At 34.9% G+C, this 72,089-nt stretch overlaps 1 protein-coding gene and 1 pseudogene across 10 annotated transcripts; both read left to right on the forward strand.

Annotated features, from left to right (window-relative positions):
- The first annotated feature begins 9,756 nt into the window (after positions 1–9,756).
- LOC144372016 (lysine-specific demethylase 5C-like) lies at positions 9,757–46,775 on the forward strand. 10 transcript variants are annotated; one of them, XR_013432059.1, is made up of 27 exons: positions 9,757–10,001; positions 10,138–10,294; positions 11,424–11,501; positions 12,425–12,547; positions 12,840–13,010; positions 13,509–13,643; positions 19,683–19,806; positions 19,926–20,092; positions 22,208–22,366; positions 22,756–22,875; positions 22,984–23,142; positions 32,385–32,566; positions 32,676–32,838; positions 38,457–38,576; positions 38,695–38,889; positions 39,163–39,344; positions 39,423–39,547; positions 39,665–39,812; positions 41,939–42,035; positions 42,447–42,805; positions 43,270–43,408; positions 43,911–44,090; positions 44,213–44,350; positions 44,553–45,149; positions 45,396–45,474; positions 45,634–45,801; positions 45,890–45,980. XR_013432059.1 is itself a non-coding variant. In XM_078035434.1 (27 exons), the coding sequence occupies exons 2-27, from the start codon at positions 10,145–10,147 to the stop codon at positions 46,226–46,228; spliced, it is 4,629 nt and encodes a 1,542-aa protein (XP_077891560.1). In that variant the 5' UTR covers positions 9,759–10,051; positions 10,131–10,144; the 3' UTR covers positions 46,229–46,775. The 10 variants fall into 10 exon arrangements, 9 of the variants coding, with proteins under 9 accessions (XP_077891566.1, XP_077891560.1, XP_077891558.1 ...); XM_078035434.1 differs by having other exon boundaries at positions 9,759–10,051; positions 10,131–10,294; positions 45,602–45,801; positions 45,890–46,775; XM_078035432.1 differs by having other exon boundaries at positions 9,759–10,047; positions 10,131–10,294; positions 45,602–45,801; positions 45,890–46,775.
- A 139-nt stretch (positions 46,776–46,914) lies between these two features.
- Positions 46,915–55,008, forward strand: LOC144372017 (glutathione S-transferase A4-like; annotated as a pseudogene).
- The last annotated feature ends 17,081 nt before the right edge of the window (positions 55,009–72,089 follow it).

The following is a 72,089-nucleotide window of genomic DNA, read 5'->3' on the forward strand; positions in this document are numbered from 1 at the left end:
ATTATGAGTTCTGACCAAGGATGCCACGGGAAGGCAATCCTAGCAGGGAAGGATTTAGGAGTCCCAATCCCTACAGCGTGAAGACAGTGGCTTTCAGATATCTAGTCGGGGGAGTGATTCCTGAGGAGAGAAGCTTCTAAGAAAAAGCCAGCGATAATCCCTGGCGCGGGGACTCCGACATTGCTCTGAGTCCTCTGGCCAACTTATCGTTGGCTCCCAAGGTGATGCCTTGTGGGGCGAAGGCCTTTTTTCGGTTGCCTCCCACCAGAAGACCCCTTGCAGAAGCAAGTAGTGCCTGCTCTGGCTAGATCCGCAGGCCGGATTAGCATCCAATGCCTGGAACGCTTCACCGCCTAGAGGCCAGGATCCTTGGCAGCAGCTGCGGGTGGCGCTACTGCTGCTCCAGCTTGCCTACGGGTGGCTGGACCAGGGCTGCTTCTATGACCACCGCCTTCAGGGCTCTGGGAATCGTGGCGGGGTAGACAAATTCCCCAAAGCTGGTAGCTCCTATCTCTATGCTATTCCTCGTCGTGGAGGCCGCGTTTGTCTCTTTTATCATTTGGGGTCCTTTGCTTGTGGCGGTCTTTGATGTAAGGGCGTTTTAGGCCTGAAGCAGGAGTCCCAGGAGAGCGGAGCCCCTAGAAGGACGTCATCCCCAGGATTCCTAGCAGCAGCGTGGTCCCATTAGTCCAGTAAACCTCTAGTGCTTGAGAGCTCCCAACAGCATCAAAGATCAACTTTGGCTTGCCAGGTCTGACTATTTCATTCCAAGTTTTCCGAGAAATCTCCATACTGCTTTCCAGAGTTGTTGCACCACTTTTCAGTCTCACTTCCTCCTCCTTCTTCTCTGCGTTTTAACCTCTTCCTCCTCATTGTCTTCCCCCTTTGTCTTCTTCCTTTCTTCCATTTATTTAGTCTTCTAATTGCTGCATGATAATTATACGTGAAAGTAGAATTCATTATGATGTAGTCATGTGCATAGCCTAATTTGGGCAATTCATTCCCTAATTTCTCCCCTTTTCCAGCCCCCTTTTCCCCTCACTCTCAACCTCCTTCCTCCAGTCCACTATTCTCTCTTTCATTTTCATGAGAGATCATCCTTTTAAAAAACTTTTTTACTCTCTCTAGCTTTACACGAGGGAAAGATTTTACCCTTGGTTTTCTAAGACTAGCTTATTTCACTGAGTATGATGTTCTCCGGTTTCGTTGATTTATCAACAAATGCCATGGTTATATTCTTCTTTATTTCTAAGTAAACTGTATATTGATAAAAATTTATTTCCACGACTTGGTTATTATGAATTACACTGTTATAAATGCATGTATGTCTAAAGCATGTTGATTTTAGTTTTTTGGAATAATGGGGTACTTACCTGGGTCATATGGTGGTTTATTGTTAGTCTTTTGCAGAATCCCAGACTGTTTTCCAAATTCATTATACTAATTTTTAGTACCACCAGAAATTATGTGTACCATTTCCTTTACATTTTGACCAGCATTTAGTGTGTGTGTGTGTGTGTGTGCGTGTGTGTGCGCGCTCGAGCATTGAAGGTGTGGGCGGTGGGTTGTTGCCTGATGATTGCCATTGGAGCGGAGTGAGATGAAATATCTATGTAGTATTGGTTTATATTTCCCAGGTTGCTAAGGATACAGAATTTTTCCCATTTATTGGTTGGACATATGAATTTTTTCTTTTAGCAACTGTCTTTTTTACAACTTTTGCCCATTTACTGATTGGGTTACTTGCTTTTTGGTACTAAGATTTTTCAAAATGAGAAGCCGAATAGCTAAAGAAAAGAATTGCTTAATTTTATTATGATTAAATTTACAAACTTTTGAAAAATAAAATATAGAGAGTGTTTTATAACCAAAGATGAAATGTAGATTATCATATAGTAATATTGCTAAACATGGGAAATCCTGGCAAAAATGATAATTATGTTTACTCCCTTCACTGTCTAGAACTTATCTTTATTTAACCATGCATTGATACTAGGATCCTTGTTTTCTTTAAAAGTGCTTCTGTTAGATATGGTGACCTACCCAGACAGCACAACTTTACAAAAACTCTTCTCAAAGTCATACAATTAAATGATACTTTCTATTTTTTTCTTCTCCATTGTAGGGAGAATGTCTTTAAAGAGAACATTTTGTTTATTGACATTTACACTTGATCCTTATGTATGCACTGATTTTAGAGAAAATAATGAGTTGTTATTGTGATTCATGAATAAAATTCATTTGAGTTTGTGGTACATGAACTAGTCCAGACTTTCAAAGATAAGTTTTGTTCATTTTTTTAAAATAAAATCATCTGCTTGATATCATGTTAAAATCCATAATTGTTAGCTGGGCCCAGCAGTGCATGCTTGTAATGCCAGCAGCTTGTGAGGCCGAGACAGGAGGCTCTCCAGTTTAAAGCCAGCCTCAACAATGGTGAATCCCTGGGCAACTCAGACAGAGACCCTGTCATTAAATAACATACAAAATAGGGCTGGGGATGTGGTTCTTTGGTGGAGCATCCTTAGGTTCAATGCCCAGTAACAACAACAAATGTATAATATTTTATAAGTGTCTATAAAAATGGATAAATTCATGTCTTCTGATTTTGTAGGGCAGCTGAATATCTATTCAAATTTCTAAGTCTACCAAGATGCCACCATCTCCATCAAAAAAAGTGTAGATTGATATAATTTTTTTCTTAACTGTTATTTTCAGAAGAAAGCTATACTCTTACACTGTCCTCCAGTTTTACTACAGTTAAAATGTTCTTGGAGTGCTTTCTTGATTTTTCAGGTAAAAAAAAAAAAGGTAATTCCTCTTATCAGGAACAATGATGTACTCAAGACTCCTCTCATTCCTCTAGAAGACACAGGAAGGAAAAGCTTTGCAGTTCCTTTTCAAGCAGAGTAAAATGAGATTATGGTACCATTATTATATTCATGTAACCTAAAAATATATTTTACAAGATTAAAATTGAGTGATTTTAAAAAATAGGAAGCAGCAAATCCAATGATGATATTAAAAAAAAAAAAACTTAGGACATAGTAATTTTAGAGCACTTACTGAGAAAACTCAATTTTTTATACCAAATTAAAACATTCTCTTTTGATTTAACTTTGTAATACAAAAACCAACCATATAAATATACACATTGAAGTACAAACCAATGAAATTAGTATGTTTGTTATTTTTTTCTTCTTGTGGTACTGGGGATTGAACTCAGTGTGCTGAGCATGTGAGTCAGGCACTATACCAAACTGAGCTATAACCCCAGCCTGAGATTAGTACATTCTTAATGCTGTGAATCCCTCTGTTTCCAAAATATTTGTGTTTCTCCAAAAGCAAACTAGAACTCAGTACTACTTCTCTATTCCCAAATAAGCATTTATCTGCTTTCTCTTTTAATTGAGTTACCTTTCCAAAATGTTGCATATTTATCTATTTTGGAGGATTATTCATGATGCAGCAAATATAAATACTTCATATCTTTCTGAGACTAAATATTGTTCCATTGTGTGAAAACATCACAGTTTTGACACCCACTCATTTGATTTCCTAACATATGTTAAGATATTATTTCTACAGATAAATATGATCTTTGTGCTACTTCAATATAAGCATACATCTTATAAGATCATGCCCATCCATTTTTATTTTATTTTCTGCTGTATTTCCCATTCTGGCCTTCTTCCTAAATAATCCCTCTTTCATTTTAAAGTTGGGTCATTTTCCACGTTGTTTTGATGTATGAGAGAAAGCATATGATACTCATATTTCTGTGGCTTATTGTGCTTAACATGATGTCCTCTGGTTTCACCTATTTTCCTGCAAATAAGAGGTATATTATTTGAAAAATGGGGAATAGTTAAAAACATTCCTCACCTCTGTTCCCAGAATTGTAGCTAAGTTAAGAGAATAATAAGAGCAACCTGGGACCAGAAATCCAGATATACATTATCTTAAAAGACTTGGCTATCTTTCCTGCAATTAACATTTTTCATAAAATGTTCTTGTGTGTACCCTTCTCATGCTGATTAAATAGGAAAACTACTGATGTCACTGCTTCTGCAGCCTAATATATAAAACCCCTCACTGAGAGGGCACAGGCAGAAAACTGAGGACACTGTGCAAGGCATATGTGTCACTCATCCAGCCATGAAGGTGCTCCTTATTAAAGCACCACAAGAAATGGAGGGGCTACCAGCCTCTCTTATTGGAATAGTCTGATTTCTTCCAAGTTTTCCCCAATAAATTGTACACCCAATGCTGTCTCCAGGCACTTTATTTGGCATGTCTGCATGAAAGCCTCTCCTACTGCTCTGGCACAACTGGGCTGCACATGAGAGAATAGGATGCAGATGCAATCAATGTAAAGCACCCAAATGGGTGAGATGTGATAGAAAGTTGCATTATTCCCCTTGCTCCTACAGTACAGGTGTCTTCACATTAGCAAGATCCAAGAATCCTCTTTCTTCTTGTTACAGGGCAAGGACCTGCCAAAAAGACAAAGCAGCCATGGTAATACTCTCAATGTTTCTTACAATTGCAATCATGTTTCAGTCATATCACTCAAGAGTAGAAATCATGGAAAGGATGGAAAAAGAGAAAAGAGGAATCTCTCGAGGGAGACAGTGAGTCCTCTTAGGAGAAAACAGCATGCCTCTCCTCCCCTTTTATTTTATTGGGGTTCCCAGGAAATTTTTCCACCCATATATACCTTGTGTAATTTGACAAACAGCAGGATAGTTCTGTCTGAACTCCAAGGCTCTGACCTGTGGGAAGGAAACAAAAATTTGCTCTTCAGGATCACTTGTGGTCTTCTTATTTGTGTTTTGGGCCTGCATTTCTCTAGATAACAAGTTGTTTTCAGAGGAGTGTGATAGATCTCATAAGACTTAAGCCAAGCAGGGCTCCAGATGAACTGCTTTTTAAAAGAAGGCATGTGGAGGTCCAAGCAGTGTGCCCAGTTTATATATTTATCTCCTTCAACTTTAGTTCCCACTGTTCTTGTCTCTTCTGTTTCCAATCAAGCTGTCCCTACGTGGGGAAGAATCAATAGTGGCGTATTTTTTTCCTGACCTATTCTTTAATTTGAAGTATCTTGCAAGGTTAGGATGGATTAGGGAATCACTAGGTATCTGTCAGCTGGGCTTGTAGGGTAGCCTAGTTGTAAAGCATCCATCCAACGTGTCCAGGCTTATTGCCCAAACAAAACAATATACAAAACAAAAACAAAATACATAATAATAATAATAATAACAATAATAATAACAACAACCTTTTTATTTCAAAAAAGAGAAAAAGAAAACAATTAAAAATTTAACAATGTGTTAAAAACACAGTGATCAATTGTAACTTATTCCAAGTATTCTTTAATCTAGGTCTACTTAGATTATGTGCCCAACAGGTAGAATGATAGCTACGAATTTTTCACCCTTCAATTCAGTGATAGCTAAGAATTTTTCAGCCTTTAATTTTTTTCAGTTGTAACTATGAAATATCTACTGGGAATGATTGGTTGCTGAAACTAGCTGAAACAGCTGAGTTGTTAGCCAGAATGACCTATGCTATGTAATATTTAAAGGTATACATTACACTTCAGAATTTTTAAGCTGTTTCTCTGGGGATGGGCAAAGGTAGCATGTGACAGATCTCTCAATGTCTCCATTGCCAAGATATATGCTGGGTGTGGTTGGGATGGGATCCATGTGACATGTTACTCATTATTTTGGCCTTCTCAGTCTTGGGAACATGACATTACTGATTATATTCTACTTTCAGATGGCATGTTCCCTGATCTGCTGATTCTGGAAGGCAGAACATTTTATTTCTCTCTGCATCCTAGTTCACTTTTCCCAGAGCATAGAATTTTCATCATATTTAAATAAAGTCATTATTCAAAACTGTCTCTAATGTGACTACCCACTGAAGTAGTGTACTGGAATCCCTAAGGGGTCCCAGAGATATTTGGGTTTCAATATTGCATGCAAGTTGGTTTGAAAATTATTATTTTTTTTGCTGAGTTGATCCATCTACCATCCTATGGCCTTTTCCCCCCTCCCTTTGCTGTGGTTGATCTAAAGTCTATGCTACTTTAAATGCTACTATTGCCTTTTTTGTATACCATCTGCATGGAATATCTTATGCCATCCAACTATTGTGGTCTATGTGTGTTCTCAGAGTTGAAGTGAGCTCTTAGAGTTGGAAGCATAATACAAGTGGGTGTTTACTCAAACTCCATCAGTTACTCTTTGCCTTTTAACTAGGTAAATTAATCCATTCACAATTAATCTTTCTTTATTTTCTACTTTTTGGAACAATAATGTAGTTATTACTTTCATTTTGGGGTGTTTTTTGTCTTCATAATAAAGATATTAACCGTGTTTCTACCACGTAAAATATGCTAGTATTCTTACTTAGTCTATATATTGTTAACTGTGATTTTTATACCTTCTAATATTTCCACTTTAGTCTTTAGCATTTATTTTGGTTTGAGGAACTTCTTTTAGGTTTTGTAGGGCAGTTCTGGTGTTGATAAATTATTTCAGCTTCAGTTTGAGAATTTCTTATTTTCTCCTTTTCAAAACAAACAAACAAACAAAAAAACAAACAACAACAACAACAAAAAACTTGGGACTGGGGTTTTGCCTCAGTGGTAGAGTGCTTGCCTAGCATGCATGAGGCACAATCCTCAGCATCACATAAATGTAAAATAAAGATATTGTGTCCACCTAAAAAAAAAAAAAAATCTTTTCTGGCTACAGTATTCTTGATTGGCAGTGTTTTTTGTTTGTTTAATTCCTCCAGAACTGTGAAAATATCATGACATTCTCTTTTTGACTTGTAGAATTTCTGCTAAGAAGTCTGCTTTTTTTGACTGCCAGGAAAATCTTCTCTTAATCTTTAAACTTGGAGAGATTGACCACTGGATGTCTTAGGGTGTACTGGGGGGCCTTTTGATCTTCCTGTTCCTAAGTGTTTTTTTTTTTCTTTCCCTACACTTTCTGTTTTTTTAGTCTCCTCCTGCTTTTAGCCATATATATATTTGTTCCTGGGGAGGGGGTGATGCTAGGGATTGAACCCAGGGCCCTGTGCATGTGAGACAAACACTTTATCAACTAAGGAATATCCCCAGTCCATTTAGCTTTATATTTTTATCTCTTCTCTCATTCTCAATTCCTTCTTGAACTCTGAGAATTTAAATATTTGCATTTTCAATGAGATATAAAATGTCTTGTGAGCTTTTTTCTTTTTTCTTTCTTTCCCCTTTAAAATCTTCTCTGACTATATTTTCAAGTAGCCTGCTTTTAAACTCAGTATCTCTTTTTCTGTTTGATGTAATCGGTTACTGATGCCTCCTATCATGTTGTAAATTTCACTTAGTGTACTTTTAAACTGAATAATCTGTTCTCTTTTTTTTTCAATTGATTACTCACTCACTGCTAAATTTCTCATAGTATTGAATCTTCTCCTATATTTTCTTGAAGCTCACTTAAATTCCTTAAAGAAACTGAATTCTGCATCCAAAAGTTTTTTGTTTATGGCATGTTTGAAATAAATCACCAGGTCAGTCTTGAAGTGGAACACGGAACTTTATTTGCTGGCAGGAGAAAAGGGCAGCAAGCAAGTTACCTCTGCAAACTTTGACCCTTTGTAGAAGGTAGGGTACCTTTTTATAGCTCCAAACCACAAGCTGCCAGTAATTCAATACCATGGCAACATAGGAAATGGGCCAAAGTGACCCAAGTCAGGCTACACTGCACGAGAATACATTGTACAAGAATAAAAGAAATATTTTTCAATCACTATGCCACTATGCCATTGACAATCAGGGTGTGCTAAGCGAGATGTGGGTTGCAGAGGTGGGAGTTTTCTCATGGGAGAAGCATTTCTTTATGAAATGGAGTCTTGGAGTAAAATGGAATTTGTCTGGTGAAGACACTTATATCCTGGCTCATAACAACTGACATCAATTGTTCATTTGTTGAGGTCACGATTTCTTGAAGATTTTTGACCTTTGTTCGCTTAAATGCATATGCCATCTGCACATTAAAGACTTGAGTACTCATTTTAGTCTTTATAATTTGAATTTGTTTTTTTCTTGTCCTTCAAGAAATTCTAGGCTAGTTGCTCCTTTTCTCTATGCTGTGGATCTTTAAACTATTGCAAGGTTACAGTCCTGGTTTGCCCCAAGACTAAGGTTAGTGCAATTGTCACTATTCCAGCACTAGAGGGCAACCTGAACTCAAGTTTGTCCCAAATCCACATTTAATGTGTTGTTTAGAATAAACTGAACAGAATAGATCGAACAAATAATTCTCCATAAAGCATGTGACTAGTGTTACACAATTTATTTCAAACGTCTTTAGGTATCAGGGAAATGCAAATCAAAACTTCATTGAGATTTCCTCCCATCCCAGTCAGATGGCAATCATCAATAAAAAAAAAAATAGGAATAAATGTAGGGGAATGTAAATTAGTTCATCCACTATGGAAATAGTATGGCAGTTTCTCACCAAACTAAAAGGAGAACTATCATATGATCCAGCTACATTACTCCTTAGTATGTATCTGAAGGAAGTGAATTCAGCATATCCACATTTATCAAGACAAGATTCCCATTGCCCAAGTAATGGAATCAAACTAAGTGCCCATCAATTAATAAATGGATAAAATGTGGTATATGAATGCAATGTGGTATATGAATGCAATTGTAATCATACAAAAGAAAAAATCATGCCATTTGCAGAAATACGAATAGGAGATTATCATGTTAATCAAAGTAAGCCAGACTCAGTCAAATATACATATTTCTCTAAAAAGAAATGTTTCCTCATTTATCAAGGTGTAGTTGAAATACTCTTCTACAAAGAAACATTTCCTCATTTATCAAGGTGTAGTTGAAATACTCTTCTAAAAAGGAATGTTTCCTCATTTATCAATCTGATCAACCATTTTCCGTTTTTTCTCTTAAATATATTGTCTCTGAGAGAAATGGAACTAGAAAATTGTTTAATTTTATTCCATCATTTGACACTTACTATGCTGTATTTACTATCTGGTCACTTTCTGTTGATAGTGTGTCCTTGACTGGGGCGGGGGAGTGGGAGATTTCGAGTTTTGTTTGTATTGACAGACTGGAATTCTGGCAGTTTTTTTTAGTTATTTGCGTTGTGCTTCAACATTAAACATGAAAGAACTGTTATTGCCAGTTCAAAAGTTTGCTTTGCTCCCTTGCCCATAGTGTCTTCTTTTCAAAACATGTTCTGTATATTTTATGTACATTGGATAACACATTTTATACAAGTTTTTTAGCACCTTTTTCCTGTCTGAAGTGCAATGATAATGTACAAAAGGAAAGTTAAGTGTCAGTGAAACACTGTATATGAACAAAATTGTAACATGATGATAAAATTGTAGTAACAGTTTTCTTCACAAAAGCCAACAAATAGTATGTATCTGGAAATACATTAAGGCTTAATATGCTGTTGGCATGGACTTTCGTAAACACATTAAGTTCCTTGTAGCTTGTACCCGCAGAAAAAATAGAAACATTGTTTTAGCTTCTCATCATTCATTAGAAATTATTAATCCAAATTATGCTTACACTGAAGAAATTAACCTACTAAGAAATACTGAGCGGAATCTTGTGATAGTAATTCTCTCTCGGCTCAACCGCACGTGCTGGTTTTACTCTCCTGTTTACTGCGCAGGCGTGACGTGCGCAATGCTTCCCTTGAAAAAAGATCCGGTGATACTATTTAAAATCTTCCCTTCCGTTCCGCTGGAGAACTCTTTAAGTTAGGTGGGCGAACCGTCAGGCTGAAAATATTTTCCCATGGTGAACTCGGTCCTCCATTTTCATTTTTTACTTAGCATGTAAAACGAGTGTCAGGTTTGGAGATAACGCCTGAAGTATAGATCCGCGGAGTGACACGGAATTAGTAGGCGGAACACCGAAGAGTCAAGATGGTGGCTGCAAAACTGAGAGCCATGAGGTTTGGTAAACAGCTTCAGGGATTAAACTAACTCTGGAATTTGGAAGCAAGTAAAGTTCCTGCGGCCGCGGTGTTTAGCTGGAAGTTCCATGCATCGCTGAAAAGATTGAATTTTATTTTGCGTCTTAGTACTCAGGTCGGACATGGAGCCAGCGTCCGAAGATTTCCTACCTCCGCCTGAGTGCCCGGTGTTCGAACCTAGCTGGGCAGAATTTCGAGACCCCCTTGGCTACATAGCCAAGATCAGGCCGATCGCAGAGAAGTCCGGCATTTGCAAGATACGCCCACCTGCGGTAAGTATGCTTAACGTGGAGTAGGGTAATGCTTTCATTTAACAAGGCCTCAGATTTATGAATCTAAAGTTTAGATTCTCAGAGTTGAGATTTGAATCTTTCTAACTCATTTCTTATCTTTCTTATCAAGTCCGGGCCTCAGGAAATTTGCCCAATTGCCAAATTCTTTGTTATGAAGATTTGACGTGGAATGTTTCTGCAGAGAGCCATATGTTGAAGAAATTAACGTAGTCAGAAGTACTTGATTTAATAACAGAAACAGCGAATAACACAAAAATTTGTGTTGTTATTAGCAATTTGGCCAGGGATTTTTTTTTCCTCTCTCCCTTAACTTGGGAATGTGTAAAAACAAACAAAAAGGCACGGAGCATGCGGAAAGGCCTCTTCTGTTGATGATTTGAAACTATTAATTGAAACTGGTAGGAATTTGGCTTAATTAAAAGTGTATCTTTAAAAAAAATATTTCTTTAAATTTTTGGAGTTGCTGGGGATTGAACCCAGCGCCGTGTGCAAACACTCCTCCAACTACATACCCTGCTTTAATTAAAAATAAAGAATGCTGACAAAATGAATCATTATTTAAACAAAACAATGTTTAAGGCCTTAAATTTCTAACTACAATGATGGCTAAATTTATGCACAGCCTACTGCTCTTTTGGCAGGTTTTTACTCTGTCTGCACATTTGCTTTTTTTTCTATTTATATGTTCATATTTCTCTTAGAATTGATATTTATAGTTAGATGCAACTTTTCCAGAGTACTGAGGCTAAGAATTATTTATTGGTTTGAAAATAAATTTTGTTCACATTAGGTTTATTTTCATTCTTCTTAAGATATACTTTTATTCACTTATGCCTTTTCTCTTTTTTCCTTCTGTAAAGTTAGCTCTTAGGATGTGGAGGTTTTTTATTCATTTTGATTTTTGAGTGTTAAAGATGAAGAAGAGCATTGATTAATAGGCTTTTTTCCTTATGGCTCTTCTTTTTTAACTTTATTTTCAAGAAGCAATCATTGGAAGCTTTTGAAAATGCAAATAAGTAGGAAGGTAGAAACAAATGATTATAAATCTCATCCTCTTTCTTCTCCATTGTGCTGTAATCACCTATTTTTTTTTTTTTTTAACTTCTAGGATTGGCAACCTCCTTTTGCAGTAGAAGTTGACAACTTTAGATTTACTCCTCGAATCCAGAGGCTGAATGAACTGGAAGTAAGTTTGTGAAGTTCACTTTTATAGAGGAACCTAAGTTTTAATCTTGTCTGTTAGTTTTATAATAATGTAGTTAAGGATCTAGGCTTTGAAATCATGCATATTTAATTTTAACTACAATTTCCTCTTAGAGTATTGATTTTTCAGGAAGTCTTTTGAAAATGTATTATTACTGTTGTAAAAGGTGGGATTATGAGGAAGGCCTTAAATTTCTGGAAATGATTCATGTATTCTGCAATAGAGTGAGCTTAGAGCTATCAAAAATAGATAAATAACTAGTTTCTCATTTCTTTTTCTATATCAACCTTTCTTATCATTTTGAATTTTCTCAAGGGTAAAAGGGCCTTTAAACATCTTGAGTAAAGTAGACTCTCAGAAGCAAAGATTGCATCTTAAAACAGTCAACCAAGTATTCATGTTCAAATTAGTATTCAATTTTGTTTTACTGACACTTTGTTTTACTGCTGTGATTTTTCAGTAGAATGGGTACTGGAAGCTTCATTTGACTGAAAAGTTAAAAAGGGATAATTTTCAGAAAATGAATTTTGATAATATTTGACATAGAATGGAAAAATATTTTAGTGGTTTTTTTTTTTGATTGCTTTATCTGTAGTTGGATATCTGAAGGAAAACATTAAATAGAGCCTAAAAAGTCTTAAGCAAGCCATCTTTAAGCCCTGCATAATTCTTTAAATGTAGCCTCTGAAGACTTTTTCATTTAAAGTATCACCTTATTTCCTCTTGAAGACCCAGCTTATTTGAGCTTTTTGTGGATATTCATGGGAAGCTACGCAGTAAAGCCTGAAATATAGTATATTAATAGAGAACTGGTACTATAAAGATACTGCTTCTTCACCCACTTTGCACTGGAACAAAGTCAAGTTAAGGAATAAGCCAGCTTCATAGGGCCTTCTCCTCCTCAGGCTCAGACAAGAGTGAAACTGAACTATTTGGATCAGATTGCAAAGTTCTGGGAAATCCAAGGCTCTTCATTAAAGATTCCCAATGTGGAGCGGAAGATCTTGGACCTCTACAGTCTTAGTAAGGTAAGAGTAGTTGATACGCTAAAAAAAAAAAAAAAGAAAAGGAAAGAAAGAAAGTGTTCTTTTATAGAGGATGCTTGTGCTTGGTAGTAGAACATTGTATCTTTGTGGTAGTAAAGGAATGAATGTAGAACCTGATAATATTTTTAATATATTTGGTCCTAAAATGGTTGGCATTGGGGATGATTACATCCCAGATTTCAAGTTTTAGTGCTATTTCTTCTTCTTTTTTCGGTGGGGGGGAGATCTCTCCAGTATTGTCACAGTTTATTCACATTCCTTTGTATCTTTTCAGATCGTAATGGAAGAGGGTGGCTATGAAGCCATATGCAAGGACCGTCGGTGGGCTCGGGTAGCCCAGCGCCTTAATTACCCACCAGGAAAAAATATCGGATCTCTGCTACGATCTCACTATGAACGCATCATTTACCCCTATGAAATGTTTCAATCTGGAGCCAACCTTGTGGTGAGGACCCTTATATGGTTTGGGGCCCTAATATGATTTAATTGTTTTTGTTGTTATCTTCCCTTTTTTAATTTGTGCTTTTGTCCTACATTGTGATGTTCTAAGTTTGTATAAAGAGTCTGGAGATACAGAAGTTAGCCCTGGGCAACCTGTTTGTATAAAGAAATCTTATATCTGCTTTGCTAATTATATAAGCAATAGAGGGTACTTACCCTGTTAACTCAGCAGTTCCCTGTCTGCTAAGACCTTTTAATGAATCAGATCTTAAGACTGGTGATAAAACTTAAGGTTCAGATCTCCATAGTCCAAAGACCATATTTGTTTCACTCTGCTTTTCAGTTTGCTCATAAACGTCCAGGGAAATTAGAGGATATTTACTTAAATATCCTCTATTGCTGAGTGAGTAGATTTATTTGAATTATATTTTTTTTTACTCCAGAGGTCTTTAGTTAATTGTAACAGTTACTCAATTCCTGACCCAATCCTTTTCTTGTTCAGCAGTGTAATACACATCCATTTGACAGTGAGGAAAAAGACAAGGAATACAAGCCCCATAGCATCCCCCTTAGACAGTCTGTCCAGCCTTCAAAGTTCAGCAGCTACAGTCGGCGGGCAAAAAGACTACAACCTGAAGTGAGTATATGTTTAACTTTTTATAAGTAGGTAAAGTTTATCTTAAACTTGCTTTTGCGTTTTTATATTGTATTCTTTTTTTCCCTTCCATTTTTAATGTAACCCTGGTTCAATATGAAGATGGTTGGAAATGAATTTCAGTTATTTTATTATTATTGTTTACAGTTATTTTGTTATTGCAATTTTACTATTTCACATTTTAAAAGCAAACATAAAGCTTTTAATACACTTGATTTTTTTGAAACAGGTTGAGTTTTGTAAAGTAGATCATACAATTTGTTTTTTTAACTATTGTTCTGTGATCTTTTAAGTTATGGTTAATAAAACCTTGCTGCAAGGAAGGACACAGGAAAGGCTCAACTAAGTAGTTTTTCATACTGATAAGTCTTCAAAAATAAGTCACTATATATCACTCAAGGTTACTGGGAAACTGCAGTCTTAGTCAGGAGTTAGTCTTAGTAAACAGGTTAGGAGGATTGAGTCCTTGGAATACGGTTAGGAGACTTAAGCTATATAAGCTATGCAGGTATTCCCTAGTTACATGATATCTAGTCTGGAATAATTAAGATAGAATATTATAGTCCCCTAACTAAGGCTGGACAGACTGGCTGACTGTAAGGTGTTTATGCCTTTCTCTTAGAGGAAGCTTGGCTCTGGATTAATTAGCATTTACCAGAGACACAAGCTTGTGCCTTATGGTGTCTTAAGAATTGGACAGCAAGCTTTACATTGCCAAATATAACAAAGAGTTGAAACTGAACAGTATAGTTTTATTACTTTTCTTCTTGCTAAGCCAATTTTGAATATTCTACATACAGTTTTTCATACTATTTTATATGTCTGTAACATAAATTACAGTGAAGTAAATCAGACTGAAGTTGTGTATTTTTAGGAGTTTTGTGGCTCTGTTTTGTGTGTGCATGGTACGGGAGCTTGAATCCTGGGCCTTGCATGCTAGGCAAGGACTGCACAGTTGAGCTACATCTCCAAACCTTTCTTTTTTTGATACCAGGATTTGAACTCAGGGGCACTTATCAGCCATATTTCCTACCCTTTTTCATATTTATTTTAGAGATAGGACTGAGTTGTTTTAGGGCCTTGCTAAATTGCTGGGAAGCCTTTAATCTTATAATCCTCTTTCCTCAGCCTCCTGAGCCTCTAAGATTACAAGCATGTACCACTGCACCAACTTCAAACCTTTTTAAAATTTAAGATGGGTCTTGCTGAGTTTCCCTTTATAGCTTTGCATTTGTGATCGTTCTGCTCTGCTCTTTTGTCTAGCTGGATTACAGACTTACGTCTGAATAATATTAAATTTTGAAAATTTTAAACTTGAGCATGTAGAACAAAAAATTGAGAATTTTCTATTAAAATCAGCTGGATTCTACATTAGTGCTTTAATACCTTATGGAAGGAATTGCATCTGGGAAAAAGAAAAAAGAAGATCAGTTTTAAGATCAGTCAGATATAGACATCTTTTGTTTCATAACGGAATATCTATTTTTCTGGAAATTGTAATGATTATTCTTGACTGAATGTGGTGAATATTAGTTACATTTTCTATCAGTCATATTTTCTTTTTTTAAAATTTTTTTATTTAATTTTTTTATTATTAGTTCAAAACACTACAAAGCTCTTGACATATTATATTTCATACATTTGATTCAAGTGGGTTATGAACTCCCAATTTTTCCCAAGTATAGATTGCAGAATTACATCATTTACACATCCACGTTTTTACAGACTGCTATACTAGTAACTCTTGTATTCTGTTGCCTTTCCTATCGCTACTATTCCCCCTCCCCTCCCATCCCCTCCCATCTTCTCTGTCTACTCCATCTACTGAACCTCATTTCTCCCTTGTATTTTTTTTCCACTTTCCCCTCACTTCCTCTTATATGTAATTTTGTATAACAATGAGGGTCTCCTTCCATTTCCATGCAATTTCTCTTCTCTCCCTTTCCCTCCCACCTCTTGTCCCTGTTTAATGTTAATCTTCTTCTCATGCTCTTCCTCCCTGCTCTGTTCTTAGTTGCTTTCCTTATATCAAAGATGACATTTGGCATTTGTTTTTTAGGGATTGGCTAGCTTCACTTAGCATAATCTGCTCTAATGCCATCCATTTCCCTGCAAATGCCATGATTTTGTCATTTTTTAGTGCTGACTAATACTCCATTGTGTATAAATTCCACTTTTTTTTTTTTTATCCATTTATCTATTGAATGGCATCTAGGTTGGTTCCACAGTCTAGCTATTGTGAATTGTGCTGGTATGAATATCGATGTAGCAGTATCCCTTATAGTACGCTCTTTTAAGGTCTTTAGGGAATAGTACGAGAAGGGGGATAGCTGGGTCAAATGGTGGTTCCATTCCCAGCTTTCCATCACATTTTCTTTATTCATTTATTTGTTAATTATATCTGATTGCATAGAAGCATCTGATTCCTTATCTTAGTTACCATGAATACTGCTGAAATAAATATGGACTTAGAAATATCTTTGGCATATTGATTTATTTCCTTTGATTTATTTCAGAGTGGTGCAGCTGGATCATGTAATAGTTTTATTTTTAGCTCTTGAGGAATCTCCAGACTGTTCTTTTATGACTATACTAATTTACATTCCCCCCAACCAGTATTTATTCTTATATTTTTTTTTTGTTTGGTAATAGACATTCTAACTGGATGCAACTGTGTCTCATAGTTTTGATTTGCATTTCTCTGATGAATAATAATATTGCACATTTTTCATTTGTTTGCAATTAAATTTGCATTATATTTTTTTATTTTGAGAACTTTCCCGAATCTTTGCCCATTTAAAAATTGGATTGCTTGTTTATTTTGTTGATTTTGAATTTCTTATACTAACTTGTCAAATGAATAGCTGACAAATATTTTGTCCCACCTTATAAATGGTCTCTTGTTGATTTATTATTGTTCACTATTCTGAGTTTTTAATCTGATAAAATGTCAATTTTTGCTTTAGTTTCCTGTGCTTTGGTGTCTATCCAGAATGTCATTTCCTGTACCAGTGTCTTGAAGTGTTTCCTCTAAGATTCTCTCTATTATTTTCAGTTTTAGATCTTATATTAAGGTGTTTGATCTATTTTAAGTTGATGTTTCTATAGAGTAAGAGATACTGGTGAATTTTCAATCTTTTGGATGAGGATTGCAATTTACCCAGTACCATTATGGAAATACTTACCTTCCGTGTGTGTTTGAGACAGTTGGCTGTAGACAAACTTTATTTTAATTTTTGTTGTTGTTGGACTCTATTCCATCTAGAGTACAAGTGTCTTATTTTTATGCCAATATCATACTAGTTTTTGGTGGTGGTGGTTCATGGTTTTTTTGTTTTTTTTTTTTTAAAGTCTCTGTAGTTAAGTTTTAAAATCTGGTATTGTGATATCTCTAGCATTACTCTTTCTGCTCAGGATTATTTGGCCTTTGGGAATCTTTTGTACTAACATGTGAATTTTATGATGATTTCTTTTCTAGTTTTATGAAAAATGCTATAAATATTTTGATTGGGATTGCATTCAGTCTTTAGAATGCTTTAGGTAATATAGACATTCAATTAGAATTAGTAGTGTGGGCTGTTAATACTTCCAACCCATGAACATGGGAGTTCTTCCCATTTTTTTGTGTCATCTTAATTGCTTTTCTTTTTTCCTTCAGTTTTAATTTAGAAGTTTTTCACTTTCTTGGTTAAATTTATACCTAGCAGTTTTGTCTTTGTGTGGCTATCATGAATGGGTTTGCTTTTATCATTCTCAGAAAATTTATTATTGGAACAAGAAAAGTTACTAATTTTTATATGTTGACTTAATATCCTACAATTTTCCTGAATTTGTTAATCATTTGTAATAATCTTATGATGGAATTTTTGTCTAAGTAGAAAATTATATCTTCAAACACGGATAATTTGACTTCATCCCTTCCTGATTGTATACCTTTTTATTTTATTCTAATAATTATTCAATTACCTAATTGATCTGGCTAAAATATCTAGTACTACATTGAATAAGAGCCATAAGAGAGGATTTTGTCTTGTTCCTAATTTTAGAGGAAGTACTTTCAGTTTTTCTCCATTTTCTCTGATCTTAGCTGTAAATTTGTTGTGCCTTTATCAAGAGATGATTCTCCTGTACCTAATTTGTTTAGGGCTTTTATTATGAAAGCCCAGTGAATTTCATGAAATGCTTTTCTGCATTGGTTGACATGATAATTGATAATGTGGTTTTTATTTCTCATTTTTATTTATGTGGTAGATTACATTTGTTGATTTGTACATGCTGAAGCATCCTCATATCCCTGGAATGAAAACAACATTATTATGGTGAATGATGTTTTTCATGTGTTATATTTAACTTGCTAGTGTTTTGTTGAGAATTTTTGCACTCATGAGGGAATTTGGTTTCTAGTTTTCTTTTTTTGTAATGTCCTTGTCTAGTTTTGGTAATGGGCTAATAATGCTAGCTTCATAGAATGAGTTTGGAAGGATTTCTTCTGATGATTCTTTGTTGTAGTTTGAGAAGAATTATTTGCCAGTCTTAATCTATAGAAGTGACTGATGACATGGAGAGATCAATGACTTTAAAAAAAAAGTTTGATTTTTTTTTTTTTTTCTCAAAATGAGTGACATAGCATAGTACACAGGATTACAGGGGTAAGTACCAACGTCAGTTAGTCAAGAGGCAGAAAGCACAAGGACAAACCATAGCCTGTGTTGTAGCAATTTTAAACATTTTAGAAAGAGCCAATTTGAATAATTGTAGGGGTTCTGGAGCATGGGGACTGCTTTTAATTTTCAAGTATCTGACCCTAAGTTGATTTTCAGCAGGAGAAATAATGGTTTTGTAGGTTAGATGGAGAAATTGATGTAGTTATAATTTAAGATAGGTTGATTTATGTGTGAAAAGATGAACTCTTTAACAAGTTTGGCTGTTATCTCTGCATGAGATTGTTGCTTTTAACATTTGTTTTTCAGCCAGTTTATTATTGGAACAAGAAAATTTTTGTGTGTTGACTTTATAACCTTCAATTTTCTTATTGACAATAAAGTCAGTAAGTTCTCTCAACTTTAGAACATTACAAAATAGGGAAAACAAAAAATATAATTAATTGAATGAATAGCATTATTATTTATGATTCCCCAAATTTGGAAATACCTTCAGTGTTGTGTAATGAAAGAATAGATATTAGTTCTAGAATACCAAGATGTGTATTCATCGGTCCAGCTATATGTTGGTATTCTAGAATACACATTGATTTTTTTCATACAGAGTACTTAGTTACACAAATTAATATGAGAAAAATAATGTTATTTGTGTTTCCATCTGTGTTTTTATATACAGAAAATTTATATAGATTTAAGTGTATATAAACTTATGTATAGAAAATAATCTAAGAAATGTTACATGGGAAGGAGAAGTGTAATAGGATTAATTGAAAGTGTATTACAGATAAAGTATAAATAAAATATATCCCAATGTTCACTAAAAATAGTTACATGCTGAAAATGATTGATATATATGCATACACACACATAAAAATACATATTTTGGCAAATTATGGATTTACGTTTTCCTAGTTCTCTTATTATACTGGAGAGAAGACTAATTTCTAATTATTTTCTTTTAAAGAGAAAAGGAATCCTCTTTTAACTTTGTGTCTTTTATATCTTTGTAGAAAGGTTATTTATGTTGGATTCTCTACTATATGGTGTAACTTATGAAATTTAAGCATCCGTTTTGTTGCCAACATGGTTATTTCAATATCTTTTACAATATGAAAAAACTGAGAAATAAAAATTATCTTAGAAATATTTTTATTCATTTTTTTCTTACCTGGTTATACCTTGCCCACAGGTAAAACATTCACAAATGGATGAAAATTGTTGGAAGCTTTTAATCTTTGTGATCTCTTTTACTTTTATAACACAGGGGTGTTTTCTAAATATGAAAGTCTGTATGTTACCTACAAAGTGTTGTGTATTTACATATAAAGCTCTCATCTTTGTTTGAACTTTCTTTTAATAGCCAGAGCCCACAGAAGAGGACATTGAGAAAAATCCAGAGCTAAAGAAACTACAAATATATGGGGCAGGCCCCAAGATGATGGGTCTGGGGCTTGTGGCTAAGGACAAAACTCTACGGAAGAAAGGTAAACCTTAACTGGCTAAGTCAGTGTGAAAGACAGACTACTAAAATACCATGAGAGGAATGGTTTATAAATCTTGATGCCAGAAAAGGATGTTTTCAGAGTTATTTCTGACTCCACAGGTAAAGAAGGGGTTATGTCGTGTCCCCCAACTCTTACGGTGAAAGAAGAACATAGTGGGGATGGGAAAGTAGTATCAACATTATCTAAAGAGGACTTGAGTCACAGCATAGAACCCTGCACCAAGATGACTATGCGACTCAGGAAGAATCACTACACTACCCCATTTGTAAGAATTCACCTGTTTTTTTTTTTTTTTTTAAACCAGTTTTAAACTATTTAAATTAGATTCAGTTATTATTATATTTTATGACATCTTACTTTCCTTTGCTATATTTAGCCCTTTCCCCTTTGTATAAGAAGATTATGGCTAGAAAAAGGAAGAAAATTTTAAGGTATTTAGAGGCAAGAGCAAAATTCCTCTTAATTTTTAGATTAGGATTTTTCACCAAATTGTATTCTCTTTTCAACTCCTTAAAAACAAATCCGAATTTTCATAGTTAAATTTTATAGAAGATAATTTTGTCACATATAAATTATGTGAAAGAACAGTTGTTTCCAGTAAATGCTTTAGGACTTTCGGAGAGTCTGTCAATTTTTGTGTAGTACTTCTTTTGTAATTTTGATTTACTTATGTGCTTTGAACAGGTGCAATTTATTCTCTTTATTTTACCTTTCTTTCTCCTCTTACTTGAAAGATTTATATAATCTTGTACAGTCTGTTTTTTTAAATTTCTTTTTTTTTATTGTCCATCTTTCTCTTCAGCTAATTTCACTATTTTGATTGCTTATGCCTTCTCCTGTGAAAGTATTTATGTTAGGGAAGGCTTATCTTTGAACGTATGTTTTATATCACATTACATACTCTTCATATTTCTCCAAATAATCTTCATCTGATAATTTAGAGATTATCTTTAATACCACTATCATGTCCTCATTTGTCCTGGGTTTCTTATAGATTGTCATAGATACTTCTTATCCAAATTTGGGAATGATTATGTTTCTCTCAGTTCTGGTATAATTATTTCTATTTATTTTTTACTAAAGTATAACTTGGATACATAAAAATAAGTAGATTAGTTTTGTTTGCTCTTTCAGTATTGGACAGTATATTCTCTTTCATGTTGTTATAGTTGAAAAGTTATATTGCTTAATGATTTCTTCTTGTGCTTTGTTTTCTTATCTCCGACTTTTACACAACTATTTTTTTATTTATTTTTTTAAATTTTTAAATTTGTTTTAAATAATTACACATGATAAATAGAACGACCTTGACATATTATACATTTGAATCAGATGGGATATAATTTCTCATTTTTCTGAGTGTACCATAACTGTATGTATTTTATTGTTCAGTGAATTTTTGGTAGATTTCAGTTATTTTTTAATATTTATTTTTAGCTGTAGTTGGACACAATACCTTTGTTTTATTTATTTTTATGTAGTGCTGAGGATCTAATCCAGGATCTCACACGTGCCTGGTGAGCATTCTACTGCTGATCCACAGTCCTACCGTCTAGTTCTTGACTACTTAGAATAATTTCACTATGAATATTAAGCTTTCAAATGTTTGCCTTTAAGTAACATGTAGATGATTTTTTATTGTCAATCTACCCTAATAAAAATTTATTTACATGTTTTCTTTCTTAGTCCTTGGCACTAGAATTTTTCAATAGTAAGAATTTAGGTTCTTTAATCTGTCCTTAATGTTTATTCTTGTGACTTCCATTTGGGTCTCTGTTTGAATCATTGTTTAAACCAGACATTTTTAGAGTGAAAATGATTATTTACTAAACTAAAACTTACTAAAAGAATAGGCATAGTTGGCCATTCAGTCTTTTGATCTTTTATTTTTTAAAATTTATTTTGAGATCTATACCAAATATTTTCAACAATTTATAATTCTGTAAATGATCCATGCTAGTTCATATCTTATGATTTTGGTTTGTATTTCTGAAACTTTAATAAAAGGTCCTCAGTGTTACTGCCCCCAAAGACATTAAATATGGTTCGTTCATTTATTAATGTGTTATATTGCTTAGTTAATTATTCATGTCCTGTTTGTTGTATTTTTTACCAGAAAGTGAACTTAAGAGCAAAACATGGTATGGTAGTTGATGCTAAGAATGAATGATCTGGGCTTAGTGGTAGAGCACTTGCCTGACGTGTGAGGCCCTGGGTTTGAGTTTCAGCACTACATATAAATAAATAAGTAAATAAATAAAATAAAGGTCATCCACAACCACGACAACTAAATTAAACAACAACAAAAGAACGAATGATTTTGCAATCTGGAATTTCGAATCCTGGAGCAAGTACCTTATATTTTTATTTTTCCTGTTAGATTGATTCATATGTTTGCCGAATATGCTCCCGGGGGGATGAAGATGATAAACTGCTTCTCTGTGATGGTTGTGAAGATAATTACCACATCTTCTGCCTATTGCCACCCCTTCCTGAGATTCCTAGAGGGGTGTGGAGATGCCCAAAATGCATCTTGGCAGTAAGTCTTGTCCATCATAGATGTTTTAATTTTAGTGCCTTTTAATTTCTGTCATTTGTCTTCCTGAATTAAGGGAAACTAAAAGTATATAATAATTTGTATCCTTTTCTGAGTACCTTTTTATTATGTATCTCAAGAATGCTTGAGTAAAGTAGCCATAAGATGGGAACAACCAGAGAAAAAGGACAGTAATTATATGGCTTAAATGATGGCAGCAAAGACAGAAACATTCAGTTTGGTAGATACTGAAGAAATTATCCTACCTGGAAACAGGAAAACTTGGAAGTTATAGAGTAAGATATTGAACAACCTAAAGAAACTTCTTTAGCCTATTCCTAGTACTTCTTCACCTGTTGCTTTTGTTTTGCTAAAATATGTTTTTATTTCAGGAGTGTAAACGGCCCCCTGAAGCTTTTGGTTTTGAACAGGCTACCCAGGAGTACACTTTGCAGAGTTTTGGTGAGATGGCTGATTCCTTCAAGGCTGACTACTTCAACATGCCTGTACATGTATGTGACTGGGACTGGGATGATATGGACTAGTGTCTGGTAATCTTAGTTTTCATGAACACAAGGTAATATAGTGGACTATACTCATATTTTCACCTGATATCATAGATGGTGCCTACAGAAGTCGTGGAGAAGGAATTCTGGAGGTTGGTGAGCAGCATTGAGGAAGATGTGACAGTTGAATATGGAGCAGACATTCATTCCAGAGAATTTGGCAGTGGCTTTCCTGTCAGCAGTAATAAACGGAACCTGTCCCCTGAGGAAGAGGTAATGTAATTGGTGATTTATGTTAATATTGTGATAAAGAAAAGTAAAATTTGTCCTTGTATGCTCTTATACATTGTTTTTTTCACAATGAGAGATATTAATTTATCTGTTATTTACCCAGAAGTATAACAGCTGTCATTACTACCACTCTTTTTAACCCTTTATGTTAAGAGGGTGATAACTTGATATAACCATTTAGGAGTTGTACTACTTTGTCATCGTTCTCTAAATGTAAATATTTAAAGCTATCACTTTTTAATTATGTATAGTGAAAAACAAGTACTATGATGAATTTTTTTATAGTCATAACTTAAAAGAACTAAAAGGGTCTTCAAGAAATGCCCTGGCATGATGATGCATTCATGTGAACTCAGAATGCTGAGACAGGAGGATTGCAAGTTCAAGTCCAGCATTAGCAACTTAGATACTTTCTTAAAATACTAGGAGTTGTGGCTTAAGGTAAAGGGTCTCTCGATTCAGTTACCTTCCAAAATTAGTGCACTAATTAAATTTGCCATTTTTTTTTTACTTGAGGTGTAAGACAGACCACTCACTTTATCCTTTAATACAAGATATTATCTTAGATCATATAGATGTTCTAAATGCTCATTATATTAAAAAATTCCTTGAGTAGAGAAGCAAAATATTTGGAAAGATGAAATTAAATAGTAATCTTCCATATGTAGTATACGGAATGCAATATAATATAATTAGATATATTATCTAGTACATAATATAATATGGAATTCCTACTGTAATTATTGTCATGTTGATTAGATGACCAGAGTAAAAAGAATTAATATTTGGCTTTGTGTATAGATTGGCCTTTAGATAGATGATCTAGATAACAGAAGTAGTGTTTTGAGAAGATAGTTCAGCTATAAAATATTCAATATATTTATATATCTGTATAATTTCTATATATGTAGTATCATTTTTCCTTGGATTTTTAAAAACAGACTATTATGGAAAACATAATGTACTGATTTATATTTATGAGAAAAGAAGGAAATCACTTATGTCTCCATTGGTAATATTTTAGTATATTTCCAGTTGTGTTTTGAAATTAAATAAAAATTATGTGATGTTTGAAGTCACAAAAATATGTAGCCTTTTCATTAATTATAAAACATAGTAATCAAATTCTTAAATATACATTTCATTGTGAGGACTGAAAGTTTCAAAAATGATTACATTGAGAAACATGCTTTTCTATAAGTATTATATTTCCACTAATAACTAAAGGACCCAGTATCTTAAATTATACCTTTTTTTACAATTTTTTAGCATTTAAATACATATATATGTATATATATATCTACAAAGCCTTCTTGGTCAGTTTTATGCTTTGAAGTTTCATCTGCACTATTCTTGGCTTTAATTCTTGCTTTTCACTATTGTATAATACTGTATCCCAAATTTATTCTAACAACATTTATATATTTTCCTATATGAACCGTCTTTTATTTTTGCTTTATATTTGCAGTTGAATTGAGGTATATTCAGAATTGATTAATAAAGTGAGATATAAGTTATGCTCAAACTAGTGAGAAGACTTCATTCAGATTTTGATCAATGATAATGGTTATACTGCTAATTTAGAAGCTATAAATTTAATCAAATATGCTTTATATTATTAATTAATGAGGCCAAATACTTTTCATTAAGGTTAATTGTACAGTTGAACAACTTGAGACATGATTCATATTTCATAAACTGTTAGAAGTTCTCAGGCATTTACACATGTATAATATATACATATGTATATAGAGACTTGAGTATATGCAGTATATTTGAATATAGTATATATACCTTTTTATATACTTACTATAATTAATTTGATGATTTTATGAAACACATGAATACCAGTCTCTCTTATGTCCCTCAATTCTGTTCCTTTTAGTTTCTCTTGGATTCTGGATGTAGGTTTTTTTTTTTTTCCTCCTAAGTTATTGTGCTTTGTACTTAAAATTTAGGTGTTTATTTTTGTAACTAATATAGAACTGTTCTTTTTTTTTAAAATCTCTTAACTGAGGAATCACTCAGTTTTCATTTGATGTGAATTAATAGTGGTTTTCTCTCATTTGCATTATGAACATAATTTCTAATACTTCGTTTTTTGCTTTGTTTCTAATTCGTTTCTCTTTCCATTATCTGTTGCTTTTAATTCAGCAAGTCCAAGTACACTTTTCCTAACATTTTAAGAGTAACTTATTATTTTTTTGAGCAATGTTAGACTGTTACTATTCAGTCCTCCTGAGCTGTAAAATTTGGGGAGCATGTTTTTTTTCTGTTTAAAAACAGAATTTTACTTATTATTTGTCTGTTTTTTCCGTGTCTTTTTGGCTTATTTTCCTCATCATCTCACCTTTCCTACAACAGCTCTTTTTACTATTGGTTGTTTTTCTTTATTAAAATGAACTGTTAATTATTTTCTTTTTATTTATAAATGAAGTCTTTATTCTTGTGGTAGTTTCTTTTGTTTACTCTTGAATACATTTTTAAAAAGTCTAATTTGACTCCTTTTTGAAGTCAACTCTAAAAGTACTGTAATGTGTTTTTTTCTCTAGATGGTTATTAAGATCTCTTTGTTTTAAGCCATGCAGTTTCTCCTTATAGATATGACCTTTTGTTTAACCTCCTAGGGATTTAAAGAATTTCTCATATATGTGAGCTCAGTTTTTATAAATTTTAGAAAATATGTGGCCATTAACCCCTCTTTCAGACTTTGTATCTTTTACGAATTTAATAATTCTAATTTTTTCTCCTTCCACATTTCTTATGTTGTATTTCTATATTCTATATTTATATAATCATATACTTATAATTTATATATATTATACATAAAAATGTTTTATAAAAATGTGTTTTTTTTTTCTATTATATTCTAAATTTCAGAATGTATGTTTTCTTATTTAAATGACCCTTTTAATTTCTGAAATATATTTTTTATTTTTAGAATTGCTGGTTGATTGTTTACCAGATTTACCTAGCAAATATTGAGGTCATTTCTTCTTCATGCTTCCTTTCCTGTGCTTTTACAGTATAGTGTTAATTACCTAAGTGGTGTTTTTTTCCCTCAATAAATTTTCACTAATTTCACAACTTCATCCATATGTTGTGACTTTATTCTGTTAGTTTATTGTGAGTTCTTTGAGCCATATAAATACACAGAACAAACTTTTTTTTTTTGAAGTTGATTTTTAAATGTCCTGCTCAAGGATACTTAACACTGGTTCTATTAAATACCTAAGGACACTGTAATCCAGAAATTTATAAAAATACTTTTATCTTAACATTTGCATGTGTAAAGTCTAGCCATAGTCTGTTTTGATAGGCCATAAATAAATCTGGATAAAATATTTCACAAGCATTTTTCTTTCTTTTCTCTTCACAGAAGCTAAGATAGGCAAATATGTTCAATGTCTTATTCCTCCATTTGCTGCCAGAGGGTAATGTTTATCATAGCTATGATAACTTTATGTTGCAATCTATTGTATTCCGTCTTTTGGAAGTAAAAAGTCTTGTTTTCTTATTTAAACTTGATATCCAAAAATTAATTGACTAAAGGGTAACATCAGTTTCAGAACTTCTGTTCATGTGTGCTTTGTCTTGTTTCGTCTTTCAAATATTATTCTTATTTAAACAAAATTTGTATGCAGAACCTGAGGTGGTTTGTGATTTCTTTAACATGTAACTATAATCACCTTGAAAATTAAATAGTATATATTAAATGGTAATCCAGAAGTTTTTCAGTATATTGTTGAGCAATAAAGTAGGAAAGTGTAATTCTATTGTTTTTTGTTTTCTTTCTTTTTCTGTTAATGATTCATTTCTCTTTTTCTCTGATTCTTTTTGGATAGTCTCAAAGAAAATCAGAGCCTGACAAATTAAAATATTGATGGCAGCTTTTATTTAGGATTTCCAAAGTTTTGAAGATGAGAATCTTATGTAGAAATAACCTCTTATTGAAATACAGCCCAAACAAGTGGGATATACACTTCAGTAGGAAAGTGGATGGTAGATGAAAAAATTGGTCAATGTTGAGAGTAGAAATTCTTTTCTTGCTGACTTAGGGTTCTGTATGAAAACTGGGTTTTCTTGTATAAGAAAGTACAGAGAGTGCCCTAAGATAAATTTTACAAAACTTATTAAAATTTTAGACAGCCTAAAAATTTTGTCAAAATGCTGCTTTTTCTCTTTTTCCTCTTTTTTTCTATTGCATTATAGTTGTATATAATTTTGGGGATCATTTTGTTATAGTTATACAAGCATAAAACATAATTTGCTCTAATTTAATGCTAAGTACTTTTCCCTTTTCTCCCTCCCATTCTTTCCTCCTATCTTGATTTTTCTTTCTTTATATATTTATATACATAGTTTTTATAAGTAGTGGCTTTGTAGATACACAAAGAAGCGAAATTCACTGGGGTGTATTTATGTACATACATGAATTTATATATATAAATACATATATACACAGACATATGATGTATATATATATACACACATGTGAACTTACATACATACACATGTATGTCTGTGTGCATATACACACACACACATACACATGACATACATACACACACACAAAACACCAATGAATTTCATTATTTTGTATATGTTTATATTTGGATTCATAGTTTACTTTATTTTCCAGTTTCTCCCATTTCCTATCTCTCCTGCCCCTCAGTCTCCTTCCTTTATTCCATTGATATCTGTTTTTATGGGGTTTCCTCCTCCTCCATCCCAAAGATACTTAAGTTTTTTTTTTTTTTTCTTATTTGGTCTAGCTTCTGCAAATGAGAGAAATCATTTGACCCTTGACTTTATGGTTGCTTATTTTATTTAGCATGATGATTTCCAGTATTATCCATTTACTGGTGAATGCTATAATTTCATCTATCTTTATGACTGATTAAAACTCCCTTGTATACATATATCATATTTTCTTTATCTACTCATATGTTGATGGTCATCTGGACTTATTCCATAACTTAGCTATCATGAACTGCATTATTATGAACCTTGATATGGTTGTATCCCTTTAATATGTTAATCTTACTTCTTTCGGATAAACACCCAGGAATGGAATAGCTGGGTTCCATTCCTAGTTTTTTTGAGGAATTTCCATATCACTTTCCAGAGTGGTTACTCTTATTTGCAGTCCTATCAACAATTTATTATGTATGTTTCCCTTCACATTTGCACCTACACTTATTGTTATTCATATTCTTGGTAATTGCCATTCTGATTGGAGTGAGAAGAAATCTCAGTGTAGTTTTGATTTGCATTTCCTTGATTACTGTGAACGTTGAACATTTTTTCATGCATTGGCCATTTGTATTTCTTCTTTTGAGAAGCATCTGTATAGTTCATTGTCCATTTGTTGATTGGATTGTTTGGTTTTAATGGTGTTAAGTCTTTTGAATTCTTCATATATTCTGAGTAGTAATTCTGTAACTGAGGAGTGGGAGACAAAGATATCCTTCCATTCTGCAAGCTGTTTCTGTTCTTGTTTCCTTTGTTGTACATAACTTTTTGATATATGCCAGCCTACTTTCTGATTCTTGGTTTTATTTTTTGTGCTTTAGGAGTCTTCTCAAGGAAGTTGATATGTGTGCTGATATATTGGAGTGTTGATACTATTTTTTCCACTAGGAGTTGTAAAAGTTCTGATCTAAGTTGTAGGTCTTTGATCCACTTGCATTGACTTGTGCAAGGTGAATGATCAAGTTTCATCCTGTGTATGGATATTCTGTTTCCACAGTAGTGCTTTTTAAAATAGTCTGTCTTCCCTAACATACATTTTTGGCATATTTATCAAGTATTATTTAACTATATCTTTGTCTTGTTGTCAGTTTCATTGGCTTTCAGGTCTGTTTTGATGAGAGTACCATGCTGTTATTGTTACTGCAGCTCTGTAGTATAATTCGAGTTTGGTGATTTGATGTCTACAGCATTATTCCTGCTTAGGATTGCTTTGGCTATTCTAAGTCTTATTCTTCCAAATGAATTTTAAAACTGTTTTTCTCTAGTTCTATAAAGAATGTCATTGATATTTTGATAGAAATTATGTTAGATCTGTATAACACTCAAGGTAGTATGGCCATTTTGGCTATTTTCGGCCATTCTGCCTATCCAGGAACATGGGAGATTTTTTCCATTGTCTTAGACATCTTTAGTGTTCTATAGTTTTCCTTGTAGAGCACCTTCACCTTCCTTTTTTTTTTTTTTTTTTTTTTTTTGAGGTAATTGTGAATGGAACAGTGTTTTTACCTTTTCTTTTTTTTCACCTTTAGTAAGTTAAGTATTAGAATATAGGAAAGCAGTTGATTTGTGTACGTTGATCTTGTATCCTGCTGATTTGATAAATTTTTTTATTAGCTATAGAAGTCTTACTGTGGAATGTTTTGGGTCTTGTAAGTGTGGGATTATGTTAGGAAACGAGATAATTTGACTTCTTGCTTATTTCCCTTTAATTTCCTTCTCTTTTCTGATTAAACATAAATAGAAGTGAGAGTGGACATCCTTTCAGTAAGAAATACTTTCAGTTTTTCTCTGTTTAGTATGATGTTCGCCTAGAGGTTGTCTTTCCACTGTGGTCATCTTTTTCCTCTCTGCTTCTTTCTGGAAAGGGTTGGGAATCTTCACACAATTTATTTTAGTTTAACTTAGTTCCTAATACTTCTCAAAATATTGACCCACTGTCTTCTTTAAAATCATTATTTTCTAGTGTATTATTTGAATTCTCTTTCCTTTTTATTATTTTAAATCTATTTAGTAGATACATCAGTGAATAAAGCAAATGTCTTATAAATTACAACAGTCTAGATTAAATGAAACCAACCTAGTTTCCATGATGTACAACAGCTTTGTTCCTCTATAAGTCCTTTCCTATCCCCTTGTCATTACTATAGCAAATTAATTTTTATAACTTGTATGCTTCTTAACATGATTAATGGTGTTATATATGTCTGTATTGCATGTCTTATGGGGCTAAAAAGTTTCAAAGAAAAGTGCAATCAATACTAATGACCTTTACTTTTACATATGTAATAATCTCTATCATTACCTTATTGTATAGTCTTGAGTTACCCTTCGGTGTTTTTTGTTTGATAGGTTGTTTTCTTTATTTCTGCCTAAATAATTCTCTTTACCATTTTTCTGTATAATTATATTTTATAATATAAAATATTTTGTTTTACAGGATCTATGTATACAAAATATAAAATAAGCATATATAATATAGATTACATCTTTGCTTTCTCAGTAACAATTTCTATTTCTTTTCTATTCTTCTTTCTCATTTTTGTTTTTGTTATTTTTAGTTAGTTTGTTTTTTAGTGAATGGTGCATTCTTCTTGTTTTTCATGTGATAATCCTGAAAATCAAAACAAGACTTGCACATCTGAGTTTTATTTTTCTGCCTTTTGTGACTTAAAATTGTTTACAGTGACTTTTCTAATCTATTAATTAAGACTTTTCTTTGTCACATTTTGGCCCTGAATACTCTTTCATTATTTGCTGTGTGACTCTACTGTGACCTTATGTTGGTTAGGTTAGTGTATGGCCTGCCATTTACAGCTTTTCTCTTCACTATCTGCTTGCGTAATACTTGAAGCAAGTGTCAATTTCTATTTTCTTTTTATCCCTTAGAGATTCTAGTTTCTCTTTTGAGCTTATTCTCTATCCTGGGTACATGTGGTTTTCTAGATTTCTTGTGTTAAGTGGAAGCATTTTAGAGCTATTCCACTTTTAGATTTTAATATCTTGTCCATTGTTTGCATCAGCTGCTATTTTTTCCCTGGGAGGAATGGCTAGATCATTTTCATTATCATATTTTACCCTTCAAGTCTCTGCTCTTTGACCCTAAGATAATAAAATTACACAAAATCAAAATAAATCCTTTGCATTTCTAAAGCACATTCACAACTAGTTCTAAACACAACTCTGAGAGCAAATATCTATTCTGTTTCCATGGTGCCTACCCCAGAAATGTAGGCTGTTGTCTTCATCTACCAATAATCAAGAAGTGAGGCTTGGGAAAGGATAAGTTAAAATGTTATGAAGCTTTTCTGTTGTATTGATTCTCTTTTCTCTTGATGCAATATAATTTTTGGTTTTATCCTAAATTTTGATAAATTTGAATTTGGTAATTTTTTCACTTTTATTTTAATATTTCTGTGGAGAGATGTCCCTTGAAGTTTCTGAAACTTAAAATTTCATAGACATCCCTCTCTGGCCATCAGCTTTTGATATAGTAACAAATGATTACTAACTAGTTTCAGAGCACAGAAAAGAAAGAAATGAATAAGACAATGCAATTAATAATTTATAATCTTGGGAATAAGAGAACCTAAAATAACCTATGGAAAGTAGTGATTATGCTAATACTAGTATCTACGACACACACACACACACACACACACACACACACACACACGTGCATCGTATATACAAATTTCTACATAAAAGTCCAGTAGAATAGAGGAAAGGGAATAGCCGAGGGAGGAGGTGAGAAAAGTGGTAGTACTTCTCCAATTCAAAGACTGAATTGAAGCAAATTATATCTCATCCTTCTGTAATTGTTTCAAAATGTACCTCAGTATTACATGTAACTAATAAGAGTTTACAAAATAAAATTTAAAGTAAAATAGAACTGTGATTAAAAATAAGACTTAAGAACATATATATATTTTTTAAATACTTGGGATTGAGCCCAGAGCAGTTTACTGTTTAACTATATCTCCAGTCATTTATTTATTTGTTTATTTATGTATTTTTACACAGGATTTATTAATTGCTTAGGGCTTTACTGATTTGTTGAGACTGTAGAACTTGGGATCCTCCTGCCTCAGCCTCCCAGATGACTGGGATTGCAGACTTGAACCACCACCTCAGATAAGAATATGATATATTTTTTGGTATTGAGAAGAAATAGAAAATAACACTATTACATTATCTATAAATGTTAATTAGTGGCCAACAGAGGGTCTGGAGTTTAGCAGATAACTAATAAATGGGTTAAAGTGACCTTAAAGAATATTTATGAAGAGTTTCTGAAGCCAGGTGTATCTTAGTCTATAGGCTCTTGTCCCTAGAAGAAAGATTTCTTTTATACATGGATGAAAGGATTGTGAATGCTAACTAGAACCATCCCTAAGAACACAATTATCTTCCTCTGTAGGTCTGTTTCAGTCCTGCTCTGTTGCCACTCTTACAAATCTCTGACCCAACAGGAGTATGCAACCTGTGGTTGGAACCTGAATGTGATGCCCGTGCTGGATCAGTCTGTTCTCTGCCACATCAATGCAGACATCTCAGGCATGAAAGTGCCCTGGCTGTATGTGGGCATGGTTTTTTCAGCATTTTGTTGGCATATTGAGGATCACTGGAGTTACTCCATTAACTACCTGCACTGGTGAGCAGGATCAACAGTGGCTGGGATAAATCTCAAATATCAAGATAAATCTCCTCCCACTAGGCACAGTGTATGTAGACTTTAATATATGTCCTCTCTATCTGAGCAGGGGTGAGCCAAAGACCTGGTATGGAGTACCCTCATTGGCAGCAGAGCATTTGGAGGAGGTGATGAAGAGTCTGACACCCGAGCTCTTTGATAGCCAGCCTGACCTTCTACACCAACTTGTTACCCTCATGAATCCCAACACCCTCATGTCACATGGTGTGCCAGTGAGTACCTGGAAGTAAGGGGAAAGGGGAAAAAAATGCAGTAATCTCTGGAGGAATAGGAAGACATAGTAAGAGCTCAATTTTGGAAGAAAACATAATAAGAGCTCAATTTTGGAAGAAGTAAAGTTATAAACACTTCATTGGGTAGACTAGATTTATCATCACATATGTCTCCCCTTCCATGCTACTGTGAAGTTGCTGTCCTGTGTAAGCCACTGCTGTAGCAAAGAAGAGATATGAGAGGATTACTTAGAAACATAAAAGTGAAAATGAAAACTTGAATCCTGCATCTTAATTAGTGAACAATCATTTTCCTCTTAGCATTACTAGGCACTAATTTTAACTTTAAGAAAACTCAATGGAATGTGGGGGTGGTTGTAAACTTTTGGGATTCTCCAGGGTTGATTTTTATCAGCTTGCTCTGCAAAGGAATAAGCCATCAGTCTGTCAGAGATGAATGAAGGTGAGTACTCTCTTGGCACACTATGCTTTTTTACATAATACTTTTTCTCATTTCAGTGTGTCTAAACTATTGAACTTCTACAAAAAAAAATTCATACTTGATTGTCATTTCCTTGAGTTTTTCCATCTGAACAAAATGGACTTGGCATCTCCAAGATTCCCTTCCTTATCTGATGTTTCTTGAATGCAATCTTACATGGTTTTCCTCTTTTTCATAATATTATTTTATCATATACGGAAAAAATAGAATGTTAAAGATAGTGAAATCATCCAGCTCTCTATAGTTGCACTTTTCTCCTTCCTCATGACTCTAGTTCTACTTTAGTCAGCTTTTTCATGCATGTGAAGAAAAGCTCTGACAAATTAATTTTAGAGGAGGAACATATATTTAAATTCAGCGGTTTCAGAGGTCCTTGTGCCTAAGTGAGACAGAACATCAAGGCAGAAGATGTGGCAGAGGAAAGCAGCTCAGAACATCACAGGCCGAATGCATAGAGCTTTGTTCACGGGGGACAAAATATAACCCAAAGGCACACCCCAGTGACTTAGCTCCTCCAGCCACACTCTTCTGCCTTCAGTCATCACCTAGTTAGTTAATCTCTATCATGTGGGATTGATGCACTGATTGATGCTCTCATAATTCAATAATATTACTCAGAACCTCTTGCTTTGTGTTACACATGAGCTCTTGGGGAACATCTTACACAAATCATAACATATTTTATGGTGTGTATTTCTGTTTTTGTTTTTTTTGTCTATATGCCTACATATGCTCTGCAGAAAGTCCATGCACACTTTGGGTTGGACTTGTTTTTACTAAGAAACCTATTTGCTGTTAATACAGTTGCTCATAGGATTCTCTGTTTGCATTCCTATAAATATGGTATTAATATCCTCACATTCTTTTTTATTAGTTCTTTTTAATTATAGAGTAAAACATCTCCATTTTGCTTTACAAGGATGGAATGTATTGTATTCTAATGAGGTCCCAGTCTTGTGGATGTTCACAGGGGTGAAATTTGCTGTGAAACCACAGAGATGTACCCAGTAGAAAAGTTAGGTCAAATTCTTTCCACTTTCTTTTCTATTTCTAATCCCCTTTCTTCTCTTTTGTCCCTTTGTCTAATCCTCTGAACTACTATTTCTAACCTCCCCATTCCTTTTCTCCCATTGTGGTTTAACTTCCACATATCAGAGAGAACATTCAACCTTTGGCTTTTGGAGAATGGTTTATTTCACACAGCATAATACTATGCAGATACATCTATTTAAAGGCAAATGTCATAATTTCATTCTTTTTTGTGGCTGAGTTATATTCCATTGTGTTCCACAATTTCTTTTTCCATTTATCTATTGATATAAATTATATGAATTAAGCTGTTTTAAACATTTATGTGGCTGCATTATTCTAGAATGCTCATGGTAAGTCCTTTGTGTATATAGAGGAGTGGGATAACTGGGTTAAATGGTGGTTCCATTCCAAGTTTTTTGAAACATCTCCATTTTGCTTTCCAGAATGGTTGTACTAATTCAACAATGTATGAATGTTCCCTTTTCCCTGCATCTTCACCAACATTTATTGACTTGTATTTTTGATTGTTTCCATTCTGACTGAATGAGATGAAACCTCAGTGTAACTGCATTTCTCTAATTGCTACAGATGTTGAATATTTTTCATATATTTGTTGACCATTCATAATTCTTCCTTTGAGAAGTGTCTGTTTACTTCTTTGGCCCATTTGTTGATTGGGTTGTTTTTTGATGTTAGTTTTTTTGAGTTCTTTGTATATTCTGGAGATTAATGCTGTATCTGAGGTGCATATGGCAAAAATTTTCTCCCATTCCGTAGGCTCTCTCTTCATGTCTTCATTGTTTCCTTTGCTATAAAGAATCTTTTTAGTTTGATTTTATCTCATTCATTGATTTTTAATTTTTACTTCTAATGTTTTAGGAGTCTTGTTTGGAAATCAGTTCCTAAGCCGATTTTTACATTCATTTTTAATTCAGATTTTTGCCTTCTCTATCATGGTCAAACTAGTTGTTTCAAGGAGTAAAGTTGCTTTTCTCAGTCTACTGTTTTTCTGTTCTTTATTTCATTTATTTTCTTGATAAATCAGCCCATCAGTATATATCACCTTGTCTGTCATTTTTTCCTTTTGTCCCCTACACCTCCAGTCATCCCAGTTCTATTTTTTCAATGGGTGTTTGGAATATCTTTTTCTGTACTTTGTTTTCAGTCTCTCTGTGCCCTTGTAAATAAGATTACTCTGTTACAGACAAGATAGTTGCAACATGTTTTTATTCTTGGTACCAAATATTGGTTTCTTAAATGTGTGATTTTAATATGAATGGAATCATTGCTAAGAAAGCACCTCTTTCTGTCATTTATGGTATTTCCTTTCTACATATTGTATATTTTTTATTCCTCGGTTCTTCAATTGCTTTTTTTGTTTGTGATTAATTGGTTATTCTAGAGTACTTATCTGTTGTCCATCTTATTTTTCTTTTTTAATGAATATAGTTATTTTATTAGAATTAACTTCTTTAAAAAAAGCAGCATTCTGGCCATTACTATAGACATTATTTCCATTTATAACAGATTAATTGAATTATACAGTTTTCAGGTTTATAGATCTATCCTTTTTTCTTACCACCAATTTTATTGTTAAACGTTTGTCCTTTTTTATTTCATGTTTTTCTTTTTAGTATAAGATGACAAGAAGATCGTAAATGATACATATACTGGCACTATGTTTTGTATTTGCCTGTATATGCACCTCTAACAATATTTTTACTTCCTTTGTATATCCTGGGTTAAACTCAAGTGAACTTTCATTTCAGTCTGAAAGGATTTCTTCTGTGCTTTTATAAGCAAGCCTACTAGAGACAGACTGCCTCATTTTTGACATTGGGTTGAATTCACCATCTTCATCTTTCTCTTTTTTCCAGTATTTGAGATTGAATCTGTCTGTGATGCTTTACCATAATCTATACCCTCAGATCTTTTTTTTTTTTTTTTTTTTTTTTTTAATTTTGAGACATTACATTGGTGAGGCTAGTCTTGAACAGGTAAATCCCCCTCTCTTATCCTCCTGAGTTGTTGGGATTACAGAAGTGTGTCATTGTGCCTGGCCCGCACACCATCACTTTGCATATGTCACCCCACATCTTCCTAGACTGAGATTTTTAATGAGAATTTTATTGAGAATCTGTAACTATAATGCATGTCCTCTTTTATTGCATATTAGATTCTCTTTATGTCTTTTCTTTTGGCCAGAGATGTGTCTTTCATTTTTTTCTAGGTCAAAGTGCATTAAATTTCTGGAATATGTGTTTCATGTTTTCCTTAGAGTTTGGAAATCGTTGAGACATTATTTCTTTGGCTTTTCTTTCTGCCTCTTCTGGAACATGCATTCTGCCTATGCTGGTGCATTCGATGGTCTCAAAGACTCTTGTTTTTTTTCAGCCTTTATTTTCTCTGCTTCTCAGATTTGAACTTCTTAAAGTTGGCTAACTTTTTTCTGCCTACTAATTTTTAAACCACTATGTTTATCTAGTTATTGGATATTTTAAGACCTGCTTTGGGATGTAATGAATATTTACTCACTTATAGGGCTATCAGAACCAGTTTTTTTAATTGTTTAATTTTTGTAGCTATCATTGATTGATTGGGACTTTGGGGGAGACATCATTCTCTTTGGTTATTTATGCATCGCTTCTTTAAGTATTTGAGAGTACTTAATAGAGTTTATTTAGTCTCAGTGTTGTAAGTACAGTGCACTGGTATTTCAATTTTTGTGCTTGGTTTTTTTTTATTTTCTTTTGTTTTATAGCCATACTTGGTGGGTTTATTAAGTATGTGTTGCCAATTTTGTGTGTGTTTTTCAATTCAAGCAATTGCATTATTCCTCCTGCCCTCTTCTTTCTTGTTTTTTTCTGTAGTGCTTGTATAATTAATGACTTCTGAATTTACTTCCTTTTGTGGGATTTTACTAAGTAAAATTTACATGGTGTAAAATTAATTAATGTTTTTTCAAAAAGTGTGTGACACTACACGATTCAAGTATTTGTGTGTAACCACCATGTTTATCTAGTTACTAGACATTTTTATCAACACCCCACTGCCCCAAAGAAATCTCAAACCCATGAAGTTATTTCCCATTTACCTCTTCAGCTAGGTCTGAGACCATAGGTTTGTTTTTATATTTATGATAAACTTACTTATTCTAGATACTTTTTATAAACCGAATATGTGGTCTTTTCTGTCAGACTACTTGTATTTTAGGTGTGATCATCCATAGTGTAGCAGCATGTGTCAGTAGTTCCTTGCTTTTATGGTTGAATAAAAATAATGAAGGATAATGAAGGATAAAAACAAATTACATTGTGTTTATCCTTCATCAGCTGATGAGCAATAAGGTTCTATCCACTTTGGGGCTATTGTGAATGATGTTCTTGTGAATATTTGTTTATAAAACCTGTTTAAGCCCTTGCTTTCAATTTTTCTGCCATACACCAAAAGTAATAAATATTATTGTATGGTCATACGATAATTCACTTTTACTTTTTGAAAAACCTCCAAAATATATATTAGTTCCAGGGCCTTTTCTCAGTCCCCTAAATGGTGCTTATGAATTCCAACTTCTCATCCTCACCAAACTTGTTTTTTCCCTGCCCCGGCATGTATTCATCATGGTAAAAATTTTCTTTACAGTGGCCTTCATATGGTTTTGATTTACATTTTCCTTCTAATGTACAATGTTTTGAATCCTCTTATATGCTCTTTTAAAGTCTACATTGCTTTTCTGTATTCTTCCTAGAATATTTATCTACTAGTCATGGTTTTCTTTAGATCCCTCTACTAGTCTTCCCAAGTTGCATCTGTTTTAGAATCATCTTTAGTACTATTTAAATTTGTTCAGCCTTCACCTCCTACTTGGGCAATGCTTGAAAAATCAGAGTCAAGGGCTACAGTTTTCTGAGGTCTTTTCTGATTTTCTCTGAATATCATTTTTAATTTTCACAATCTTTTCTTCTTAGGGCCTATACGTGAAGATAGAGCTTCTAACATCAAAAACAGCATTTGTAACATTCATAAGTCAACATCTTGCCATTAGTTTTCACCCACACTGCTTATTTTTATTTTCTCTTTTCAGGTTGTCCGCACAAATCAGTGTGCAGGTGAGTTTGTCATCACTTTTCCCCGTGCTTACCACAGTGGCTTTAACCAAGGGTACAACTTTGCTGAGGCTGTCAACTTTTGTACTGCTGACTGGGTAAGTCTAAAACATAGTGAACCTGCAGATAGAAAGATAAAAACAATTTGAGTAATTGTGGCTGTGGTAAGCATTGTGGTTTCCAGCTAGCCATATGCAGTTTTAAACACATTTGCAGCTACCTGCTGGACGCCAGTGTATTGAACACTACCGCCGGCTTCGGCGCTATTGTGTCTTCTCCCATGAGGAGCTTATTTGCAAGATGGCTGCCTTTCCAGAGAAGTTGGATCTGAATCTAGCAGTGGCTGTGCACAAGGAGATGTTCATTATGGTTCAGGAGGAGCGACGTCTACGAAAGGCCTTGTTAGAGAAGGTGGGTGGTGAAGACCAGGGCTTCAGAATTTAGTGGATGTCCTATTGTAGAGAGACACAGACCTGCTTTGTTTAAGCACTCTATGCCATATCTTTAAATCATGCATTTTGAAATGAAAGGGCAGACTGTATGTGTTCATATTTTCTTCTTCCAATTTCTCTACAGCTATCCTTACAAGGTTGAGCCCACAACAGGGGCTCAGTGTTGGCTGAGGTGGGGTGTTCACAACCCTGCTCCTAGTCTTTACAGTATATATGGGTTGAACACCCCCAGGGCATCACGGAGGCTGAGCGAGAGGCTTTTGAGCTGCTTCCAGATGATGAACGTCAGTGCATCAAGTGCAAGACCACATGTTTCCTATCAGCTCTAGCATGCTACAACTGCCCAGATGGCCTTGTCTGCCTATCACACATCAATGATCTTTGCAAGTGTTCAAGTAGCCAGCAGTACCTACGGTGAGTCTGAAGTCTGTCTTCAAGAGGTGAAAGATTACAGAACTGGGCCAGATGTGTTTTTCAACCCTCTTCCTCCAGATATCGGTATACCTTGGATGAGCTGCCAACCATGCTGCATAAGCTGAAGGTTCGGGCTGAGTCTTTTGACAATTGGGCCAGCAAAGTGCGAGTGGCCCTAAAGGTGGAGGATGGGCGGAAGCGCAGTGAGTAATGGGAAATGGAAGGATATTTTCAGCACATTCTTTCTTCAGTATTCCTAAACACTCTTTTCTGCCTTTTATAACCTTGCCCTCTTCTTGTAAATTGAATTATTTCTGTAGGTGTTGAAGAGCTAAAGGCACTGGAGTCTGAGGCCCATGAAAGGAGGTTTCCTAATAGTGAGCTCCTTCAACAGTTGAAGAATTGCCTTCATGAGGCAGAGGCTTGTGTTTCCCAAGTCCTGAGGCTGATCAGTGGCCAAGAAACCAGGTATATAGAGGAGAGAGCAATAACAGTGTGTAGGGTGTAACAGTGAATAGCAAAAATGGATAGGCCACAAGAAGGAGTTTATTGAACAAAAATTAGTATGTTATATATGGCTATTTGGTAAATGAAACTTAGATAGCCCAGTTTAAGAAATACAGACTCAATATTGGGCAAGTTATAGAAAGAATGTACATAACACGTGAGCGTTACCTTACGAGTAGAGTATGGAACTAGAAATCATGTAAGTAGACAATTTCAAACTATGATAAGATGTAATTTGGAATTATACCATAAATGGCAGTAACAATGAAGATGTCAGCAAAATTTCTTTACTGCCCAACTTTATAGAAAAATCTTACAAAAAGATTCAGGAATCAGAATTCTTTGGAAATCTATTCCTGGCTCTGTAGCTGGATGAATTTTAGTGATTAAATCCACAGATTTTATTGGATTGTCAAATATAGATGATATTAGATACATCTACTTGCAAGTTCAAATGATTATATTGTGTATGTTTTAGTAAAAAATAGAAATACTAACAGCTAATTGCAGTATTAAGTCAAGTATAATTTAAAAAATTGAAATAAAATTTTAGAAAGATAAAAGGATAAAAAAGGATATTTACAAAGATTAAAAAGTAACAAGGAATGTAAAATACATCAGGAATGGTTATTTGGTTAAGTGCCACTATCAGAGAATCAAAAAGATAAAATAAGTGTATCATTTCTTTGAAACCACTTCTACCGAAGAATCTAAATAAATTTTCCAGATGTGAGGAGACAGTAAAAAAATATGAAATGGAGAAGTACAATAAAAAATAGAAAGTTCAATATTGCAGACCTGTATGGAGGATAGTTCCAACAAGGATGCCTCAGTCATTAATCATGAACTTGATCTATAATGAGGAATTCATATATTAAGATGGTATTTTTAAATTTTTTTACCTTTCTCTACCACCTTGATTTTCAGTAACATTAATTTCAAACCAATTTTCTTTTTCATAACTGCCATACTTTAGAAATACATTATTTCACTTACTTCTGCTTTTTGTTTCGAACCTGTCTTCTCAATACTGAATTTGTTGAAGAGATGAAAAATTTAACATATTAAATTAAATAAATTGCCTTTTCTTAGTTTTTTTCTCTGTTTTATTTTCAAAAGAAACCAAGTTTTTTCACCTTAATCCTCAGTGACACTTGTTATCAGAAGACTTTGGGTTTTAAGAATTATAAAACTTTGAAAATATTGATTTCTTAATTGACATACAAAACTTGTAAATATATATGGAATAACATAAGATATTTTCAGTGTATGTGTATGCTGTATAATGATCAGATAAAGATGAGCCTGTTTATCTCCACAAATGTTGTATCATTTCTCTTGGTTGTGTTTGAACTATATTATAAATTATCTGTATGGTTTTGATTTTAATTGATCTTAAGTTTTCCTTCTAATATTGTGGCCCAAAATTATTTTTCATTTTTAGACAGTGAGACTCTATCTTAGAACTTATCTTCCCTTAGAACTCTTCCATTTCTGACAAAATGAACTTTTATTTCTTTTCTAGAGCATATTTATTCTTTTAAGCATTCATATCATTACTCTATAAACTCCTTTTTTGTGTAAAAATTATTGTAAAAACATTTCTGTTTTTAGACTTATTATTTTTAGTTTCAGTTTGAAAGCTAATAATCAAGTCTGATGGGCTGTTTATTTTTACATACTTTTCTCATTCTTCCTTTCTACTCTTAAAACTGAATTGCCATAAAAAATAGATCTAAAAGCTCTTTAAGAGACAGTCATATTTTTGTTCTCATTAAAAAGTAACCTACTTGTATTAATGTGTTTTCTTCTGCCTAATATTACTAACCATCTATCTAATGGTAATAGCTTCCACATTATATTTCCTCAGAAACTTGAATTCTCTCATATTGTTATTTTAAGGCTCTTCTTTCATTTTTGTTTCTGTCAGCTATAAAATGTTCGAGTCTTGTCTTAACTTTTTGGTTCAGTATCTGAATTTATAAGGTAGATCTTTGCAAGTATATAAAATGGAAAGAGAAATAAGAATGTTCATGTGTGACCTTAGCAGGTTCACTGAGCTAGTCTTTTCTCCCTGGCTCCTGCAGGATGGAAGCCCCGCCACTTACTTTGCCAGAGCTTCAGATCCTTTTTAAACAGATGGGCAGCCTGCCCTGTGCAATTCATCAGATTAGGGATGTTAAGGTAAGAGAGACCTGTCCAGATGGAATTTTTGTGAACAGTATATATGGGGAGAATTCTGAGGACAAGGGGAATTTCAAAACCTGCTTGTTCTAAACAACCCTTACAATGTCAGATTCTTTTCTAGAAGATATAGAAATGGATGGTTCCCTGTTGTTTTCGTTCCTACAGGTTATAGTTCCCAGGGATTTCTTCCAAATACAACTTTAATGTTAAAGATAGTAAACAGATATATTAAAAATTATTATATTAATATAATTTTTTACATAATTTTTTACTCAGCTAAAGATCATGGCTTAGGACAAGTGTAAATCAAAAGAAAGTGTCTGAGAGAAAATGGGAAATGGGTTAAGACTAGGTCGTTTGAATGACTGAATGGCAAAAATGTGTATTGTCTCCTAATTTCCTATACAGGATGTCCTGGAACAGGTGGAGGCCTACCAGGTTGAGGCTCGTGAGGCTCTGACCTCATTGTCCCCTAATCTAGGGCTGTTGCAATCCTTATTGGAAAAAGGACAGAAGCTGGGTGTGGAAGTACCTGAATTCCATCAGCTTCAGCAACGGGTGCAGCAGGCACAGTGGCTAAATGAAGTGAAGCAGACATTGGCCCCCTCAGCCCAAAGGAGGTCTCTTGTTATCATGCAGGGACTGTTGGTAATGGGTGCCAAGATAGCCTCCAGCCCTTCTGTGGACAAGGCGCTGGCTGAGCTTCAAGAACTGCTGACCATTGCAGAACGCTGGGAAGAAAAAGCCCATTTCTGTCTGGAGGCCAGGTGGGGCCCAAACTCTCCCATCTGAACCCTTACAGTAATTTTGACCTTAGAGTTTAGGGGTACTCCAAAGCATTGGTTATAAGTGTCATTGACACTAGACTACCAATTAGGCATTGCTAAACTCCTAACAAATTATCATCCAGTCCCATATCTTTTGACATGTTTGGCAGTCCCTTACCTTATTTTAGGTAATAATCCAGGAGGAATGCCATGGCCCAGTTTGTTTTCTGATCATAGATGCAAAACTTCTAAATAAATATGGAATAATAGAAGATGTTTTCAATGTATGTGTATGCTGTAAGTTTCCAGGAACTCCTCATGAGTAATTAGAACATTCCTCAGATGTGGGCCATTGCTGTTTTCTTTGTCAGGCTTATTGATTATGCTTTTACCAAGCTCAAAAAGTGCATGCAGATATTGTCTAAAATATTTAATAGTGTATTTCTTTCCCCAAATATTCGTAGACAGAAACATCCTCCAGCCACATTGGAAGCTATAATTCGTGAGGCAGAAAACATTCCTGTTCACCTGCCTAACATTCAGGCACTCAAAGAAGCTTTAACTAAGGCACATGCTTGGACAGCTGATGTGAATGAAATTCAGGTGAGGACTGCTTTCCATTTTCCTGCTATAGACCTGCAATTAGGAGGAAAAAAAAAAATCTACTTAGTTGGGTTGTTGTAGAAACTGATGATGGGGGTTTGAGGGTTAGATGCCTCTAGAAGAGAGAATTCTACTTCAGTTTTCGTACTCCATTGGGTTGTGCTGTATAGTGAAGAGGGAGGTTGAAGAACTCAATTGAAGAGCTGAGGAATTAAACGTAACATCAGTGGGGAAAGAAGAAACATGGCCAAGAACTGAGCAGAGGCCCCAGTATAAAAGAAAAATTTAAAAAAAAAAAAGCAAACTTTGAGGGAGTTACTGGGTTAAGGAAAATTTTTGTTCTGAGTTAATGGAAGTAGAATCCCCAGAAGATAATTTGTTGTTGTCCAGTTTTCTTTTGCCCTGTACTATGATTATCCAGCATAATGCCAGCCTTGTTCATACAAATCTAGACATAATTATTGACATAATTTAACTGAGCTCTTTCTTGTCCATCTTCCAGAATGGTGACCACTACCCCTGCTTGGATGACTTGGAGGGTTTGGTAGCAGTGGGCCGGGACCTGCCTGTAGGTTTGGAGGAATTAAAACAGCTGGAGCTTCAGGTACTAACAGCACATTCCTGGAAAGAAAGGGCTTCCAAGACCTTTCTCAAGAAGAATTCTTGCTACACCCTGCTGGAGGTGAGACCTGGCAGCACTTTCTGTGCCTGCCTGTAGCTTTTGGAAAAGCTCATAGGAGAAGGTGAGCTTTGGGCACAATGGGGACAGACAGGCCAGTTATCTCTCTTGTCTGTCTGCTCTAGGTCCTTTGCCCATGTGCAGATGCTGGCTCAGATCGCATCAAGCGCAGTCGTTGGGTGGAGAAAGAGCTGGGGTTATACAAATCTGACACAGAGCTACTGGGACTGTCTGCTCAGGATCTCAGGGATCCAGGCTCTGTGGTAAGGAACTTGATACAGATGGGATGAGTTAGGTTCTGGGTGTCTTCCTGAAAAACCTAGCAATGGCATGGTATCTGAACAAAATGACCATAAGCATTGTTTGCTGCCTGAGGCTTTTTCCTGGTTTAGAAGTATTCAGGGGCCAGAACAGAGAGAGAATGGGCTGCTGACATGATTTCCCCCTCCTCTTCCGGGCAAATAGATCATAGCCTTCAAGGAGGGGGAACAGAAGGAAAAGGAAGGTATCTTGCAGCTTCGTCGCATCAACTCAGCCAAGCACAGTCCACTGGCATCATCTGCCCCAGTCTCTGCAGGCTCCATCTGTGTGTGTGGACAGGTGCCAGCCAGGGTGGGAGCACTGCAGTGTGACCTGTGTCAGGATTGGTTCCATGGTCGGTGTGTGACGGTGCCTCGTCTCCTCAGCTCCCAAAGACCTAGTCTTACCTCATCCCCACTCCTGGCCTGGTGGGAATGGAACACCAAGTTTCTGTGCCCACTATGCATGCGCTCACGGCGCCCACGCCTGGAAACCATCCTGACACTTCTGGTAGCCCTGCAGAGAGTGCCTGTCCGTCTACCTGAGGGTGAAGCTCTGCAGTGCCTCACAGAGAGGGCCATTGGCTGGCAGGGCCGTGCCAGACAGGCTCTAGCCTCTAAAGATGTGACTCCTCTGTTGGGACAACTAGCTGAGCTTCGTCAGCAGCTACAGACTGAACACAAGTCCAAGACACCCCTTACCAATTCTTCAGTCCCTGCCTCTGAATCTATCAGAGAAGCCAGATGCAACACTGTGCTTAAGGTGAGCTGCTCAGCCCAATCCTTGTCCTCAAATTCTTGTCTTCTGGCCCTGTTTTGATTTATATTCCAACCTTCCTGCCTACATAATTCTGCATCCAGCCAAAGTCTGTAAATACTGCTCCTTGCCAGCAGACTGATTCTGTCTTCTTCCAGGAGGGGCAGACCCCAAGTTTAGAATTGGGAGAGGAAATATAAGGTCTGGTTCTTCAGTTAAATTATTGCTACCCATTCTTGGTCCTTTTGGCAGGTGGAGGGTTTTCCGGAGACTGGAGAAAGCATGACCAGTCTTGAGAAGTTAGCTTCAGGGGAAGTCTCAGATAAAAGTGGTAGGTATAGATGTGTATAAGTGGGCTATTGACTGGGTATCATAAGAATGATGCCTGTGGTCTTTAGCTCTGCTGTGGTGTTAAGACTCAGGACAAATTTAACTGAACTTGTTTCCCAACTCCTTAGATCTGGAACTGCTATCCTCATTGTTGCCACAGTTGACCGGTCCTGTGTTGGAACTGCCAGAGGCAACCCGGATTCCCCTAGAAGAGCTCATGATGGAGGGGGACTTGCTTGAAGTGTCCCTGGATGAGAATCACAGCATCTGGCAGCTGCTACAGGCTGGACAGCCTCCAGACATAGAGCGGATCCGCACACTTCTGGAGGTGAGAGAGGTCACAGCAAGGGGCCAAGTAGACAAGAAGCTGAGTCTTAACATTTCACCCACAACCTCTTTCTGTTTGTGTATTGTAGCTTGAGAAGCCTGGTCATCAAAGAAGTCATATACGGGGCCAGGCACTAGGGAGACAACAGCGGAGGCGGAGGCAAAAAGTGGATCAGGGAAGGAAGGATGAGGATCTTATTCAAGAAGAGGTACAGTCAAAAAAGGTCCGGAGCTCAGGGATTAAACTTCAGGAAGAGTCATTCAAAGAAGAAACAGACAATGAAAATCTGTTCCTGACATGCCCTGGAGACCACAGTCCCATCTTGGAAGGGAACCAGGATAGCTTGCAACAGAAAGATCAGTACCCTTCAGCTTCTCCTTTAATGCCTTTGCTCCCTCAATCCTCCCATCACCAGCAAGAGTTGTGACAGTAGCACACATGGTGGTTTTACTTTCTTTTTAAGCTCTGCCTCCTGGTTAGGACTTAAGTAGTGGTGTAGACTTATTTCCTATCCAGAATCTGTCACCAGGTTTTAAATTCTAATGATACCATAATACCATATTAATGATCCTCTGTTCCCAAGAACCACTTTCTGTTTGCCTCCTACCAGAAATCTCTTGCCAGCAACAACCCTGGGATTAGCACAGAGAAAGTGATTTCTTCACCCAGCTTAATTCTAGTAAGGATAGGAACAAATAAAATTTGAGAAAGGCCGAGCTTAAGACCTTCTCCCAGTACACTTTGTCTGAAACACTCTTTTCTTGATCTTGTATCTTTAAAATATTTTGGTGCTTCAAGGCTTCATCTTCTCCTTTTTTCCTTCCCTTGGTTGACTCTGTAAGAAAAAACATTGTATGTTGTAATTATTTGCTAAGGGCAAAAAGAGTAGGGTAAAAATTTGAAAGTATTGGTTCCAGTTGTATATTTTTATTGTGCTTCTTTTTGTTGAAAATAAAATATGATTATATTATGAATCTCTGGATCTGCTTGTAGTTTTGGGAACACTGGAGTAGAGGACTGAAATCTGTTCACATCCCAATAATGAGTCAACACAAATTCTACTCTGTTGTGGGAGAGGGAAGTCATGAGTAAGTAATATTCACATAAGATGTAAGGAATTATTTTATCCACCCTTCATGATTGTCCATTTGCTCCAGGATCATTAAATTGAAAGGTTGTCCTTTCTCTGTCCAGTTGCTTATGCAGCTTTGACAAGACCAGTTAATCCCAGGTAGCAATACAGGTTCCTATCTTTGCATTTTTCATGATCCAATCATATAAACTCTTATGCTTCCCTTAATCTTTATGGTAATTACATGTTGTCCTCTTCATTTTGAATCTTTTTAAATAGTTTCCTATTTGTTTATTTTTTTTTTGGTACTACTCAGTGTAGATTTTGGTGTTTCTGATGTCTGTATCACTACTTCCCTTCTTGCCTACACTACTTGTCCCCTTTTTTTCCCACTTTACTCATTTCTAAGCAGAGCTTTGTTAACTGGAAATAATCATAATCCTCTTCTCTGGTTATAGTTTCCTTATACTTCAACATACAGTAATTCCGCCTTACCTCATTATAGAGATCAATTGAGATAACAAGGAAATTTTATGATGTTTTACCTAAATGTGAGAAATGTTGTTTGATCCTTTTTTTCCCCCTTCCACTCATAAATGTGAGGGAACGTCTATGATTTTCAAAACAGGTCCTCAAGAAGTTTATAAATACTTAAGCATGTAGTGAATAGACTGAGCACTTCCTAAAATATCTTCAGAAAGGGACTGACTCATAATTACTTATCTACTTCCCACTAAGGCAGTGCCAGAAGTCGGGACAGTTGTACAGTTTTCATAAGACACCTCGGCTAGTTGTTCCTGTGTTAATCTCACTAAGGAAGTTAGTTCTAATACCACACAAGCTATGCGCAAACTTTCAGCATTAATTTTTGTGTGTAAATGACGATTTACCCTTTGATTATAGGGTATTATACTGAATTGAATATGTGCCTTAGGAAACATCAGTCTCAAGCCATAGAAATGACAGTGTCACCAGGTGACGTAACTCACACCTGTAATACCAGTTATTTGGGAAATAGGCAGTAGGTTTCCATAATCCAGGCCAGTCTGGGTGGTTTAGCAAGATGCTATCTAAAAATCTTAAAGCAAGACCAGGGAGAGGAATGTAGCTCACTGGTAGAGTAGCCCTGGGGTTTAATTGCCAATGCAAAAAAAAAAAAAAATTGTAATAAATATTTATTACTAAGCAAAGTCACATGTTTAATCCACTCCTGCTCTTAAAAAATACCTTGGGCCAATTTTTATTATAAACAGTGTGACTTTATTGCTTTAACAGTAATATCTTTACTAACAGCTGTAGATTGAGATACTCCTGTGTCTATTTTAGGTAATACTGGATAAGCTCTACAGTTCCAAGGTGTCCTTGAATTCTCTTTTGATGCCTTCTGTGTTCAAGGTCCTGGCCCTGTGGCCCTGTTATGGGATTGGCAACCCTTAAGATTCTAAAAATGCATGAGAAGTCATTTTCCATTATCACCCTAGTCCCCTTATATTCTCATTAATCTCTATCAAAAATATCTGCTTGGCCCACACTTGTAATTCTTCCCTCAGCATATAGTTTATTGTTAATATGGCCTGTCTGTGGATTTTCTAAAATCTGTTTCCCTTTTAAGTAAGCCTTCTGTCTTAGCAGTAAAGAGAAGCCAGATCACCCACTGCTCACATTTATCTTCTGCCAAGTAACAATTCATTGCTCTAAAATTCTATTTTCCATAAAGAATTTTGAGTAAAAGTCAACAGAGTTCTTTGCCACTTTATAACCATTTTTCAATTCCAAAATGATGTAGTCCTCATTTCCAGTAAGACATCATTAGAAAGACTTCTGTGTAATCTCTAAGAAGATTGAAGTGCTTCTCCTTGCCCACATTAGATTCACTCTGCAATTCCTTCAAGATAGTAGAGGTTTTTCTAGAATGGTTCTTTCAAATTCTTTCTGCCTCTATGTATTATCAATTCTAAAACAATTTGTACATTTTCAAATACTTGTTCCTATAATACTCTCATCTGGGTACTAATTTCTGTCTTAGTCCATTCCTGCTACAATAACTACCTTAGAATGTGTAATTTACAAATAGCCTACATTTATGATGGCTGGGATGTCTAAGATGAAGGTGCACAGGTCAGTATACACTAAAGAAACAGTCTGCTTGCAACATGATAACCTTGAATATGACATAAAGTGGAAAGATAAAAGAATATAAACAGTTTCCTCATGATCTCTCAGAAGTATTTCAATTATGGGTTGTGCTTTTGTGACCTAATCACCCCCAAATACTCCATCTCTTTTTATGATTGCATAGGCATAGGCGTTTATGTTCCAATATGAAATGCAGGGGGTGCAAATATTTAGATCATAACACCGGTGATAACTTGGGTGGTAGGGAGGGCAAGCAGTTCTGCTTGTATTTTTGACCAAAAAAAGAAACAAAATTATGAAGCCAAAAGTTAATTGGGTAAAGATTACCTTCACATTAATAGTACAAAACACATTGTTCAAATATTGCAGTCCTTCAATATGGCTAACTAGAGAGGGTCACTGTCTTGGATGCTCTGTGGTGTGAAGTCAGTTATTCAGGCTTCTCAGCAAGGCGAGAAGAAAGCATTTTTGGGAATTAATTCTGGACACTCAAAACAGATCTGGGCTTTCTCTCTGCTTCCTGATTGCTGTGATGTGAGCTGCTTCCCTCTGCCACCTTCTCCCACCATGATGATCAGCCTCACATTGAGCCCTGAGGAATGGAGCCCACCTTCTATGGACTAAGACCTCTGAAACTGGAGCCTTGGTATTGCTCCAATCAACATGGAATTAGGTCATCTGCATAGAGCATAGTGATACTCACCAAGCACCAAAAACCCGGCCTGATTTTGAAGAAATCTGGTCTCTATACACCAATGTTTTGTGGATGCTGAAAATAAGGACTTTTTTTCTTTCCTTTAAAGCAGAATATATATATATATATATCACTAATATTTTAGATAATTGGTACTCATTACCTACTTGATAAATTAGTGAATGAATTCTGGTTCTACTTATACTAAAAAGGTCAAATACTCTTTAGTTCTTTCTTAAAAAATGTATTGTCTAACTTCTCCCCATCTTTGTTGTACTAATGAAGTGAAGATATCCATCATGATGTAACTGAAATGGAGAAATATAAATTACCTTCATCTGGCACCATTCTAATATACTAAAAATGAGGTAATTGTCCTTGACTATAAAATTTGCATTTTCAAGATTTAATTGCTATCATTACATCTTTTTGTAATTTTATTAATTGAATGGACCGTTTGGTTTTTATGGTTAAAATTTTGCATTAAAACATTGTACATTTAAAAAAAAAGATCAGGCCATTGGATATAACAGAAAAAGCCCCAGCATTGTACCTTGATCAGTGGGGTTAATTCTGGGGATGCAGGGTTGTTTATAATAAATGTAATTCACATCAATAGACTTAAATATGATAATCTCAGGAGATTAAAAAAAGCATTTGACAAAATTTACCATTCATTCATGCTCAAAACACTAAAAAACTAGGGAAAGTAGAAACATTACTTAATATTATAAAAGCTATGTCTGCAAAACCCAAGGACAACATCATTCCAAAGTGGAGAACATTCTTTCTAAAAAGAGGCATGACTTCTTTTCACTACTTTTTTTCTATATAGTCCTTGAAACTCTAGTCAGAGCATTTAGAAAAAAGAAAGGGCTATAATTAGAAAAAGAAGAGTTGAAACTATCCATATTTGCGAACAACATGATCCTGCATTTAGAAGACCCCAAAATAGTTCATCAAGAAAGCTTCTAGAACTCATATAAAGGAGCAGGATATTAAATTAACATCCATAAATCAGTTGCATTCCTATACACTGAAGATGAATCTATTGAAAGAGAAATCAGGAAAAACTACCATTCATTGTACCCTCAAGATAAAATTTAGGGACTTAGATAATCTAACAAAAGAAGTAAAAACCCCACACAAGGAAAACACTAGAAGAAATCGAAGAATATCTTAGAAGATGGAGAGGCCTGCCATGTTCTTGGATAGGCAGAATTAATATTGTTAAAATGGCCATATTACCAAAAGCACTGTACAGATTTAATGGTTTTTTTTGTTGAAATTCTAATGACATTTTTTATAGAAATAGAAAAGACAGTCATGAAGTTTATATGGAAAAATACTAAGATGCCCAGAATAGCCAAAGCTATCCTTGACCAAAAAAAAAAAAAAAAAGATGCAGGAGGCATCAAAATACCACATCTTAAATATTACAGAAATATAGTCACAAAATTACAAAATTGCATGATATTTGCATAAAAAGACATGAACACCACAGAGAAGAGGACATAGAAAAACGTTAAAACTGTTTTTGCTATACTAGACAAAACATCATACATGGAAGAAAAATAGCCTCTTCAACAAATGATGCTGGGAAAAATTGGAAATCCCTATGTAGTAGAAAGAAATTGAACCTTCTATCTCTCAGCCTCAGCTCAACTCAAACTCAAAATGAATCAAGGACTTAGGCATTAGTCCAGAGACTCTGTACTTACTAGGAAAAAAAAAAGTAGGACTGATTTTCTATCATGTTAAGTAAGGAATCAACTTCTTTAATAATACTACATAAGCATAATAATACTACATAAGCAAAAAAAATCTAGAATCAATAAATGGGACTGTTTGAAACTGAAAAGCTTTCTCACCACAAAGGAAGCAATCAAGAATGTAAAGAGGGGCTGGGGATGTGGCTCAAGTGGTGGCGGGCTCGCCTCGCATGCGTGTGGCCCAGGTTCAATCCTCAGCATCACATACCAACAAAGATGTTGTGTCCGCCGAGAACTAAAAAATAAATATTAAAAAAAAAAAGAAAGAAAGAATGTAAAGAGAAAGCCTATAGAATGGGAGAGGGTAGCTGGGGTTGTGGGTCAGTGGTAAAGTGCCAGTTTAGCATGTGTGAGGCCCTGGGTTTGATCCTCAGCACCACATATAAATAAAATAAATGTATTGTGTCCAACTACAACTAGAATGGGAAAAATCTTTACAGCCCTAATCTCTGGATATACAAATAACTCAAAAAAAGTTAACACTGAAAACATAACCTCATCAGCAAATGAACTATAGAACTGAACAGGCACTTCATAGAAGAAAAAATATTAAAGGTCTGAAAAATATGTTCAACATCTAGCAATTAGAAAATTGTAAGCCAAGCTTTGTGCAGTTCGTGGCGCTCCGAGTGGACCCCAGCCCCATGAGCACTGGCAAAGGACACAACTTTAAAAACATGGGTTGTTGGTTCGTGTGTGAGGAACTGCCTGCTGCATTTGTTTTTCAGAAGGCTGAAAAGTCATCATGGCAGCGAGGCCCAAGCTCTACTACTCCAATGGAAGAAGCCACATGAAATACATAAGATGAGTTTTTCCAGCCGCTGGAGTCGAGTTTAATGAAGAATTTCGTAAAACGAAAGAACAGTTGCACAAGTTGCAGGATGGTAACCACTTGCTATTCCAACAAGTGCCCATGGTTGAAATTGATGGAATGAAGTGGGTCCAGATTCCATGCATTCTCCACTACATAGCAGAAAAGCACCCGCTGTATGGCAAGGACCTTAAAGAAAGAACTCTGATTGACATGTATGTGGAGGGGGACACTGGATCTGCTTGAACTGCTTATCATGCATCTTTTCTTAAGATGATCAACAAAAGAAAGTGGTTAACATGGCCCAGAAGGCTATAATTAGATATTTTCCTGTGCTTGAAAAGATTTTTAAACTTCAAAAAAGTTAGCACCAAAAACATAACCTCATCAGCAAATGGACTATAGAACTGAAAAGGCACTTCATAGAAGAAAAAATATAAAAGGTCTGAAAAATATGTTCAATATCTAGCAATTAAAAAAATTGTAAGCCAAGCTTTGTGCAGTTCGTGGTGCTCCTTTCTTGTTGGTAATCAGCTGAGCCTTGCTAATATGATTCTACTCAGACCATTTTGGCTCTTGAAGAGAAAATTCCTAATATCCTGTCTGCATTTCCTTTCTTCCAGGAAAACACAGTGAAATTAAGTAATTTCCCTACAATTAAGAGATTCCTTGAGCCTAGAAGCAAGAAGAAGCTCCCTCCTGATGATATCTACTGAGAACGGTCTACAACATCTTTATGCTATAATGTGACCATCTCTGAACGGGAGCTTGTCCCCTGAGATGGCTATGTCTGCAGTGCTATCTTAATTGCTCTTAGCTCTGTTATAGTGCTGTGTGTTAAGTTGGGTTTTTCATGTTGAGGAGATCTTCTCTTTGAAACATGTCAACCTTTTTTTGAGTCTAGTGAATAATTTTTATAAGACTTTTTGGAAAACCTTTTTTGGGAAATCTGTCATTGACTTAGATCTGGTCATATTACTCATGTCCTATTTTAGTCCATCCTGATAATTGTCAGGATCCCACATTCTCCCGAGTTCCTTTCTCCTCTCTTTATATGTAAACGCCCTCTCCAGTCTCATCCCAATTTTTAAGTGTCTATTAACAACTCAACTTCTAATGAGTGAGTCTGCTCTGAGCTTAAAGTCAAATGGTAGTAATGAATGCAGTTGATATTAACCAAAATAAAGAATTTACCAATTATTAAAAAAAGAAAAGAAATTGTAAATCAAAACTACATTGAAATTCCATCTCATCCTAGTTAAGCTGGAGGTTGTCAAGAATTTCACTTGCTGGTGAGATTGCAACTGGACACCAGTATGGAGATTTCTTAGAAAACTTGGAATAAAATCACCATTTGACTCAGTTATCCCACTCCTTAACATGTATCCAGGAGGATTTCAACTTAGCATTCTACAGTGATTCAGCCATACCAACATTTATAGGAGCTCAATTCACACCAAGCTATAGAATCAACCTAGGTGCCTAACAACAAATGACTGGATAAAGACATGGTCACACACACACACACACACACACACACACACACACACACACACACAATAATGGAATATTATTCAAAAAGAAAAATGAAATAATTTCATTTGCTAGAAAATGGATTAAAGTGGAGAATAAGATGCTAAGTGAAATAAGCCAGTCCCCCAAACCAAAGGCAGAATGTTTACTCTGATGTGGATGCTAACCCACAAGCAAGTGTGGTAAATAATAGATTTTTTGGACAAGACAAAGGGGAATAAAGAGAATAAAGGGAGGAAATGAATAGAAAAGTCATTGGAATGAATCAGGCATATCTTTTCTATCCTTATATGTGAATATGTGACCAATGTAACTTTACATCATATACACCACAATAATGGAACCCTAATGGGAACAAGTTGCACTTATTCTATGAATGTATACTATGTCAAAATACACTCTGCTTTAATGTATATCTAGAAAGAACAAATAAGAAAAGTTTCAAATATTATGTATATGGTATTTTCTTTTAAATGCTTTAAGCATATTTTCACATGATTTATGTTAACTTTGTGTTTTACATATATTTTAGCACTACAGTTTTGGCTTAGGTAGATTACACTACATGTTGTACCAAGTTTGTGTTTTCTTGGTTCCTTTAAAAAATATTCTTGTCTAGTGTAAACTGGATATTTTTGCTCTGGTACCACAAATTCCCTAATTTCATGGAATTAGAAGGTAGAAATTTGCAGGAGGCAGTTATCTCATGAAGATTCATTTTACATTATTGATTCAACTTTCAAAGAAACTGAAGGGACTTCCCATTGCCTCTTGCTATATGAGGAACCAGCAAGGTTCACTATCTATCAACTATGAAATAAGTCTATTAGTGGATATAATTCAGCCATCCCTGTAGCCTTCAATTTCCAGCCTCCAGACTCATGAGAGGAAAAAAAAATGTTGCTTAGAGGGCACTAATCCACATAGTTTGCCAATACACCCAAAATAGTTGATCTGTAAGAACTTCAGAAAAGTAAATTCTTCAGTCACATCCAACTTCACACATTCTTCAAAAGACAAAAATGAGTAATAGCACTGAGTATTTAACAAATAAAGAAATTATTTGAAATAATTTTCTTTTTTTTTAATTGACTATGTTTCTCCCAGTGTTCTCAAACTATTCTTTCTGCAAAGAAAAGTTCCCACTGTTATTAATAACTGATTGAATAAATTTGCGTTTGTAAATGCCTGCCTTGTTTGGCTATGGAATGAACTGCTTGAAAGCTTATGTTTGTCCTATTTACCATTTATTTTTGTTTTATGAAGAAATGTTACTGTGATGAAATAACAAGTTGTGGGTTTTTCCCCCCACCCCAGACTATTATTTCCCTATGCATTGGAACTATCATGAGTAGTTTGCTACTTTCAAAATATATTGCAAGAGAAGTGTGTAGATAAAAGCAAGGTGAATGTCCCAACATTTCTTTAGCACCAGACTTAAAAACTGGGAAAACTTCTCAGTGAGGTGGGTAACTAAGGGAACTCACTGAGAATTTGGGGAGGCAGTAAAAGAAATATAGAAACTTCAAACTTCTAAAGAATAAAAGAAGCCATAGAAACTTCAAACAAAATATAAAAAATAATATATACCTTGATGGTGGTAGTGGTGGCAATCCTGGTTTCTAAGGGGAGGGGAAGTCCAAGCAAAAAATAGATATACCTGTAGTTTTACTACACTGAGATTCCATCTTACTCCGGTTAGAATTGCAGATATCAAGAAATGTTGGTAAGCATATGGGGAGAAAAGAATGCTCATATATTGCTGTGGGATGGCAAATTGGTGCAAATACTTTGGAAAGTAGTATGGAAATTCCTCAGAAAACTAGAAGTGGAACCACCATTTGACCCAGTTATCACTTTCTTGGCAATTATTCAAAAGATTTTAAATCAGCATACTAGGTTAACACAGCCATACCAATATTAATAGCAGAATAATTCATAATAGCTAAGCTATGGAATCAACCCTAGATGGCCATTAACAGATGAATGGATAAATAAACTATATTATATATACAATGGAATGTTACTCAGTTATAACTTATAACATTTGTCAATAAATGTATCTTGAGATTCATGCTAAATGAAATAAGCCTAAAAACTAAAGATCAAATGTTTTTACTGATATGTGAGAGCTAAACCATATTGTGATGGGGGAGGGAGTTCAGTATTTTATAAAAGGGGGACAAAAGGAAGGAAGGGGATAGAAACAATAAAGGTGGTAGAAAAAAATCTAATGTAATTTTCCTATGTACACATAAGAAATTACTTAAGTGAACCTCACCAACATGCCCACCCACAAGAAAAGAGTCCTAATTAGAATATGATATATTTTAGGCTTGTGTAATTTTATCAAAATGGACTCTTCATGTATAACCAAGGAAAAACAACAAAATTTTTTAAAAGAGGGAGGTTAAGTGTCTTGGAAGAAACTAGAAAGAATAAAGCAGCTGATCTTAATGGATCCAGAGTTGGGGTTGGGAGATATTTCGGAGAGAAAAGCAACTCAGTCACTTAAACCATTGTGGTAATCTATTTCTTTAACTGGATTGTTGAGAACTTTTACATTCAGTGTTATTATTGATATGTGTTTGTAGTTTCCTCATTTAAATTTGTTTACCATATTTAATTATGTTTTTATTTTCATTTATTTGGTTACTCTTCTATTGAAGTGCCTCTGATTATGAGTTTTGGTGTTGGTTTTAGGTTCCTCTGTGTGTTCTTGGAGTATTCATAGTAGTGCTGGCTTATGGTTATAAATTCTTTTATATCATACTTGCTATGGATAATTTTAATTCTCTATTTAAAAAGTCTTTGTCAGATATAGTAATCATGCTGGTAATTTTTTTTTTACTTTTAAGGCTTAAAATATCTTATTTCAGTCCCTTCTTAATTTTGTAGTATTGGTTGAGAAGTCAAAAATGAGTCTTTATAATTTGCAGCTAAATATGACCTGACATTTTTCTCTTACAGCTTTTAATATTCTTTCCTTATTTTCTGTCAGGCATGTTGATCATGACATGTCTTGGAGATGTTCTCTTCTGATCATGTCTTACATGTAAATGTGTATCTCATTTCAAATAATGAAACTATTTTTTGTTACCATATATTGAAGATGTTCTTGGTTACTTTAGACTGTATCTCCAGGTTCTATATTATCCAAAGACTCTGTAGTTTAGTCTTATGGTGTCTTCCAAGAATTCTTGCATATTTTTATCTTATTATCATTTTCCTCTGTATTGCATATTGTTTTCTTAAGTACATAAACTTCAAGGTCTGAAGACTGCCTTCAAAGTCAGAATTTTATTTTTCATGCAATCTAATTTTTTGGTGATATTTTCAAGTGAGTTATTTTGATTATTTTGTCATTTCATTTTCCGAAGTTCTGATAGCTTTCTTTTCAATATATATTTCTTCATTAAAATGGTCTTTGACCTCTATTATTTGATCAGTTAAATTTGTTTCTTCCAGCAATTCAAGAGGTTTTGGCCTAATTCTTGTGTTTAATCCACTTTGAGATGACATGCACAGGTTAAACAATGGTGTACGTCTTACCAAAAGAAAAATATAATCAATCTTGGTTATTCTATTAGATTATAATGGGATAAATATAGAAATCAACAGCAAGAAAAATAATAGAGACAACATAAATGTATGAAGATTAAGCAATAGTTTTAATATGAATGAAGTATAAAAGAAATGAGAGGGGAAAAATTCTTATAAACAAATTGGAACACAGAAATATAGCACAATCTGTGGCAATAGAAGAAAAGTTGTAATAGGAAAGTTTATAGCATAGCCTTCATTAAATTCTCTCTCTCTCTCTCTGTCACACACACACACACACACACACACACACACACACACACTAAAAAAACCCAGAAAGATCCCAAATAAATAAAGTTATACACTACTTAAGGCCTTGGGAAAGAAGGAACAAGTTTCAAAATTAGTAGGAGACAGGGAAAAATTAATATCAGAGTAAAAAATTAAAGAGATTGAGGATAACATAAAGCAAGAGAGTTGATTCTTTGAAAAGATAAAAAAAGGAAAAAACCCTCATTTAAACTAACCAAAAGAAAGGGAAGGTACAAATAAGCAAAATTAGAGATGAAAAAGGAGATATCACCAGCCACTCTGAAATCCACAGAATCATTAAAAACTTTTAGAAATTTTTGATTCACTGTAAAATCTAGAAGACACTGACATATTTCTAGACACATATGATATTGAACCAAGTGAATGTAAAAAAACCTAAAAAGTCCAATATCAAGAAATAAAATTGAAACAATTAGAATCCTTTAATAAACTAGGACCACATGGATTCTTTACTATCTCCTACAATACCCTTAAGGGGGAACTAACACAAGTCTTTCACAAACTCTTCTACAAAATTGAAAGGGAGGGAACACTCCCAAATTCATTTTATGAAGTTTTAGTATAACATGGATTCCAAAACCAAAGACAGTTTAAAGAAAGAAAACTACAGATCAATATATATGATAAATATAGTTGCAAAAATTTTTAATTAAATATTACTAAACTGCAGTACAAAATACATCAAGATGATAGTACATCATGATCAAATGGCTTTCACAATCAGGTGCATTTTGAGGATACAAGTTTTGTTCAACATACACAAATCAATAAATGTAATTCACCACAAATAAAATTAAGATCAATAATTTTATAATCATCTTAATAGACTCAGAAAATCATGGGTAAAATGTTTTTTTCTCATATGTGGAAGATAAAATAAGGTAAGAGGAGGCATAAGATATCACAAAGATATAAGACAGATCTATGCAACAGGAAATGAAAATGGAGTTAGAAGGAGGGTTATAGTAGGATAGGAAAAATATAATTAACCTTACAAAATTATACTGTGTATAAAATGTGCCACAGAATTAAACCTTTCTATTTATGTGAAAGTATCACTTAAAAAAGATTAATAGAATAGGGGAAGGAGAATTGTGGAATGTTGGAGTAGTACTAAAAGCTAAAATGTGCTAAGTCTAATTTCATGTATTTGTGGTTGTGCCACAGTGAATCCAACTACTATATATAACTCAATGCTCTAATAAAAAATAAATATATCTATATCTCTATCTATCTATCTATATGTATATATGTTTGGATTATAATTGCACTTCTGTTTTTGAAATAGCATGCATTTTTGTTTTTGAAATATCATGCATTTTTATTACATATACTATCGTTAACAGAAGATGAGTGAAATTTATTTCTTCTGTTTGTCTGAAATTTCATGTTTCATCACATTTTCTTCATTTTGGGGAGACTTAAGATGTCTCAGTAGATGTGCCAAACATTCATGCCATCTTCCATAAAGAATAATCAAAAGAATAGGTATACAGTGGCATTTTGAGGTGAGAAACTAAGGGAGAATATTGGTAAGTACCAACAGAATCTGGAATTTTGTAAGGGTTGGAACCTGCAAAAACAGCATTAAGAGAAATATACAGCATTAAGAAAAATACTTTGCAATATTTATTACTTCTGGGTTGAGTACAGATGAAAAAAATCTTCATCGAAAGTTATACGTGCAGAATTTGGCAATTCTACTTACTGGAAAAAAAATAATGATTTTCATACACTTGAGGGACACTTAGAAAAGTAATCCAAAATTTGCACCATTGTCTTGCCTCAGAAAAGAATCTTTCATCATCTGTCAGTAAACCCATAAGATACCATTTCATCTAAGTTATAGTGGCTATCATAGAGAACAAATGCTGACAGGATGTAGAGAAAGAAATTCTTCCCTATGATTGGTTGGAATGTAAATTAGCACAGCCCAAACGAAACCTGGCTAGCCAGCACTGGGGGAGGGGCAAGCAGAAAAAATCAAAGCGATAGAGTGCCGGGGATCCCAACAGCCAACAGTAGGACCCCGGAGATCCAGGCCAACTGATTTGAGCGGCCTGCCCCTCGGCTACAGAAGGCGTGGCGCCGCAGAGAAGCGATTAATTAGCAAGCAGGGAGATTAGTGACTGCCATTAGGTGGAATCCCACGAGCCAAGCCCACACTGACCCCTCGGCTGAGTATGGGATTTCAGAAGGGGAAGGAAGCAGTACAGTTCCATCCCCCACAGCAGACACTCCACTGAGGCGGTCAGCGGCCACCATCTTGGAAAGCTGAAGTATCCACTGCCACTCTCCGACAGATTGCAACAACAAAACAGGAGAAACCAAGACTAGAAGGAGAAACCAGGAGACTAGAGGCAAGACCTTCGCGAGTGGGCGGCTGGAAACCGCAGGCCTGCCGGCAACAGTTTACCCACTGCCTGTGTAACTGGGCGGTAGGAGAACGCCGCCCGCAGGTGACCGATCACCGGCCAGTGGCCTGTGATACTGGGTGGCTGGAGACTGCCAGCCTACCGCAACCGGGAACTGAAACTAAACAGAGATAGTCCAGTCACACACCCCCATTAGGACACCCTGGCAAGGAGCCTGGGGCCCGCCATAGCAGAGTAGTGTCGTCACTGGAGCTCGGACATCAGAATTCCTTCCCAGCGGACTCCAAGTTAGCAGGCATAGTTTAACAACACAAAGGAGAGACATCAGAGTAATACAGAACCAAAACAAAGCTATAGAAGAGAGCAGAAACACGACAATCAAAAAGAGCTGGAAAGTAATGTGGACAACATGAGAAAACAAGGGAAAAAAGAAGTACAAACAATGCAAGACAACTTAATTCTACAGGAGGACATAGAAACATCAGAAGCAGGCATAGGGAAAGAACTCAAGGAATACCTAACTCAAATGGAAAGGAATATTAGAGAAGATGTGAGACAACAAGTCCAAGAAATAAAAGTATATTTTTAAAATGAATTAAACAAACAAATTCAAATGGCAAAGAACGAGCTCTACAAGGAGATAGAAATCTTAAAAAAAATCAAAAAATAATCCTAGAATTGCAGGAAACTATAAACCAAATTAAAAATTCAAATGAGAATATTACAAATAGACTTGATCAAGTAGAACTCAGAACATCAGATAATGAAGACAAGGCTTATCAACTTGAAAAGAGTATAGTCAACACAGAAAAGATGCTTAAATCCCATGAGCAATCTATTCAAGAGATATGGGATGTCATAAAAAAAACAAATTTGAGAGTCATCAGGATAGAAGAAGGCACAGAGATTCAAACCAAAGGAATGGACAGCATATTAAATGAAATAATTGTAGAAAACTTCCCAGAGATGAATGATAGAATGGATTGCCAAATCCTGGAAGCCTACAGGACTCCAAACATTCAAAACCATAATAGACCAACTCCAAGACACATAATAATGAAGATAGACAACATACAGAACAAGGAGAGAATATTAAAAGCTATGAGAGAAAAGAGGCAGATTACATTCAGGGGTAAACCAATTAGGTTAATGACTGATTTCTCATCACAGACTTTGAAAGCGAGAAGATCCTGGAACAATGTATTTCAAACACTGAAAAATAATGGGTTGCAACCAAGAATACTGTATCCAGCAAAATTGAGCTACTATGTATCCAGCAAAATTGAGCTTCAGATTTGACAACGAAATTAAAATCTTTCATGATAAACAAAAGCTAAAAGAATTCGCACCAAGAAATGGTTTTCTGCAAAGTATTTTGAGCAGAATACTACAAGAAGAGGAATTGAAAAATAGTGCCCAAAACCAATAGCAGGAGGTATCTTAATAAAGGGGGAGGAAAATAACCAAAAAGTAAAACTAGCCAAACTAAAATAAATAAATAAAGAAGCATGACTGGAAGTACAAATTATATTTCAATTGTAGCTTTAAATGTTAATGGCCTAAACTCACCAATCAAGAGACATAGGCTAGTAACCTGGATCAAAAAAAACAAATCAAACAATATGTTGCCTTCAGGAGACTCATATGATAGAAAAAGACATACACAGGCTGAAGGTAAAAGGTTGGGAAAAATCATATCACTCACATGGCCCTCGGAAGCAAGCAAGAGTGGCCATACTCATATCGAATAAAATCAACTTCAAACCTAAGTTAATCAAGAAGGATAAAGAAGGGCACTATATACTGTTAAAAGGAACCATCCACCAACAAGACATAAAAATTATCAATTTGTATGCACCAAACAATGGAGCTGCAACGTTCATAAAACAAACCCTCCTCAAGTTCAAGAGTCAAATAGACCACAACACAATAATTATGAGTGACTTCAACACACCGCTCTCGCCATTAGACAGATCCTCTAGACAAAAACTGAATAAAGAAACTATAGAACTCAACAGCACAATCAACAACCTAGACTTAACCGACATATATAGAATATATCAACCATCATCAAATGGATACATGTTCTTCTCAGCAGCACATGGATCCTACTCAACGATAGACCATATATTATGCCATAGGGCGACTCTCAGTAAATATAAAGGTGTGGAGATAATACCATGCACCATATCTGACCATAATGGAATGAAATTGGAAATCAATGATAAAAGAAGGAAGGAAAAACCCTACAGGACATGGAAAATGAACAATATGTTACTGAATGATCAATGGGTTACAGAAGACATAAAGGAGGAGATGAAAAAATTCTTAGAGTCAAATGATAATACAGACACAACACACCGGAATCTATGGGACACAATGAAAGCAGTTTTAAGAGGGAAATTCATTTCTTGGAGTTCTTTCCTCAAAAAAAGAAAAAACCAACAAATAAATGAACTCACACTATGCCTCAAAAATCTAGAAAAGGAAGATCAAAACAACAGCAAATGTAGTAGAAGACAAGAAATAATTAAAATTAGAGCAGAAATCAATGAAATTGAAACAAAAAAAAAACCATTGAAAAAATTGATAAAACTAAAAGTTGGTTCTTTGAAAAAATAAATAAGATAGACAAGCCCTTAGCCATACTAATGAAAAGAAGAAGAGAGAGAACTCAAAACAGACACTACAGAAATATAGAAGATAATTAGAAAGTATTTTGAAACCCTATATTCCAATAAAATAGAAGATAGTGAAGATATCGATAAATTTCTTAAGGCGTATGATTTGCCCAGATTGAGACAGGAAGACACACACAATTGAAACAGACCAATAACGAAGGAAGAAATAGAAGAAGCCATCAAAAGACTACCAACCAAGAAAAGCCCTGGACCAGATGGGTATACAACAGAATTCTACAAAACCTTCAAAGAATTAATATCAATACTTTTCAAGCTATTTCAAGAAATAGAAAAAGAAGGAGCTCTTCCAAATTCATTCTATGAGGCCAACATCACTCTGATCCCAAAACCAGACAAAGATACTTCAAAGAAAGAAAACTACAGACCAATATCTCTAATGAACTTGGATGCAAAAATTCTCAAAAAAATTCTGGCGAATTGAATATAAAAACATATCAGAAAACTTGTGCACCATGATCAAGTAGGATTCATCCCTGGGATGCAAGGCTGGTTCAATATATGGAAATCAATAAATGCTATTCACCACATCAATAGTCTTAAATACAAGAACCATATGATCATCTCGATAGATGCAGAAAAAGCATTTGACAAAGAACAGCATCCCTTTATGTTCAAAACACTAGAAAAACTAGGGATAACAGGAACTTACCTCAACATAGTAAAAGCTATATATGCTAAACCTCAGGCTAGCATCATCCTAAGTGGAGAAAAACTGAAGGCATTTCCTCTAAAATCTGAAACAAGACAGGGATGCCTTCTCTCACCACTTCTATTCAATTTAGTTCTCGAAGTACTAGCCAGAGCAATTAGACAGACGAAAGAAATTAAAGGCATAAAAATAGGAAAAGAAGAAACTTAAATTATCACTATTTGCTAGTGACATGATTCTATACTAGAAGACTCAAAAGGGTCTACAAAAAAACTACTAGAACTAATAAATGAATTCAGCAAAGTGGCAGGATATAAAATCAACACGCCTAAATCAAAGGCATTTCTGTATATCAGTGACAAAACTTCTGAAATGGAAATGAGGAAAAACACTCCATTCACAATTTCCTCAAAAAAAATAAAATACTTGGGAATCAACCAAACAAAAGAGGTGAAAGATTTATACAATGAAAACTACAGAACCCTAAAGAGAGAGATAGAAAAAGATCTCAGAAGATGGAAAAATATAAACTGTTCATGGATAGGCAGAACTAACATCATCAAAATGGCGATATTACCAAAAGTTCTCTATAGGTTTAATGCAATCCCAATCAAAATCCCAATGGCATTTCTTGTAGAAATAGATAAAGCAATCATGAAATTCATATGGAAAAATAAAAGACCCAGAATAGCAAAAGCAATTCTAAGCAGGAAGAGTGAATCAGGCGGTATAGCAATACCAGATTTCAAACTGTATTACAGAGCAATAGTAACAAAAACAGTATGGTACTGGTACCAAAACAGGTGGGTGGACCACTGGTACAGAATAGAGGACACAGAGACTAATCCACAAAGCTACAACTATCTTATATTTGATAAAGGAGCTAAAAACATGCAATGGAGGAAGGATAGCATCTTCAACAAATGGTGCTGGGAAAAATGGAAATCCATATGCAACAAAATGAAACTGAATCCCCTCCTCTCGCCATGCATAAAAGTTAACTCAAAGTGGATCAAGGAGCTAGATATCAAATCAGAGACTGTGTCTGATAGAAGAAAAAATTGGCTCTGATCTACATATTGTGGGGTTGGGTTCCAAATTCCTTAATAGGACACCCATAGCACAAGAGTTAACATCTAGAATCAACAAATGGGACTTACTTAAACTGAAAAGTTTTTTCTCAGCAAGAGAAACAATAAGAGAGGTAAATAGGGAGCCTACATCATGGGAACAAATTTTTACTCCTCACACTTCAGATAGAGCCCTAATATCCAGAGTATACAAAGAACTCAAAAAATTAAACAATAAGATAACAAATAATCCAATCAACAATTGGGCCAAGGACCTGAACAGACATTTCTCAGGGGAGGAAATACAATCAATCAACAAGTACATAAAAAAATGCTCACCATCTTTAGTAATCAGAGAAATGCAAATCAAAACCACCCTAAGATACCATCTCACTCCAGTAAGATTGGCAGCCTTTATGAAGTCAAATAGCGAGGATGTGGTGAAAAGGGTACACTTGTACACTGCTGTTGGGACTGCAAAATGGTGAGCCCAATTTGCAGTATGGAGATTTCTGGGAAACTGGGAATGGATCCACCATTTGTCCCAGCTCTTGCCCTTCTAGGACTATTCCCTGAGGACCTTAAAAGAGCACAATATAGGGATATGGCCACATCAATGATTCTAGTGGCACAATTCACAATAGCTAGACTGTGGAACCAACCTAGATGCCCTTCAATAGATGAATGGATAAAAAAATGTGGCATCTATATACAATGGAGTATTATGCAGCACTAAGAAATGAAAAAATCATAGAATTTGCAGGGAAATGGATGGCATTAGAGCAGATTATGCTAAGTGAAGCTAGCCAAGCCCTAAAAAACAAATGCCAAATGTCTTCTTTGATATAAAGAGAGCAACTAAGAACAGAACAGGAAAGAAGAGCATGAGGAAAAGACAAACAGTAAACAAAGATGAATGGGGGGAGAGAAAGGGAGAGAGAAGGGAAAGCATATGGAAATGGTAGGAGACCTTCAATGATACAGAAAAGTATAAGAGGTTATGATGGGCAAGGGGGAGGGGGGGAAAAGGGAGAGAATTGAACAACAGCAGAGGAGGCTAAGAGGAAAGATGGGAGGGGAGGGGAGGGGGGATAGTAGGGGATAGGAAAGGTAGCAGAATACAACAGTCACTAATATGCCATTATGTAAAAATGTGAGTATGTAACAGATGTGATTCTGCAATATGTATTTGGGGTAGAAATGGGAGTTCAAAACCCAATTGAGTCTAATGTATGAAAGATGATTTATAAAGAGCTCTGTAATGTTTTGAAAAATCAATTAAAAAACAAACAAACAAAAAACAATAAACAAACATGACTGGAAGTACAAACCATATAACAATAGTAACCCTAAACATCAATGGCTTAAAATCACCAATAAAGTGACACAGGCTGGTAACTTGGATTAAAGAAAAACAGATCCAACAATATGCTACCTTCAGGAGACTCATCTGATTGGAAAAGACATATGCAGGCTGAAGGTGAAAGGTTGGGAAAAATCAAACCACTCACATAGTCCTCAGAAGCAAGCAGGGGTGGCCATCCTCATATTGAATAAAATTGACTTCAAGACTAAGTTAATCAAAAGGGATAAGGAAGGACACTATATACTATTAAAAGAAACCATTCACCAACAAGACATAACAATTATCAATATTTATGCACCAAACAATGGTATTGTCACGTTCATAAAACAAACTCTCCTCAAGTTCAAGAGTCAAATAGACCAGAACACAATAATTATGGGTGACTTCAACACACCTCTCACCATTGGACAGATCTTCCAAACAAAAGTTGAATAAAGAAACTATAGAACTCAATAACACAATTAATAACTTGGACTTAACCGACATATATAGAATGTATTAACCATCATCAAGCGGATATACTTTTTTCTCAGCAGCACATGGGTCCTTCTCAAAAATAGACCATATATTATGCCATAGGGCAACCCTCAGTAAATATGAAGGGGTGGAGATAATACCATGCATTTTATCTGATCATAATGGAATGAAACTGGAACTCAATGATAAAAGAAGGAAGAAAAAAGTCCTACATCACATGGAAAATGAACAATATATTACTAAATTATCAATGGGTTACAGAAGACATAAAGGAGGAAATAAAAAAAATTTCTTAGAGATAAATGAAAATACAGACACAACATATCAAAATCTATGGGACACAATGAAAGCAGTTCTAAGAGGAAAATTCATTGCCTGCAGTTCATTCCTCAAAGAAAGAAAAAAAAAAACAAATAGTTGATCTCACACTTCATCTCAAAATCCTAGAAAAATAAGAGCAAAACAACAGCAAATGTACCAGAAGGCAAGAAATAATTAAAATCAGAGCTGAAATCAATGAAATTAAAACAAAAGAAACAATTGAAAAAAATTGACAAAACTAAAAGTTGGTTCTATGAAAAAATATATACTATCAACAGACCCTTAGCCTTGCTAATCAAGAGAAGAAGAGAGAGAACTCAAATTACTAACATACGGGATGAAAAAGGCAATATCACAACAGACACTACAGAAATACAGAAGATAATTAGGAATTATTTTGAAAACTTACATTCCAATAAAGTAGAAGATAGTGAAGACATAAGTAAATTTCTTAAGTCATATAATTTGCCCTGATTGAGTCAGGAGGACACAAACAATTTAAACAGATCAATATCAAGTGAGGAAATAGAAGAAGCCATCAAAAGACTACCAACCAAGAAAAGCCCAGGACTAGATGGGTATACAGCAGAGTTTTATAAAACCTTTAAAGAAGAACTAATACCAATACTTTTCAAGTTATTTCAGGAAATAGAAAAAGAGGAAGCTCTTCCAAATTCATTCTATGAGGCCAATATCACCCTGATTCTGAAACCAGACAAAGAAAGTTCAAAGAAAAAAACTACAGACCAATATCTCTAATGAACTTAGATGCAAAATTCCTCAATAAAATTCTTCAAATCAGATACAAAAACATATCCAAAAAATTGTGCACCATGATCAAGTAGGATTCATCCCTGGGATGAAAGGCTGGTTAAATATACGGGAATCAATAAATGTTATTCACCATATCAATAGACTTAAAGATAAGAACCATATGATCATCTTGAAAGACGTAGAAAAAGCATTGGACAAAGTACAGCACCTCTTTATGTTCAAAACACTAGAAAAACTAGGAATAACTGGAACTTACCTCAACATTGTAAAAGCTCTCTATGCTAAGCCTCAGGTTAGCATCATTCTAAATGGAGAAAAATTGAAGGCATTCCCTCTAAAATCTGGAACAAGACAGGGATGCCCTCTATCACCACTTCTATTCAACATAGTTCTCAAAACACTGGCCAGAGCAAATAGACAGATGAAAGAAATTAAATGTATAAATGTAGGAAAAGTAGAACTTAAGTTGGCACTATTTGTGAATGACATGGTCCTATACCTAGAAAACCCAAAAGGTTCTCCAAGAAAGTCCTAGAGCTAGTAAATGAATTCAGCAAAGTGGCAGGATATAAAATCAACACGCACAAATCAAAGGCATTCCTGTATATCAGCAACAAAACCTCTGAAATGGAAATGATGACAACCACCCCATTCACAATGTCCTAAAAAAAAAAATACTTGGGAAACAACCTAACAAAAGAGGTGAAAGTCTTATACTATGAAAACTACAGAACCCTAAAGAGAAATAGAAGAAGATCTTAGAAGATGGAAAAATGTACCCTGTTCATGGATAGGCAGAACTAACATCATCAAAATGGCGATATTACCAAAAGTACTCTATAGGTTCAATGCAATGCCAACCAAAATCCCAATGGCATTTCTTGTAGAAATAGATAAAGCCATCATGAAATTCATCTGGAAAAATAAAAGACGCAGAATAGCAAAAGCAATTCTAAGCAGGAAGAGTGAAACAGGTGGTGTAGTGATACGAAACTCTGCGTGTGATAGAATAAAAGTTGGCTCTAATCTCCATCTTGTGGGGTTGAGCTCCAAATTTCTTAATAGACCCCTATAGCACAAGAGTTAAAATCAAGAATCAACAAATGGGACATACTCAAACTAAATTTTTTTTTTTTTATCAGCAAGAGAAACAATAAGAGAGGTTGTCACGACCCCCTTGCCCGCAAGGAAGACGCGACTCAGGAATCTTCTTTCAGCAGTTTATTCAGGCCCTTGATATTCTTCTAATGATTCTTCTACTACCTGGAATAATAATTGGATGCCCCTCCCAGCCTTAATAAAGCACCTCGAACCCCAATGCAAAGCTGCCACGTGTACCCTTCTCACAGGGTGCTAGAAAATGACACGCCAACTTTCTCTGATAAGGAGCTGGGAACACGCCAACTCTCTTTGATATGGAGTTGTCCTTCACAGACCACAACGGAGCCAGCGCCATCATGTAATGGCGACCACAGTCCGCAGGAACGGCTCACCACAAGAGGTAAATAGGGATCCTACATCCTGGGAACAAATTTTTACTCCTCACACTTCAGATAGAGCCCTAATATCCAGAGTATACAAAGAACTCAGAAAATTAAACAATAAGAAAACAAATAACCCAATCAACAAATTGGCAAAGGACCTGAACAGACACTTCTCAGAGAAGGATATACAATTAACCAACAAATACATGAAAAAATGCTCACCATCTCTAGCAGTCAGAGAAATGCAAATTAAAACCACTCTAAGATACCATTTCACTCCAGTAAGAATGGCAGCCATTATGAGGTCAAACAACAACAAGTGTTGGTGATGATGTGGGGAAAAGTGTACACTTACACATTGCTGGTGGCTGCAAATTGATGCAGCCAATTTGGAAAGCAGTATGGAGATTCCTTGGAAAACTGGGAATGGAATCACCATTCAATCCAGGTATTCCCCTTCTTGGACTATTCCCCAAAGATCTAGAAAGAGCATACTATAGGGACACAGCTGCATCAATGTTCATAGCAGCACAATTCACAATAGCTAGACTGTGGAACCAACCTAGATGCTCTTCAATAGATGAATGGATAAAAAATGTGGCATTTATACACAATGGAATATTACTCACCACTATAAAATAACAAAATCATGGCATTTGCAGGGAAATGGATGGCATTAGAGCAGATTATGCTAAGTGAAGCTAGCCAATCCCTAAAAAACAAGTGCCAAATGTCTTCTTTGATATAAGGAGAGCAACTAAGAACAGAGCAGGGAGGAAGAGCATGAGAAGAAGATTACCATTAAACAGGGACAAGAGGTGAGAAGAAATGGGAGAGAGAAGGGAAATTGCATAGAAATGGAAGAAGACCCTCATTGTTTTACAAAATTATATATAAGATGATTTGAGGGGAAAGGGAAAAAAAACGAGAGAGAAATGAATTATAGTAGATGGGGTAGAGAGAGAAGATGGGAGGAGAGAGAAGGGGAGGGTAGGGTTGGGGAGATGGCAGGGGTTAGGAAAGGCAGCAGAACACAACAGACACTAGTATGGCAGTATGTATAAACATGGATGTGTAACTGATGTGATTCTGAAATCTGTATATGTGGTAAAAATGGGAGTCCATAACCCACTTGAAACAAATGTATGAAATATGATATGTCAAGAGCTTTGTAATGTTTTGAGCAACCAATAAATGAAAAAAAGAAAAAGCCGAGGGAATTATGGAATTATTGAAGAGAGATTAGAGTAGGGGAGGTGATTGAGAGGGATAGTAGAAATGAGAAAGGGAGAAACATTGGAATTAATCTGACCAAATTTGCTATGTACCTAAGAAAGTATGTGCATGTATCACAGTAATTACATATATCCATAATTCCTTAATTCCTTTAAAACTACATAGAAATAGAAGAAATATCAGTAAGCAAAGAAAATGAAATAAGGAATAAGAGGAGAAAAATAGAAAGTATGGGGGACTTAGGTGAGCCAAACTATATTCTTTGCTTTTATAATTATGTTAAAATGAATCCCAAAATTATTTTAATTAACACGAACTAATAATTCTATAGTATCACATATGCATTTGAAATGGGAAGAATAATCCATGTAGGCTCCGAAATCTCAAAATGATCTTTTTAATTCTTGGACTATACCGAGATCTTACCCAACAGCTTTCGGTTCCATGGCTCCCATCAAGTGACTTTCATAAAATATGGGTGCACAATTCTTGTGTGGGTAAAGAATGAAATGTGTGACCTCCTATTCTATCTTCTTGCAGACACTGCCACATTCTTATTTTATCAGTTACCATGACATTGAATAATAAGCATAAATCTTTATTATCTATTTTAACACAATCACTCCATACCATTAATTACCTACTTGCATTAGAGATGATTATTAGCTAGTAATTATAAAAAATTCAGGCCCTACTCAGTTTATAAAATTACTAAATTATAAATTCTGTAATGTGCTTCACGGTGTGCCAAACAAGAGTGCAAAGGAATAAAAGCCCCATATATCTGTTATAATTGCTGAGCTTACTTGCAAATAAAAGGGTATGGCTACATTTTATTTAAGTATGATTTCATTTATGATTACTGAAATCTGAATTTTATAAAAATTTAATGTATGTAAAATACTTACTCTTTCCAAACAAGTAGGAAAATGTGAAATAAACCTGAGTGTTTTTGGAGGGGTGGGTTATAAAAACCAGAAAAGTAGCTGGGTAGGAGCACAGTTTATAAACCCTGGTATGAGACCAAAAGAAAATATAATTAATTCCAGGCATTTTTATTTTTCAAGTGTCCATACACATGTTCCTTTTTACTTTGAGTTCTTTTTAACAGGATTTTTGAGTATTAATGATGATGAAGAGGAACGGACAATATTTGAGTAACTCTGATTGAATTAAAACAGCAGTTCTCCAGCAGCAATATGCATTAGAAATACTGCATGAATACAGAGAATAGGAAACATATTAAAACTCAAAACATTAGTTTCTAGAGTAGAAAAAGAAATAATAAACAGTAGCCTCTAGTGAATAAATCTTAATGGAGTACGGGAAGCTCTCTTCCAACAAGATAAAATAATTTCTCCCTTTGAATTTGAGAAAAGAAGATATAATTTCCTAACTCATTCACAAATCTGAGCAGTGAACAAGATCCATAGCAAGATAAAAAAGTGGAAAAAGCCCCAGTTTCTCTACACACAAACAATTAAAGGGAGAGGTCTGAATAATTTTAAAACATCCAATTTAGATTTTATGGATAGCAAAACAGACATTTCCGCAGGCTACATTTTTTTTTCATATTGCACTATTTTAAAAAGTTATCCCTTTCCCTTTCTTTTTTGGATCTTTTATTTGTACATGTGATTTCTAAATATACAAGGCTAACAAAATACTTAGCTTCTGCCCTTCATTTGGTTTGTAAGTCCTAATGCCTGGGTATAGAAGAAAAGACTGCTACAGAAATTTGGAAGAAACTCAGGAAAGTTGCAACACTAGACTTTTTCAAGATGCAGAATGGAGGGGCTGGGGATGTGGCTCAAGCGGTAGCGTGCTCGCCTGGCATGCGTGCAGCCCGGGTTTTCGATCCTCAGCACCACATACCAACAAAGATGTTGTGTCTGCTGAGAACTAAAAAATAAATATTAAAAATTCTCTTTCTCTCTCTC

This window comes from Ictidomys tridecemlineatus, chromosome Y, assembly GCF_052094955.1.
Source record: "Ictidomys tridecemlineatus isolate mIctTri1 chromosome Y, mIctTri1.hap1, whole genome shotgun sequence".
In the NCBI taxonomy this organism is placed as follows: Eukaryota; Metazoa; Chordata; class Mammalia; order Rodentia; family Sciuridae; genus Ictidomys; species Ictidomys tridecemlineatus.

Bases quoted from the DNA above. Each gene is read 5' to 3' on its own strand.
- LOC144372016 (XM_078035431.1), top strand. From the start codon at position 9,973: ATGGTGGCTGCAAAACTGAGAGCCATGAG. The intron at 32,839-38,456 runs GTGAGTACCTGG...TTCTCTTTTCAG, and splicing joins TCATGTCACATGGTGTGCCA to GTTGTCCGCACAAATCAGTG. The intron at 43,409-43,910 runs GTGAGGACTGCT...TCCATCTTCCAG, and splicing joins CTGATGTGAATGAAATTCAG to AATGGTGACCACTACCCCTG.